At 35.0% G+C, this 68361-nt stretch overlaps 2 protein-coding genes and 1 non-coding gene across 4 annotated transcripts; 1 reads left to right on the top strand and 2 right to left on the bottom strand.

Moving 5' to 3' along the window:
• Nucleotides 1-8291: 8291 nt before the first annotated feature.
• On the bottom strand, nt 8292-32040 carry LOC106073318 (WD repeat-containing protein 43-like). The gene is made up of 17 exons (XM_013233851.2): nt 31793-32040; nt 26935-27084; nt 26668-26789; nt 24309-24426; nt 23844-23956; nt 23480-23582; nt 22992-23056; nt 22721-22886; nt 19655-19735; nt 16337-16453; nt 15863-16000; nt 15653-15771; nt 15351-15414; nt 15127-15240; nt 14252-14318; nt 12935-12993; nt 8292-10185 (listed from the first exon to the last, which is right to left on the bottom strand). The coding sequence occupies exons 1-17, from the start codon at nt 31973-31975 to the stop codon at nt 10147-10149; spliced, it is 1818 nt and encodes a 605-aa protein (XP_013089305.1). The 5' UTR covers nt 31976-32040; the 3' UTR covers nt 8292-10146.
• Nucleotides 32041-38013: 5973 nt separating this feature from the next.
• On the bottom strand, nt 38014-64071 carry LOC106073314 (A disintegrin and metalloproteinase with thrombospondin motifs 6-like). Of its 2 annotated transcripts, XM_056025026.1 has the most exons (18): nt 63776-64071; nt 62972-63195; nt 62681-62764; nt 62339-62474; nt 56994-57333; nt 54613-54706; nt 53956-54036; nt 53668-53822; nt 51825-51862; nt 50643-50751; nt 49432-49596; nt 46102-46246; nt 45339-45458; nt 44123-44174; nt 42219-42368; nt 40313-40615; nt 39950-40030; nt 38015-39273 (listed from the first exon to the last, which is right to left on the bottom strand). In XM_056025026.1, exons 1-18 carry the CDS (start codon nt 63885-63887, stop codon nt 38909-38911), a joined length of 2754 nt encoding a protein of 917 aa, XP_055881001.1. In that variant the 5' UTR covers nt 63888-64071; the 3' UTR covers nt 38015-38908. The 2 variants fall into 2 exon arrangements, with proteins under 2 accessions (XP_055881002.1, XP_055881001.1); XM_056025027.1 differs by lacking the exon at nt 42219-42368 and having other exon boundaries at nt 38014-39273.
• LOC129925518 (5S ribosomal RNA) lies at nt 49694-49812 on the top strand. Its single transcript, XR_008777283.1, has one exon. It is a non-coding gene; the product is annotated as a 5S ribosomal RNA (ribosomal RNA).
• Nucleotides 64072-68361: the final 4290 nt, after the last annotated feature.

Genomic DNA, 68361 nt, shown 5'->3' with positions numbered 1-68361 from the left:
CCATGCTCTCATCAGCGAGCACAGAGAACCTGTTCTTTTGCATGACAACAGGGCTTTCTTGTTTCTTCAGAGGTGTGTTCTTTGGCGGTGTTTTCTTCTGAGTTGGAGGAGGAGGAGGGGTTGGTGGGGTCAATGTGTCCGTCTGTGTGGCTATGGATCTTCCTATCTTAGCAACAGCCTGGGCGTAGGTCTTTGTCAAGCCGAATTGGCCCTTGGGTAGGGCCAGTACAGCCGATTTCGCCTGGCTGAAGGAACATCCATTTCTTGCCTTGTACTCCTGCACGGCAACCTCCTGTTTCCACACAGGGCAGTCCTTGGAGTAGGCTGAGTGGCCAGCTTGACAGTTTGGGCACTTGAACTGGGCTGTGCAGCCCTTGTCCACATGACCCTCTCCAGCACATCTGGCACACACAGTGTTCCTCTTGCAGACTGCCGCGCCGTGTCCATAACCCTGGCACTTGAAGCACCTCATGGGGTTAGGTATGTAGGGCCTCACTGGAACTCGTAGGTATCCTGCCTTCACATACTCTGGCGGTGTCCTAGTTCCGAATGTGAGGATAATAGTGGCGGTTTTGACCTCCTCACCATCCCTGCGCCTGGTAATGCGCCGGGCATGGGTGACTCCTTCAATGCCCTCCACTATTTCCTCCTCGGAACATTCCAGTAGGTCCCTAGAGCTTATTACACCTCTACTGGTGTTCAGACTCTTGTGTGGCATGACTTCCACTTGGAGATCACAGAGTCTTCTGCATCTTAAAAGCCCATCAGAGTGTGTCTTGCCATCTACTTCTACAAGAAGTTCCATTGATTTGTGTAGCTTAGACACACTCTTGGGCTCTCCCACTACTGACTTGAGTCCCTTATAGATAAGGAAAGGGCTCAGCTTTGTCATACTTTTCCCCTCCTCTGTGCACCTGACCACCAAAAAATGATGGCCAGGTAGTACAGCTTTTTATGGCCTCCTCCTTTTTTGCCTCAATGCGGCGTCTCTTGCCCAGACTTAAATCTGGGGCAAGTAGTTTGTTGGGGGTTTTTTTTGTCCATGTATATTCTTGTTAATTCGGCACCTGTGCTCCCCACCCGCCATCGAGTCCAACAAGGGGACGGGCCATTCGGAAGTCCAGAATGAGCCCGCCAGGGCTACACAGGTGCTATACTCAGTCAGCTGCTGCATCGGACATGTGTCCGATACAGCAGCTCCCTGATTGACCCTCCAGCCACCGCCCTCCGTCTTCGACCTATGCTGGTAGCTCGGCATGACCAGCCGATTGACCCAGAGCGGGCCATCTGGGCCTCAGGTCTAGGGGAACTTGGAGCCAAAGTATTGTGTTGTGGTGGTTTATCCTCAGATATCCACCACTCAAACACCAGGATCTCTTTATCCCCCCTTACCCGTCGCAGTCTACGGCAAACGGACTGGTCTAGGACGTAGTGAGATATTTAGAGATAAGGAGACAGAGTGATGATCAATGAAGGCAGACTGGGGAAAAGAGGAGGCAGACACAATGATAGAAAAGAAGTAGGGCACTTTTGAGCTCTAAAAGTGCTAAGGAAAGAGGAGCGCAGTTTAACGTCATGTCTCGGGACGATCGAGCAGAGTTGTATCGATGCGAGCAGAGTTGTATCGATGCGAGCGCTTACTGAGCTTACTCCCTCCCTCGAATCTCCACTGGTCTACTAAAGAGATCGGATTTTAGGGCACTGACACTGAGCATATACAATAGCATGAAATATACGCTAAACAAAAGCAATTCAAACGAAAATGTGACAAAAATATGCTGGTCGTAAATAGGTTTTCATTGTCAAGTGAAACACTGCATTTCGGAGTCGAAGATTTTAATTGCCATTATTATTTCTCAAACGTTACTTTTCTCAGTAGCTTATGGAGTAAATGTACACTACATGTGGAATTTAATGCACATTTTCTTCACAATGACTCTTGTGAGAAGAATGCCTCTCGCAGTGTCCATGGATAACAAACACTTCTCTCATTTATCCAATCTGTATTGATAAAGGAACACTCCCTCTCAACATTAGCAATATGCAGGGAGAAGATTTTTTTTGTTTTGTTTTGTTTTACACGTTTCTACTGTTAATTTATCAATGAAGATTTACGCCCTAGTCCAGGACTCCATGGCAGCGGGGCAGGGTTCGAACTGGGATTGCCATGTCATAGGCATGCAAAAGAAAAGACCTCGAGGAGTTCAGAATAACATAAAAAAAAAAAAACGGCTTGATTATAAGAATATTTGTCCACAGTGGCGTCACTATTAGGGTGGGTGTCACCCGATGCGACTAAGGCCTGCCTAGCTCTGTTGCTGGTATCTTTTCTAAGGGTGTGACCAATCCAACTCCACTTCCTCTCTAAGATCTGCACTTCTATATTTTTCTGTCCACTCATCTCCCACAGTTTGGTGTTTTCTACTTTGTCGTACCAGTGTATTTTTATGATATTTCTCAGGCATCTGTTGATGAAGGTCTGTACTATTTTTGTTGTCGCTTCAGTTGTTCTCCATATTTCAGAACCATACAATAGGACAGCCTTGACATTAGAGTTAAATATTCTTAGTTTAGTCTTGTTTGAGATATGAGGAGATTTCCAGGTTGGTTTTAGCTGTGTAAATGTCATACGCGCTAGATTTATACGGCGTTTAATGTCTTCATCTGTTCCACCTGATATAGGCCTACTGACTACACTCCCAAGTCCCAAGGTATATAAAATTTATACTTGGTCTATTGTCTGAGAATCCAGTAGGTCTACTATGTCTTAAATTTATTTATTGTTTACTTTAAGTAAAAAAAAAGTTCTTAATAGTTCTTTATTAACTTTAGTTTTGAAAAGTTTCTTTCACATGACGCCACGTTGACATGCATTTGGCAGTTGGGCTGGTAAAGGTAAAATTCCTCAAGTCCCCATGGGCGCCCGCAGGATTTTTTGCAGGAGGGTGCAAGTTGCCACCTATGGCTAAAAGTCGTAGCCTCAACGTTTTTTTATTACAGAGAATATTAATGAAAACGTGCGAATGTATTCGTATTTCTTAGTACATTGTGTCTCACACAAAAGAGGTAAATTTAGCAACAACGCTCTGGCTTGGGATTGTTACGGAAGAAATTGATAATCTGCTTGATGACACCAACAGCATTAGGTATATCTGAAACGTCATTCAGGTCAATGATAAAAAGTTTACGTTTTTGGGACGCTCAACGGACAAGGTCTGCTTTAGAATATTTTGTCGAATCCTTGCCTGTACGCGGTGGATGCGCGGTGGCTGAGCGGTAAAGCGCTTGGCTACTGAACCGGGGTCGGGGTTCGAATCCTGGTGAAGACTGGGATTTTTAATTTCGGGATTTTCGGGCGCCTCTGAGTCCACCCAGCTCTAATGGGTACCTGACATTAGTTGGGGAAAAGTAAAGACGGTTGGTCGTTGTGCTGGCCACATGACACCCTCGTTAACCGTAGGCCACAGAATCAGATGACCTTTACAGACCTTTATAGACCACAAGGTCTGAAAGGGGAACTTTACTTTTTTTTTTACTTTTTTTGCCTGTACGCAGTTTTGAGTACTATCCATCACGGGCAGCCATGGTAGCCTTGGCTTTGTAGTTTGTCCTTGTAAAAAAATGTAGGCCTACATAATGTATTCGCTGACAATGACGTTAGACACAGGCATTGCGTCTCTCTTAACAACAGTGACAAAACCATTGAATTCTTCTCCATCAACAAATCTAATGCTCAAATACATCTGTTCAGTGCCTGCAATTAATTTATGTTGCTGCTGCTCGTAGGCCTATATTTTGGTTTCTTGCTGCTGCCAGTGCTCCGTCGATACAAATAAACGTTTTGACTCAGACGACGGTATGTGAATAACTTTCTTATATCACTTCTATCGTAAACTGGTGGACGTGTTTCACCTGCTATTTTATCGCGCGCTAACACTGATCTCTGCAAGACGTAAATACATTTACCAAGATGACTGCTCTCTACAAGAAACGTTCACATATATCAAATCGAAAGACAGCTGGCAAGGAGTTGTCCTTCATGCTAAATATAATGAAAACTAGAATTATGTGCAAATGAAAATAATTCGTCACGACTAACATGCTATATAATATTGAATTGCAAGTATTTTTTGCATGCCTGTAATACATAGTCAGTCATCAATTCCTGATAAGCACAAGCTAGTCAACTACAACTGTACTTCAGTACTAGTGGAAGAACTAGCCTACTTGATCAGTTGGTACTTAGAATTTAATTGATCTGATGGTGTAAAAATGGCTAGAATTAGACTGCTCAGAATCCAGGGGGGGGGGGGGGTGCAAATGCACCAGCTTGCACCCCCCCCCCCTGCGGGCGTCCATGTTTAAAGTCCCATCGTTCTTCCATTTGGACTGTACAATTTAAGTAGCCTATTTCACGGTTTTAGCTTCTTCAAATTAACTTTTGCTACCTGTAAATGTATTCTAGTTATCTTGTCGTCTTGGGATAAAAAAAGGAATCAATGCACTCAGCACTCCGCATTAACCTCTTGTTCTTTGGCATCTCGAGATTGCTCTCCTTACATTTTCACGTTGTTAGATATTTTTAAATAATGTGTCACACTTTTCGTGGAGAACACTCTTGAATGCTCTAGCTTAGCCACCAATACATCAATATTTAATCCTTTAATTTGAATTTACTTTTCTGTAGTGTTAACTTTTTTCTAAGTAGGCCTACTTCTGCCCAAAAAGTAAAGCAATGAAAGGTATACCGTACATGTATTCACAGAAAGCTGGCAATGGTATTTGAGTTGTGCATCTAGTGTCTGTATTTTTAGAGCGGTACTAAAGAGCTACAATCACCGCCACACAATCATCAAATCGTTCTTTCAGGGTTCTAACAGAAGTATGATGAGCGCTCCATCGAGCTGTTTATAGAAATTTTATTGAGTATACTCCAGTAGGATTAATTAAAAGTACCCCATCGAATGGTAAAAGGGACGAAGAAAGAAAACATTTTTAAAGAGTACATAAAATGTCATGCAGGAAATATTTTCTCAATTTTGGCCACAGAGCTCGCAAATACCTCCCTTCAGGGAAAAGTACCTGGAAAATAAGAAGAGGCAGAGAGAGAAAGAAATGGGAAGACATCATCAAATAGTAGACGGGCCCATCACTGAAAGAGATTCTACTCAAAAAAAAAAAAAAGAAAGAAAGACGGGTGACATATCCCAAAGGCTAAAAATATTAAGGGATATGTGAAGGAGAAACGGCTGATAAAGGAGGAGGGTTGGGTGTAGGGCTAGCTACCCTACTTTGTAGAAAAACCACTAATTACAAAAAAAAAAAAAAGCCAGGAAAATCAGTGACTTAGCAGAATTTAGGTCATTGGTTAATATGCATTACTAAATTGACTAAATGCATGACGCGTAGGACGTAATCATCTTCTTTTTTGAAGTAACGTCTGTATTATATATGATAAGATAAGAAATCACGGACCCGGGAGAAGATGGAGCTCCAACTGGAACGCTTATGAAGCATGTCATCTGGAAGCCGACAGACCGAAGACCATCATCTCTACCAGGACCACCACCACCATTGGTTTCTTCAGTGTATTTCAGTAGTTTTATATTCCCCGGCAAGTGATTCTTTTTGTGCCATTGACACATATATAAAGAAAGATAACCAATGTATTGAAACAGACACACCCTCTGGAGACTACTGAGACACTACGGAATACCTGGAAAAAAATTACAAATATCATCAGGAAGTCCTACGAAAGGATGACTTGCAGAATAGTGCATGGAAGACACCTGACGCACGCATTTGAAGTCCAAACAGGAGTGAGACAGGGCTGTTTACTTTATCCCTTCTTGTTTCAGCGAGCCATAGATTGGGTCATGAAGACAGAAACAGACCAGAAGCGAAACGGTATACAATGGACACTGACGAAACAGCTAGATGACCTTGACTTTGCAGATAACCTGGCTCTTCCCTCTCACACACACAACAGCAGATACAGAAAAAAAGATAAGCATCATTGCGGACAATTCAGCTAGAATGGATCTAAACAAAAATAGAGAGAAGAGCAAGGTGTTGAAGATAACGGCGTCCAACAACACACCCATTACAGTCCAAGGTGAGGCGCTGTGAGAGTTGGAAAGCTACAACTATCGACAGTATCCTAGACAACCATGGAGGAACAGATGCAGATGTCAGGGCCCACATTGGTAAAGCTCGATCAGCCGAAGAACACATGGGGATCTAGGGAAATAAGCGCCACCACAATTGTTAAGCCAATACAACTTTATGGAGCAGACACATAGAGAACCACCATCACCACCTTGAAGAAAATCCAGGTACCGGTATTCATCAATACCTGACTGAGGACGATTCTTATTATCCTCTGGCCATACAAGATCTCGAATGAATAACTGTGCTCATTGAAGTAGATATCCTTCAGAGACTTTGATTTGAATACGGCACACCCTTCGTAAGTCTGGGTCCAACATAACAAGGCAAGCCCTAACCTGGAACCCCCAAGAAAAGAGTAAGATGGAGTAAGATCCAGGAATACATGGCGCCGCGATTTAGAAATAGATGCCAAGCAGATGTGGGGACAGTTGGAGAGACTCGCCCAGAACTCAGACGCTTATTATGGAAGCAGCTGGTTGGTAGCCTATGCTCCAGAATGGACCACAGGCACAGATGGGATGAGATGAAGGAGAAGGAATTTAAATGTCTGCAACAAGAATGATTCAAAATGTTATTTTTTAAGAACTCATTTGAATATGTCTTGGCCAATGCGATTCTTTTCTTTCTTATGTAATGTCACGATGTTGTCTGGCGAGAGCTTTGTATTGTCTTCACAATCCTAGGACTTACTCAAATAGATATAGCACACTACTAGGATACACTGAAGACATCATGCGATGAATATATTTTTCTTCGGTTTTATGCCTTCAAACCTCGATCAACAAAATAAATACTCCAAACTCCAAAGTATAAAACTTGAATAGATTCTTTGAAATAAAACACATCAAAGCTACAAGAGTATAAATAAAATCCAATTGTGATGAAACTCATTAAATAATCCAAATGGAACAATGACTGATGACTTTCGATTGAATTCTGCAATAGCTCGTTTCACATTTATATAGTAGCATATATCGATCTTTTTAGATAGTTTTCGACACATAGAACTTACTGTTACTTAGGGCCTACTCTCACCTTTCAAGGATTCCATTTTTTTAACCTTATATCTAATTTATGCAAATCAATTTATATATATAAATCTGTAAAGGATGTGTGTGGGATGGTCAATGTAAAATATGCAAATGTATATTTAACTAGTTACTAACGTAAATCTCTCAAAAGAAAAGTGTCATCTAAGTTGTATAGTGGGTGGATGTATGTGTTCATGTATTTCAGACCATCAACTGCTCATCAGGCTTGTATTTTAAAGGTGACACACCGCTTCTGTTGTTGGCATCAAGGGTTGATAGTGGCTATTAGTTAATAGTTGGAATCTGAAGCGTTGTTGGTTAATATTTAGTGGTTGGTTGACTAATTCATTTGAGGCAAACGATATTTTATTAACAGCGGGAACATCGACAACACATATTTATAGCTTCAACCTTATATGGTGCCGAAGAATAGATTAAATTGTAGGCTGTAGGCCTTTTATTGAGATCTGTTTAAATCTAAGGAAATCCACACACCCACACCCTCCCTACCCAAAAAATAAATAGACTGATTTATCAATCTGCTCAGATAGACGTAGTAGGCCTACGCGTGTAGTCTTAGTGTTGTGTGTATAGATGATGGTGATGGGCATACGCAATAGTGTTGAGTGGTCAGTCAAGCAGGTAGATCTATTATACCTGTACACTAGTTAGAGGTCAATTATTTCTTTGGATCAATTTTTTTTCCTTGTGATTTTAGGAGTAATATTCAAGTTAACACGCTAGAAAAAGTAATTCAACAGTAATATTTATTGAGTGTCATTATGATGTCTTAGTATGTTGTGTTTATCCATTCTGGCTTAAAAATGGTCAATGCCTACCAATAAATACAGTGTCAATGACTTAACAAATAAAATGAGTAGATGGTGTAAAACTCTCACTATAAAGATGGTCCTGATTTTTTGTCTTTTACGCTAATATACACAAATCTGAGCCTTGTACTTGCAACGCTTCCCCTAGATATTTTCGCTTTAAAAAAGGAGATGCTGATTCGTCTCTTATGCTATTTCCAGCAAGAACTTGTTTGAGACTTTAAATTATCTACAAAAAAATATTTAGGAAACCAAAGGCTAAATGGATTAGCTTTTAATTAACATTCACTTCATACATTTCGATTCTAAACATTGTAAATATTTATACAAAATAAAACTGGACAATTTAATCATAAATATATGTAAATATCTTTTCATTACATTTTTAAGAGCCTTCTTAAACCCATTGTGAGAACCTTCACCGGAGCCCCCTTTTAGGAACCCAGGGATAAAAAAATAATAATTGTCAAGCGAAAAACCAGAGCTAAATGTTTGAGAAACACTGTTCATTTGCCTCGAAAGTTTCTCACACTTCAGATTCAGTCCGTCCACCTCTTTTTATTTTTTTACAAAGCTTGTATCAACACACTCTATGTTTTTCTCATTCTCAGATCAAGTTTTGCATAATTTTTATAGTTAATAACAATACTGGAATAAATCAAAAAAATTAACCCAATTAGTTGGTCATTTAGTAGTAATTATATTTTGATTTATATAGCAGGGAGCTAAACTCTAATTTTCAGATAAATGGCAGAGTAAGCAGTTCTTTCCCTAATATAAACTTAGCATTTAAAAAGTATTATTTTTTCTATTGGTTGTTTCTAACCTGTGATTTCTTACTAGGAGATGCAATCCTCAAAGAAAATGACTTTCTGAAGTTCAGATACACAAAAGCTTGACCAATACATTAAAAAGTTGTAGGACTTGAATTTTAAGTCGAGGGCTTAACCCAATACACTAACAAATTTGCCAGCAAAATAGAGTTTCGTAGCTATACATTGTTAGTTTCAAACTTTTAAGCAACAATCTTCTCTACACAATGTATCAAGGGGACTAATTTAACTTATACTGTCTCATTACTCATTTGTCAGTACATTTTCCCTTCCCTTGACAATACCAAACAAAATAATTAATTACCAATAATTAAATAACTAATCGATTAATTTTATAGATGATTTTTTTTGTGTGCAAAATTTCAACTTGTTCTGAGTTTGAATGTGGGAAAAATAAGGTGTACTAACTTTTTACCAGACAGAGTTGATAAGGACAAGGAATAACTTGCTCAGTGTGCAGCTGAACATTGCAGCCTCATCAGAGGCACGATTGAATGAATAACAAATATGGCCATTATCAGACAAACTATGCTCTAGTCAAATATATTATTTTAATTTTTTTTTAAAAGGATTCGACCTTTCAACTTCTTACTGTATTTTTGTATTCTGTCAAAGAAGAATGAAAGCAACAATGTTTGTATTCAATGTGATAGTGTATTGGATGTCAAAACAATGAACACATTCTTCACATAAACATACATTTAGATGAAGGCAACCAACTGGAGTGTTACAATATTATACAAGTTTGGTAGAGACAAAACAACCTTAGCTCACAAACTTTACACTTTGACATATGTAAGTCAGTTACATCTCAACATATGGCAAGTACCAGAATAAACATACAGACTTTCACTCACTACCACATGCTTCTCTGGTGAATTCCTGATAAAAACAAGTGAGTTCACAAAACATGAATATCACCCCTTAGATTTATACATTCAAAGAAAATTATCTTGGAATAAACAAGATCTACAAGAAGGAAATGCATATAATTATATTAAATCATCAACATTGTAGTGTTAAAAAAATGTTTCCTTTAAAAACTTTTTTGTTTCCTTTCCAAGTCCTAACAGCCTTTTGCAAATGACTGAAATCAATCTCTAAGATTTTAAAATGCAGTAGTATTAGTAATACTGAAAAACAGTATCACAATGTGTTGTCTAAAACTCAATAGAAATTCAATATCTATTGTGCCAGTGACTCGGTTGTAAACAGTCATCTCAAAGTGAGCAGCTGTTATGATCTTAGTCTTTATTATGTCCAATCAATCCAAATTAACTGTTAGGATTCCATATCTGACTCAATATCATCCCAATTTTCCTGAAGAAAAAAATAAAGATGATCAGATTAAAAAAGATGTTAGATCTAAAATTACTTGATGAACATTTGAATAAACTTTTGAAATTAATTTGAACTTAATACTTACAAAAAAAGATGTTAGATCTAAAATTACTTAATGAACATTTGAATAAACTTTTGAAAGGAGGACTCGCAATCTATATAAACAAGGAATACTGCAACGCCAATAATGTGAACATCAGGAATAAAATTTGTGACCCTAACATTGAACTTATGTGTGTCACACTTAGGCCCTACTACTTGCCTAGAGAATTCACCCAGGTGTGTGTTGTTGTTGTGTACATACCACCGACGGCTGACACAGCGACTGCGTTGGAAATAATTTTTGATGTGTTACACAATGTACAATCAAAACACCCGGACTCTGTTTGTATCGTAACTGGAGATTTCAACAACCTAAATATTGACAACACACTGTCAAACTATTGCCAGTATGTCTCCCTCCCCACAAGGCAGGGCCGAACGCTCGACAAATGCTACGTAAACATTAAGCAGGCTTACAAATGTAAAAGTTTGTTCCCACTTGGAGAATCTGACCATATATTACTCCATCTTATACCAAATTACAAACCTACTCTTAAAACTACAAAGAGAGTTATAAAAACGGTCAAGATGTGGTCTGAAGAGGCTGTAGAAAAACTACGAGGATGCATTGAGAAAACTAACTGGGAAATCTTTATTAAGAACTGTCCAGACATAAACGAACTAACAGAAACTGTTACCTCATATCTATCATTCTGCGAGGAGTTAACAATTCCAACAAAAACAATACAAGTCTATGGAAACAATAAGCCCTGGATGACCAAAAAAATCAAACACCTTATTACTGAAAAGAAAACAAAGTATAAGGCTAGCAACGAAGAGTTTATAAATGAAGGGAAAAAAACATACAAAGAAAAAATTGAGAATTTCTTTGCCAAGAACAACTCAAAACAATGCTGGGAGGGATTAAAGAAAATAACGGGCTGCGCCTCAAAACGAAAACAAATTTTAGTGGCTGATGATGAGAAATTCGCCAACGAACTAAATTATTTTTATTCTCGTTTTGACAAAGAAGATTTTGTTGATCTACACAAAGAACTTTTCAACACTCTGTCCAAAGGAAAACAAGAGACCTACGTCAATTTTGTAACGGAGGATGAAGTGACATTGTTATTTAAAAGAGTAGACGTAACAAAAGCTTGTGGACCAGACAAAATTAGTGGCAAGCTGATCAAGCTATGTGCGGAGCAAATTTCTTCTATCTTCTGTCATATCTTTAACCAGTCATTGCAAACGTGCGTAATTCCAAACATCTGGAAAACTTCAGAAATCATACCAGTGCCTAAGAAACCAAAAATAGATTGCTTAAATGATTTCCGCCCAGTAGCACTAACACCTATTGTTATGAAATGTTTTGAAAAATATATCCTTAAACAACTTGTAGCAAAAGTCAATAACAGCCTAGACCCTCACCAATTTGCATACAAAGCAGCTAGAGGAACTGAAGATGCCATTCTATTGCTTTTGGACCAGCTTTATAAGCATCTCGATATACCCAAAACATATGCACGAGTCCTCTTCGTAGATTTCTCCTCGGCTTTCAATACCATACAGCCACATCTAATGATAAACAAACTGAGTAACTTAAATGTAAGCCCTTACTTGCAAGCATGGGTTCTAAACTTTTTAACCCAACGGCCCCAGTATGTTAAAGTCAACAACACCAAATCGTCAACTCGAGTACTATGTACGGGTGCTCCACAAGGTTGTGTACTTTCTCCTGTACTATACACTCTTTACACTAATGACATAAGAAGCATCTATGACTCAGTTAAACTCATTAAATTCGCTGATGATACTGCCATAGTCGGTCTTATTTCAGGAGACGAAACTCAGTATCGAAGCTCGATAGAAGAGTTTACAAACTGGTGCACCGACAACTTTCTAGAACTGAATGTAACAAAAACTAAAGAACTTATAATAGATTTTAGAAAGAAAAAACAAACTATACGTGAACTGCAAATAAACACTACATCTATAGAACAAGTAAAGGCATATAAATATCTAGGCGTTATCATCAACAACAAGATTTCATGGGAAGACCACCTTGGAACTCTGACAAAGAAAACAGCCCAGCGACTCTTTTTTCTATACAAACTCAACAGTTTTAAATTAAACAAGAAGATCCTTGAGACATTTTACGGCGCGACTGTACAAAATCTGCTAACATACGGAATAAGTTGTTGGCAAGGCAACGCCTCATCTAAACTGTTGCAACGTCTAGAAAACATCATTAAAAAAGCATCAAAAATTACACTCACAACATTACCACATTTAAAGGAACTTTTTGAACAAACGTGCCTAAGAAAAATCGAAAAAATCTTGGAAGACAACGGCCACCCGCTCCATCAGAACTACGCCAGGTCGTCGCGAAGTGGGCGACTGCTGTCAATCAAAACAAGAACGGAGCGGTACAAAAACTCGTTCGTACCTCACTCGGTCAGACTCTATCACCGCCACTCATTGATCAGGGAACATGAAATGCACCAAGATACCTGTGTGTAGTCGCTGAATGAACTCTTTATGTTGTCTGTTGTATTTATGTGTAGTTTTCTGTTGTGTTGTCTTTATATGAGAAAACGAGTCCTTGTAATCACAACAAATTTCCGTAAGGATCAATAAAGCAGTCTTAGTCTTAGTCTTAAATTAATTTGAACTTAATACTTACATCAGATTCTTCAGCAGCTCCATCTATTGCTAACCCCTCTGATTCATCAGAATCTGATTCTAAAACATTAAAATACAAAATTCTGATTATACAAAAAGTTTTAATAGAAAGCCATCCAATTAACATTTATAAAATGTGAAATAGAGGATGTCAGAAGTCAGAATTTGTATGTAAGACATCGTTATTTATAATTTAATATTTGTTTATATGTGCTGTTTTTGTGACAGTACACATGGGTGCGGCATATTTTTATTTTTAATGCTTAGATTGCCATACCAGGCAATATATATATTGCCTGGCATGGCAATCTAAGCATCAAAAATAAAAATAAACTTCACTGAATCCTAAATGCTGCTGGTAAAGTCATTGGCAAAAACATCCATAAAAAGGCTAAAAAGATTCTAGAAATAAAAAATCACACTTTGGGTCAGGATTTTGTGATTTTACCATCACAAAAAAGATACAAGACACAGATAGCAAAGACAGACACAAACACTCTTTTGTTCCCCAGGCAATCAAATCATTAAATAGAAACAGTGTGATATAAACTTGTAAATTATGAGTGAGTGTGGTGTGAATGTACATTCTGGTTTTTATAGTTATAATGTTTTGTTTGGTGTAATGCACAAATTGTAAGACAAATTTCCTAACGGACAATGAAGAACATATATATATGGTTATAAAGGTTTCTTTGTGTAACACACTTTCTTGCTAGCAAACATGGCAGTTGTATGCAAAAAGTGGATCAGGTCTAAACAACTGCCACACTGGGCTTTTAAAACACACATCAGTTATGATCTAGAATAATCTAAATATATAGATTCTATATACTGCTAACTATTAGATTAGATATACATCTAGAATATCTAGATTTAAGTAATTATCTACTAATCTATTCTAAGTCTAGGTATTAATCCTAAATTTTGTTTTGCTTCCAGGAGATTTGTGATCATTAAATGTTATCATAATCATTCATTGTTAATAAAATCTTTTATCTAGATCTTAATCTTATCTATTGTTAATAAAATCTTTTATCTAGATCTTAATCTTATCCATTTCTATCTACTCAAAATCTCTCAGCTTTAGTCTTATTCTTCTAATGTAGATTTATACTATATACAATCTACTCTATAGATCTAGAGTCCAGAGCTGAGATAGTTCAAGATGTGCAAAAGCAAAGCACATACTAAGGCATGATACTGACAGGTCATAGGCTGCCCCAGCGGCCGGACACACCACACATTCATTCATTCAAAGTTATATATATAGGACAGAAATCGGCTTATTTATATATAAAGATCTCTGTGAGGTACTCACCATCTTGATAAACAAGAAGAGGCTCTTTGGATGCATCATCTTCATCATCAACTTCCTTAGAACTACCCTAAAAAAGAAAATCAGCACATAGCTTTGGACTTAATTTAATGCTCTTTATGCTTAAAATAACTAACTAATGATCTAGATTACAATATAGAAAAGAGGATGTTTCAAGCACAACACAGACGAATAACTATAAAATAAAAAAAATGTTTTATGTAACATTTGTGTCATTATATTCAGTTTTGAAGAGATTTATTTTATTTTGTATCAATTATCATCCTCCTTGACTTCGTCAAATGTAAGACAGATTAACATTAAATTCATTAGACAACTACTTTGTCGTATGAACCCAGAATTAAAATATATCCAAGGAATTACACACTCCATTTTAATGAGTGAATTATATTATCCACCTTTGGCTCATATATAACCCATTCATATCTCAGAAAACCAAGCAAAATCAGGTTGCTTAATGGATTCTCTCAACTAATGACATCATCAATTAGCATAACTTTTATAATTTAATAACTTTCAAATGATCAAGGCTCTTCTTAGGATTAAATACTGGCATGTGATAAAGTAGCTTAGTTAAATAAAATGGGCACAGAAGATTTAAGGTGATAGGGTAGAGCGAATAGACAAAGATTAGGTCAGAACATTTTGCTTGCCAAAGATGATAAAATCTGTCACATTGAACCTTTCTAATAAATTGGTATCTAAGAGAGACTTGTAAGAAAGATATAGTAACATATTTTCTACATTAAACTTACAGTAATTTTAGAAGAGAAATTTTGTTGCTACTAAAACATTGTGCACTTCAATAAATTTATGACAACTAAATTCAACATCATAAATATACAGAAGATATTTACCCCTTGTTTAACTAGATCCAATCTTCCTTTAAGCTGAAGCATTTTAGGGAAAAATTTTTGCCTTGATATTAATGTTTGATAAAGTTTATTCATGGTAGCAATTATCTCAGGAACCTGGAAGATTTATTATAAAAAAAGAAAATTATTTTGAAATATTCTATAAGTAAAAAAACAAACCATCAAACTTTAAACTACATTTCAAAATAAATGATCAAGTCACTTACAGATAAAATGTAAGATGCATGACAAGAAATCAAACAAGATGTCCATCTACTTAAATTCCATGCACTGAAAGGAAAAAAAAAATTAAATACAAAATTTTAAATTAAAAAAATAATTCCCATCCCACTATGATACATATAGTTCATATGCTTCTGTACCATGTGGCAACACAAAGACCTAATACTTTTATCACAGCAAATGTTGGAGAGATTGTGCCACAAGTTGCCCAGTCAAGCACAAAATGGTCATAATGTTTTCTTAAGAGTAGACTAGATGAAAGTAATAGTAATATAATTTAACTTACTGCTGTGCATGCCCCATCATTCCTGCTTCTATCACTTTGACAAGTGGAACAATACACGAAACTGGCAGTCTTTTTAATGTATTTCTAACTATGGTTTCATTTGTTTCTTGAAAGACTCCCTAGGAAACCAATGTTGACATAAGTTTACAATAAAAAAATAAGTAGAAACAGTCAAGCCTCTGTTATTAATAAAAGTAAATCAATAGTTACCGTCAAGAGCTTGTGATCACCACTGAGCAAAGCCTGCTGTAAAAGTCTACACAATGTGTTTGCAACAGGCTGCTGCTTTACTTGACTTTCCTTTGGTGTGTCAGTGCTCATGGCAGCAAGTCTTTCTTCAACTGTTAACTAAACATTTTTATGTCAACAAAAAAATATAAGCATCTTTTAGATGAAAAAAAAAATTTCTAAAAAAAAGTTTTAATACTTAATCAAAAGCTAAGCAGAAGAATACAAACTAACATTAATATGCCTACTAAACATTTTGTACTTTTTTTTTAATACTCTCTATTAACAAAAACCTTTGTATGACTGCTTATACAAACATTCTCACCATTCTTTTCTCTAAATGCAAGAAAGTCAACATGGAAAGTTCTCAAGAAATGGTGGCCCAGGAGCAGATAATGTAAATTTTACATATCACAAAACAAATGATTTAAAACACCATATAAAAAAAATATTTACATCTGAAACTGATGTTCGTCGTATTCTTTTTTTCCCTTTAGTTTTACTAGCTGGAATAGGCTGTGAATCAGCAGACAATAATGTAGTCATATGCTTAGAAACTTCAGGCTTCTTCACCTAATATTTTGATAGACAACATTTAAGAAAATTAATTAGAAAGTTTATTTGATATTTTAGATTTTTGGCACATCTGCACAATTTACACAATGTCATGCCCAATTACCAAGCTTATTACTGTCTCTCTGGGGGAATTCTTTTATACTTTTTTCTTCCACTTCCCATCCACAGATCAAGTTGAAATTTTTAATGACAACACATGAATCAATAAAAATACAATCAATTTGTGGTAATCAATTAATTTAGTTATAACTTGTAGTAACCAAATAAGATTATGCACATACAGTATTTCTATGCACGCCTTTATCATTAACATCGAAAAGATACTCAAGTAGACTATAATTGTAGAAAATCTAATTCTGCTATAGACTCACATAAAAGCTGTAATAATACATTTGAAGCTAATAAATCCTATTTCATTTTTTTTTAATTTGTATTCATTGAAGAGGTCTAAGAAAATACCTTTTCAAGTTTTACACTGCTGGCCTAGATCTAGAAAGCATTTATACATTTTTGGCAGCCCCTGAAAGGGCAAAAGACGCTATTAGTTTTGTGTGAAATGTCTATCCGTCCCGTTTAGATCTCGTAAACTAGAAAATAGTGAAAATGAATGGTGCGCTTCTTTCTTCTTCCTTCACTCAATATAAACTTTGTTATTTAAAAAGTATTTAAAAAAATATATTGCTTGTTTTAGAAATCTGAACTAACGACTTACGTATAGTATTACAGTGGAGTACCAATATTTGCTTACTTCAATCTTCATCATATATTTGCAGTTGCTAAACAGTAATGTACAGTGATGGGAAATTATTACCCCCCCCCCCCTTTTTTTAACTGGCCTGTCGCTGCGACTTCAAAAAAGATGCTGAATTTTTTAAAATTATGTAGAACAGGGGCGGGCAAATTATGGCCCGTGGGCCAAATGCGGCCCGCCAGAGTGTTTTATGTGGTCTGACGACTCCTACAGAAATCAGGTGTGCCCACAGTATACACATATAAAAATGCAAATGTATTAAAAATAATGGTGAATCTGTCTCATTATAAAAAGTCTCAAGTAAACAAAGAATATGCTTATTGGCTATACATCAATACACTCAATAGAAGACACAATCTTGGATCAGTATTTATTCGATGCTATGAAGAACTGTGTTGAATGTTGGGTAGGCTTGGAACAAGAAGGCAAGTGTAACAACTGATGGAGCTTGATCTTTGACTGAGTAAAATAGTTTTGTTGTTGTTTTTTTTATAAAAAATATCCCAAACATAAACTCTCAATAGGAAAGTTTGCACAAAGCTGCATAAAATTTCAACATTATTGATCAGAATGACTTAGTAATCGAACTTAGTAGAGCTAAGGGGTGTTAACCACAGTTCCGATTTATGAACAAAATAATCCAATGTATCCGCTATCTTAGCATGGGCAAGGCAAATGAGAACAATATAATAAAATCTCAAGGAAGAAATTGTTATGTTACTTGAAAGACATTGACTGTAACTTTGTTACCAATATTTCTAATGAAGAGTGGAAGACATATTTCATGTGTTTCATAATTGCTATCGCAATGGGCCTTTTGCATATATGAAATATAAATGCATGTTAAATCTTTTCAGACAAGGCTTTCCCATTTCTACAAGCAACCAAAAGAAAAACAGTATAAATACAAATTAAAAGATACAGTTAGCTAGAGTATCTTTCTAAGTTGTATATATATATATGTGACCTGCCATTCCCAAATTTTTTAAAATGCGGCCCTCGATACAAAAAGGTTGCCCACCGCTGATGTAGAATCATGTTATTTAATATTTTATTTAATTAATGTTGTATTACATAATAATTACACTGCACACATAATGCATGCAAAACACTATTGTTTGTACATATAGATGAAAGGAGAAAGCTTTTTGCAGAGATGCTTTATATCTGGGTCCAGGCAGTCTGAGCATTCTATAATAGATAACTGCTTTACTGGTATTGTAACAAATTCTCTCTCAAACAACTATAAAAAGTAAATGTGTTTGAAAATCAAAACATGCTTGAGTTTTGAAAATACTTTTAAAGTATGAACTTCTGTTTGTTTCACAGATTATTCAATTTTGTACAGGAGAAACTGTTTATCAAACTTTGCACATGAAGTCCACCAAAAATGCTTTGAAAAGCAATTGAGAGAAAGCTGCTGAATATCTGCCGAGTTCTTAAGCAAGAACAACCAGATGAGGAGCAATGCTTAGAGGAAGAGAATGTTAAGCAATAAAACTTCCTAAATCCTTATGTGACTCTTTTTCATGCTGATACAAGTTTACAAGAAGTGGATTTCTACCACATTGGGCTTTTAAAGCATTAGTAGGCCTAATGATTAGTTACTAGATCTAGTTAGATATAGAAAAAAAACTTTAATATTAATATATATTTCTCACAATAGATCTAGATCTATCTATAATCTAGATCCACTTAAATCTAATAACGTTGATCTACATATCTAGTGACTCTAGAACCAATATATTATTATTAGATCTATATTCTATCAGACTTATACTCAGTAACTCACTATACTATAGTCAGATGGCCTACATCTATCAAATCTAGACTCTACATAGATGGCCGGTAGGACTACAAGATCTAGACGTCTAAATCCCATTTGAACTCATGGATGTCGGCAGGCAGGGTTCAAATTAGAAAAATCTAGGGGCCATCGTATCAACAGAGTAAAAATTAATAGTGCATAGCGGCCTGGCATCATGATACTCTGATACTTTTCTAAACTTTTCAAGCTGGCAAGCAGTCCTTGAAGTCTAGATCTAGATCAAAAGTATTTAAATTAAAGAAACTAGATATCTTATCTAGAATAGATCTATTTAGACTGATTCAAACCACTCGAGTCACTCTAGTCTAGACCGAGATTTAGACTTAAGACAATACAGAAACACAAGATTTAAAAAAAAAAAAAAAAGAACTTATAACTGTGTCAAAATACTGGATGTGCCGCCATGCTCAAAACAAATTAAAAATCTTATTTTGCATTCTTTCAGAAATGGAAAAATAATACAATCGGATTTTTTTTTCATAAAAAAAAAATAATAATCTGTAAACAAATTCAGATTTTTTTGCTAGAAAATCGGATTAGAAGAAATCGTCTGAATTCTGAAAATTCCCATCACTGAATGTATTTTTTTCTATCTCTTAATATAGTTTAGTGGCATTACCTGTGAATATTCTTCCTTAATTAAAGACAAAGACAGAGCTTTGACTGTTATAATTATCTCAGGTTTAGCAGCATCATATTTCTGAAACAAATAATGGCATGAAATAATCAAAACCATGTAATTTAATGTTTAAGACAAAACAAATCTCATGCTTCATAATTACACCTGGTTCAAATTTAGTTTAGTACTATTTCTTTTAGCTATTATAGCAAGCACAGTACTGACAGTATAAAAAGATTTTTTGACTCTAAGATCTTGAGAAATACATTCAGCTCTAGTTTTGTTTGACAGTATATTTTAGTTTTTTTTCTTTCATGAGTCACATATTTTCTGCTTAAGATGCTAAGTCAGGTTTTAAATATGTAATTAGTAAGCCTATCATTATAATAAATAGAGTTTGTGTGTATTTTTGATAAAGCTTGTAATACAAGTTAAGAGGATTTAGTACAATTTTATATTAACAATGTTTGTAACCCCCCCCCCCCCCCCCAACACACAGTTATTTTAAATGATGTTTCTCTCTTAACATTTTTTCCCTCATTATTCATTTGAAGCAGCCTACTTTAATCAACATTGATAAAACTGATTCCATCAATGTACACGCATGGACCTGCAAATCTATTGCAACAACAGACCTGCCTACCAAAAAAAGTAAAAATGCGTAACGCTGATGGTCAAAATGCGTATTTTGGCACCAGAATGCGTAACACTTACGCGATCCACTATTTTGTCATATAATATATATATATATAATATTTGATCTTGATGTCATGATTAGATCTACAATCTAAATCTAGATCAATACGACAATAGAGATGATATCTAGACTAGATCTGGATCTATGTCTATATAATGAATATAATCTACTCTAGATTTGGGCTCAAGATTGTTACCGATGCCGTGGATCCGCTACAAACGTAGGTCTACTCTCTACTCCAAACTTTCGTAGGCCAGCTTCATCCTTGATCTATTCTATACTAAGACTAAGAATCTATTCTAGCTCTAGACTAGATGGTAGTAGATGTTATCGATCTAGATCTAGTCAATCGAAATAGGCCTATACTACAACTAAATTGGATCTAGATTGTAGAGTAATGTAGAGATTCGAATCATGACTAACGTAATGACTAGCTAGACTCTAGCTAGATCTATTCCTGTATAAGAAGTTATCTTGATTCTAGATCTAGAATCCAGATCTAGACTAGATATCTACAACGTCACTCAATGTGTTTTGAATCGATAGCACTTCGATATTTTTTTCTATACAAATGAATACGGGAATCAGGGATTCAACATAGATCTAATTAATTTCTTCTCATGAACTTACAAAAAAAAAAAAAAAAGGTCACGTTGGTGTATCAGCTAACTGACGGTACCAACCCGCCACTCCCTCACTCCCGCGTGCTTCATTTCTAGACTAAATCTAATTGCTTTTAAGAACCAATCAAGGTATAGATCTGGACACAATGTGTTCCTCCACCTTTTCTGCCCCCCCCCTCCCCCAACAAGACGGCTTAGTGTGACTTCCGTGACCGCTCGTAAGCTAGTCAAGAGAGGGGGAAAAAAAAGGATACGAAATGCGTAACGCGATGGGTTAAATGCGTATTTGCGTACTGACGGTCATTTTTGGGAGATTTTGCGTAACGAATACGCAATTTGCGTAACGGTAGGCAGGTCTGCAACAAGATAAAATTGATTTGGAGATTTAGTACAGATCTACTTCAAAATGAACATTAAGATTTAGTTTCTAATATTTAAATGTAGACCTAGATGGCTAGAATGTGCTGGACTGCCTATACATAATTATAATTTATTTGTATAAAAAAAAAAACTATAAATCTATTGACCAATCGATCTATTTTTTCCAGGCGAATGCAAACTTACTAATTTAATTCTTCAATCATTGATTCTAGTTCTGATCTAAAAACGATATAAATATCCTAAATCTAGATCCTACTTCTATAATACTCTAGACATAGGCTAAGGCTCTATGTCTATATGGAACCTATACAAATTTTAAAATATAAAACACGGGAAAAAAAATAAAATTTCTCACTCGTGAATTTTTTTTTCTTTCTATTTCTAGATCTAGGACTAGCCGCTAGGTACGCGAGTAGATCTAGACTATATCTATACTAAATACAAGACTTTACAGTCTAGATCAGATCTAGATTGATCATAGAAATAGATCTAGACTCTAAATCGAGCCGATTCGAGGCGCGTTCCGTAGATCTAGAAATTCTCTATAGATCTCGAATGTTTGCACTTTTTTGTCACTTAAAAAAAAAAATACTGTACCGGTAAATAAAGCTTAGTGCGCATGCAAAGTGAAAGTCTCGCGAATAGCGAGATATGAGACTGGTCGATTTTGTTTAAAAATGGCGGCTCACACGATCGGAACTAACAAACTAAAATTAACGGGGGAAAATGACCAGAAATTTCGAAAAAATCTAAATCAACTAAAACCCTGGATTTTTACAAAATTGTAGAAGGCAAACCCGGAGGGGGGGGGGGGGGGGGGGAAGTCGGACCCATCAAAACCCGGATTTCCGGGTTATTCCGGAAAAGTGGCACCCCTGCCCATTAGTGGTATTATATGTTTGTATCTTCCATTTTTGTATGTTGTTATTTGTTAGTTTAGATCTAGAGTATTGTCATTCTTTTAACCCTTAGAGTGATAGTGTAGAGGCTGATGTGCTATTGTAAAGATGTCATGTGTAATCTAATTTTTGAAGGTACACTGAATTCTACTTTTGGGACAGAACTACTTATGATACAGAGCAGAGGACATTGTACAGAAACAGCTATTGTTTAAACAAGTGTAAAAGGTATGAGTAAATCATTATGATTAATATAAAAACCATTCAATTCAGTAGTTGAAAATATACTAGAGAGATTCTGTTTGATGTTTATACTAGTATGCAACTGAATATCAAAGTGTTGACTATAGACATGGATCTAAATCATTGTTCTTTTCAACATCATTTTGTAAATATATATATCAGCTAAGCAATTAATGCCATTTAGCCCCTTGACCACATACAAAATATCAAGTGAGTTACTTACTATTCTTTCAAACTGTGGTTTTACAGGGTTGCCATAGGCAACAATTATATTTTTAGTAATGAAATCTGATGCCAGAATAGGAACAGAAGATTTTTTAACATCAGCTTGCTCATTTGACATGACAGCCTTCACTGTAACCTTTGATGTCATAGGTGTAGATTTTTTCCTGAAAAAGCATACATTATTGTGTATATATAGTTATTTGATGCCAAGTAAAAAGTAATGTTAACTCAGTCACAATAATCATACATGTAACCTACGTGTTACTTACCCATTTAAAACATGTTCAAATATGTAGGCGAAACCTTTTCTTGTAATAACTGATAACATGACATTCTAAAAAAAAAAAAAAAAAAAAAAAAAAAAGACAATCATGTTTTTATTTAACAATTCAGCCTCTTCACATTTTATTTCATTTAATTGTGCTACTATTGGTAGATATGTCTTGATGGAGTCAAGTAATGTCTCATGTTCAATACTTGTTTTAATAACTCTGACAAAATTCTCATAACATGCTTGTTAGTCAATGAAATAATACTCTTTGTGGGATGTATGATTGAAAGATACCCCCCACAAAAAGATGGACCAAAGCACTCTGGGCATGCAATAAATACGAAAGATCGTAATACAAAACCATTAAAAAATTTTAAATTCTGCTACTAGTGTCCAATTAGTAACAGAAATTTCAACTATTGGGCTGAATTATTATTGGCCTGTTGCCCCCCCACCCCAAAAAAAGGCAAGAAATGTAAAAATTACTTGTGATGAAGTAGAGGGTTTACATAATGATAAATACACAGGCTCATCAGGAACAGAAAAAGAGGCAACAGCATCTCGATCTTTAGATGAGTCACCACAGTACCTGGAAGAAAACAAAAATAAACAAATGACTAAGAAATAAACTGCAGTAAGAGTTATATAACTTTTTGTTTTGTTCCATGAATACATTCTTTCATATTTACTGAGTAAATCTATCTTGTATTTATCTAACATGCTTTTCAAATGAAATTTAATAAAAACTGAAATAAGCATGCTATTATTTTAACAGAAAACAAATGCAAGATTTATCTGCTCATATATAAACTTAAAAGTTAAGGAACTTAAATGGATAAACAAAATGTACCAAATTTGAATGTGCCTGTCATCAAGGGATGCAGATAAAACGTAAGAAGCTTCATTAGTACTTGACCAAACTGGTATTAACTTGAAAATAGGTGACGAATGCCCTGTAAATGTCTGAAAAAAATAAAATAAAATAATAAGATTTTCAGAAATAACATTTAATCAATAATAGCATTTACCAGGACACAATTCTCATATAACAGTAAGCCCACTGGGGGCACAATAAGTACAAAAAGAATTATAATTTTTGTAATGTCATGATAAGGCTCTCTATTGCTCTGTCTCTAAGATTTTATTCAAATAAAATTAGTTGACCCGAACTAGATTCTAAAAATACAAGTGTATGACAATCATTTACATAGTTTTTGTTTGCATGTATTAATTGTTATACAGTAGTTCACTTGACCACAACAAATATCAATAAGGTTACATATAACCATAGTGTCATTTAAGTGACATTGAGTACCTGTAATACAGTTCTTGTATTTAGATCCCATAATTTGATACTATTACTTGCTGTGAGAAGTTTGTTTTGGGAACATAAACACACTGAATAAATCCCAGAATTATCACATTTCCATTTGCTGTAAAAAAAAAAAAATATTTAAAAAGATAAAGTTGAAAATGTAAGATTGGGTTTATATAACATTACTATTATTAAATGTTAAAAGAAACATGTTTCTTGTCTTAGGTTTACCATAGACGTAACAATAAAAATAATATCTTGATAGCAATCAATGTGAAAGAAAAAACAAAAACTAAAAAAAAAGGCATATTAATTAATTATTCAGAGAGAGGCAATTAATTAGAGCCACACCTCATTATATCTAAATTAATCAAAAGATTGAAAAAAAGAATAATTTATTGCTATTTCTACATCTATAAATAAGCCTATCAGTTCTTCTTATACAATACATGTCAACCAGCTAGTGGTTCTCACAACCTTTATATATGGTTCAGAGACCTCAGTATATCATCATCATCATCATCAAACTCCATTAGAGTGAGGGCTTGAGAGGCTCAAATCCTCTCTTGCAAAAGCCCTGGACAGAAACCCTGCTGTCTTGCGTAGTGCATGAATGTCGCCATACAGGTCGAGAATTTTGGGTTTCCCAGACATGTCGAGACGGAGATCAGCAAGTCTGGGGCAGTCAAACAGAATATGAGGCACGGTTTCCTCTTCTTCCCCGCAGCGTGGGCACCGTGAATCGAAATTTGGCCATAGCCGCGAGAAATATGAGTCAACAGGACAGTGGCCTGTCCTGCACTGTGCTATAATAGCTTGCTCAGGCCTGGACAGCCTCCACCACAGGGAAGTGCGGTCAGGGCGCCTCATTCGCTCCCAAACTCCACGGGCTTTTTGGGACTTGTCCCAGCACTCAAACCACTTTTCCATTTCTGTTTTTTGTATTATAGCCAGGGCTTGATGAAAGCTTACAGCCTGATCAGTGGGTGGAATTTGCCCTCCCTGGTGGGCCAAAGAGTCTGCGATTGTGTTGCCAGTCACACCTATGTGACTCTGTACCCACTGCATTATTACAGGGGTGCCATAGCGTTGTTTGATGTTATGTGAAGCCATGATGACAGTGTTGATATTGGGGGGCCATGGTCCGGGGCTTTGCAAAGCATGTAGTACAGATTTTGAGTCAGTGACCACAACAATCTGTATATAGAATGATACTTACATAGAAGGTATCCTATGAAATGCTTCAAAAAAAAACTAGCTTCATCTTGAGCTTACCCTTACTAGAATTTAGAGGGAAAGTCCCTTTTCAAAAGAAAAGATTGTGCAAAAAAAAGGGACAAGTTAAAAAAAAAAAGCCCAGGCAAATAACTGCTGGGTTCCAAAGGACTGGAAGACAAAATCTCATTATCTAGAAAAACACTTGCCGGGAATTATATTATCAAACTTGATAATTCAATAAAGTAAAGAAACATCTCTGTATTTTCTTTCAAGCTTCTTTAATAATACTTCTTAAACTTTCACATCAAATTAACTTCTCAATTCAATAACAACTTGACTTGATACTTCATAAATAAAACTTAGAAGATATATGAAACTTCACTTAGTATAACTTCAACTTCAAGTAATATAACTTCAGATAATATTACTTCAACTAATAAAACTTTAATTAAATGGACCCGCTAATATCACAAAACTTGAATAAACCTTTAATAAGAGAAGACTTAAGCGATATCTAAGTGAGGACCCCGTCTAACTGACTTTCCCTTAATTTATACCTTTCTTATTCGTACATTCCAAAATCATGGAAACTTCTTTAATTATTTTAGTAACTTTGACCTTCTAGAAGCTGACAAGTGCTATTTTTTCCCTTAACCCCTTTCTTTGATTGGATACCTAAAATTAACTTGTTTACGCTGGACACTAGCACTGGTTTGACCTCGAGCTTCTAGAAACTGGTCGAAATAGGTCACAGACTCGACTCATGACAATGTTATCATGATACAATACAAACTGAATAAATATTTTGTACACAAAATCTACTGCCAAAATAGTTAATGGGTAGAATTTAGGCAGTTGATTGATTAATTTAGTTAATTTAATTTATCCGCTTTAAGATGTTAAGCAATTTAAAAAAAGGATAAATTATGTATATGGTTTGATAATGTGGTTAATTTTACATTGCTGCCCAATGAGCCGAAAGGTGCAGGAGGACCTAAGTCTAAGTAAGTCATTTTACAACTTTTACACTTTAATCTTTTTAATGTCTTACTCTTTTAAACATGTTTTAAAAGAAAATAATACATAACCATGTGTCAACGCCACACTGACATGAAACGATAAATGGACAAATTAAACTCACTGCCTGACTTTCCCTTTCTTTAAATCCCACTGGACAACTGTCTGATCCTCTGAACAGGTAAACAATTCTGGTTTTGAAAAGTGCCAGCAAATATCATTCACTGCTGAAGTGTGTGCACCAGTCTGTAGAACAATGAATTGTTTGGTGTTTTTTTATTTTTATAAAATTTGAAATCAACATAAATGATTGCTAGTAATTTTACAATGGAATAGGCAATTACATGTTAAATAATCAAATAATTAGCACAATAATACTGCTAATACTCACCAACTGGGTGTGAAGTAGTCCTTTGGCAAAACTGTATAAATAGACAGTTCCAGAAGTTGTACCTAAGGCAAGTAATTTCAACTCATCGTGGTAGCTTTCCTCTTCAGCAGTGTTATTGAGCCTTTTTCGCTTAGCATTAGGACTGGGTGGCTGAAATGATTATCATTTGAAATAAACTAAATACATTAAAATTTTTAGGTGAAAAAATTTTAACTACTGTTTTAAACTTAGCTTCGTTGTTTGAAAGTAAAAAAAAATTTTTGAATGCGGTCAAATTAGAATGTGTTGTTTACAGTACAGTCCTAATGCCTAAGGTTACGTTATTATGCTAGCAGTAATTTTCTAAATGTTCATATAGGAAGGAGGCGCTGTGGCTGAGTGGTAAAAAATTTTGGCTTCTGAACTGAGGAGTTTGTTCCTGGGATTTTTTAAATCTTTAGGGCACCTCTGTCTCCACCCACCTCTAACTAAAGGGTACTTGACATTTGTTGGGGAAATGTAAAGGCAGTTGGCCAATGTGGTGGCCACATGACACCCTCATTAACCGTGGGGGACAGAAACAGAAGACCTTTACATCATCTGCCCCAAAGATCGCAAGGTCTGAAAGGTGAACTTTACCTTACTTACTATGTTCGTGTGATTATTTTACCAAACCCATTTTCCACATCAAAATATGTGAGCACTAAGCATCTCTTGTAACAAAGCAATCTCCATCCACTGCATGGATATATATAGGCCTCCTTCAGTGGTAGAACAGCTATGGTTAATCCTGAACACTTTTTCATGTGGCTGTGGAGTGACACTTCCATCCATATATATCGCAGGCCATGGTGGCTTTCAATTTGGTGGTAGAGGAGCTGACCATTTTCCGTATGGCACACTTTTCTTCAAGAGCTGAAGCCCATGTTTTCTCACTGTCCATAACTTTCTTGGTCACCGCCTCTCTCCAACTAGTGCGGTCTAAGGCTATGTCCTCCCAATGGTCAGTATCAATGTTCCCTGATTTTTAATCCTGTTTTATCACATCCACATAATGGAGGTGGGGACAACCAGTTTTTCTTGAGCCAGACGCAAGCTGCCCATACAGAATGATCTTCGAGATGCCATTGTAAAGATGCTGGGAAGGTCGGTTCTCACGAGGATCATAGTATTGCACACTCTTTTTTTCATACTATTTTCAAGATCCTTCAAAGGCAGCGCAAGTGGATTCTGGGTGAGTTTAGTTTTCTCTCTTGCTTTATGTAGGTAGTCCACGACTCACTGCAGTATAGTAGCGTGCTAAGAACACATACCTTGTAGACCTCCATTTTGATCGCTGTGGTGAGCTTCTGATTTTCCCAAACTCTTTGTCAGAGTCTAGCAAAGATTGATGCAGCATTTCCTATGCGTTTATTTATCTCCTCTTCTAGAGACAGGTCATCTTGAATTGTAGATCCAAGATAGCAGAATTCATTTACAGCATCTAGCTTGTTTTCGTCAATGAGGATGGTGCTGTAGCAGGTGGTCCCACAACAATAGTTTTCTTTGTGCTATTGGTAAGGCCATACTCTTTGCAAGCCTTAGAAAAGTGGGACAATAATGACTGTGCCACTATGGGTGCGTCGTCCGCGAATAGCATAGATCTCTTACAAGGGTGGTTATGATTTTAGTTTTGGTCTAGCAATATTTAGAAGTCTGCCATCAAAACTGGAATGAAGATAGATGCCTTCTGTGGATTTGTCTAACGCATGGTGGATTAGCATTACAAAGAGTATTCCAAAGAGGGTTGGGGCCAGGAAACACATTGTTTGACTCTGCTGTTTATACTGAAACTTTCTAAGCAGGCGCCATTGAACTGCACAGTACCCATAATATTTTGGTGGAAAGAGGGCAATAATATTTAACAGCTTGGGTGGACAGCCTATTATCTGTAAGATTTGAAAGAGGCCTTCTCTGCTGACTAGATCAAAGGCCTCTGTCAGGCAATGAATGCAAAGGCATCCTTTGCTCTCTGCACTTTTCATGAAGTTGACGGATGGAGAAAATCATGTTATTTGTGGATCTCCCTACATGTAACAGATCACAAAAAGGACAGTGATTGGTCAGAATTGTTTTTCCCACAGCTGTTATAAACAATCCTATTATATTTTAGAAGTAAAGCATGAAAGGAGCTAATAATCATGTGAGGAAGTAAATGCATGAGTGATAAGATTAAATTGGTTAACATGTAGCATTAAAACAAGCAAGTAATATCTTAATATTAGAATTGTATTTTGAAGAAAGAAAGTTGTATCTATTAAATTGAATTTCAGTGATTGAACTGAATTGACTGAGTCTTGGCAATTAGGACATATTAAGTGTTTTGTAAATCCTGCAATATATAGGATGTGATGGCTGTGATAGATCTCTAGATCAAAATGAATACGTTTCAAGAAACTGGAGTAAACCAACAACCTAGTTATTTAGTCATTTAGAGAGATGCTAGTCCCAGTGGGTGGGTGAGTGAAACAGTCAATAAAGTGAAAAGTTGGTTGGGGGGGGGGGGGGGGGTCATTCTCCAGATGGGAGACAACATTTAGCTGAGTTTTTTTCACTCATCCCCCTTACTTTTCTATGGCACCAAAGATACTGCCACTGGAGGGAGCAGGAAATAGTCCACTAAAGTCTAAAGTTAATGAATGACTAGGTACATGTAATTGTAGACTTACAACTTGTCTGACCAAGGCCATCAAGAGACTTGATGTATGATTGAGTGGCATGAACCCCTTGGACTTGGTCAAATGGAGATGGGGTGGAGGAAGGTGATTCCTAAAAAGGGTAAGGGCTATGAAGTAATACAAAATTTTTTTGCTGATCACACTCCCACCCCTTGTTCGTATAGACTCTCTAGAGTAGAGTCTAAGACTCAAGTCACTCTAACTTTTGACTAGTCTCTAGATTAATTAAACTCTTGACTCTAGATCTAGCTTTAGACTAGAGGTCTAGATCTAGACTCTTTTAGACTCATCATGATCAAAACATGTTGTAGTTAGTGGACCTCATTCACCAAAATGAGTCATGTGATAACCATTGATAAGACCAGAATGTTGAAGAGAAAAAAAATTCACTATTCACTAGTGTCACAGTAATAACCATTTTTGATTCAAATTCCTAAGCCTAAGAGGCTAAGTTGTATAGAACTTAGAAGAGGTAGGGATGCACATGGCGAAATCAAGTTCAATGATGTTGTTTGTTTATGATTAAGAATTAGATTGAGATGAATGATAGATATCAGTGACTAGATTAGATTGGACTAGATCTAGTCAATCTAGATTATTCTAGATCTTGTAGATATGTGAAAATCCCTAAGACAGCAAGTTAAAAAATGGCGACAAATTTTGAGATCCGTTATGTTTGTTTGTAAAATGTTTTACATGTTTCGGATGTTCCTTCAGAGTTGAAGATAGTTTACTTCCTAGTCCAAACCTCCCGCAGGACGACGGGGGATGGGAGCGGGCAGGATTTGAACCCTCGACCATCGATAAATCCGAACGACAGTCCAAGACTAAAATCTTGCCTAGGCTAGTAGATATAGCAATTATGTATAGGTCTAAAAAGGTTTTAAGAGTTTATTTTATATCTTCTATTTGTTTTATAATTTTAAAGCACATTTGAAAAAAATTGTTACAGATGATTTTGATCCCACTTTTTAAATATTTTGTTATTTTCTGCCATCACAAAGCTGCCATTTTGTCCACACCCCTTGACATTTCTTGTAGCTCTAGAACCGATAATTGTTTATTTCATCAATATTTACATTCTAAACAAGTGAAGTTCATAAATACAAATGAAATCAGATATGTGAGCTAGAAATTTTTTATTTAATAAGTAGATCTATCATCTACGAAACTCAATTCCAACTTTTTGAGCAGGGGGGTGTGTCTCGCCAGCTGAGCCAGCTCTCATTTCGCTCCATGTCAACAATGTTAGGTCAAAACGACACAAAGAAATTCATAACTTTCTGTTAAGTGTTAAACATAGTCATAATTTATACACCATTGGAAAGTTCTTTCAAAGTATTTTAATGATGTACTAACGAAAAATTGTTTTTTCAAAGATACATTTTTTATTTCACATCCCTAGATCTTGTGGTATACCGATCTTGTCTAATAAGAAAATGAAATCTAATAGTAATAGATCTTGATCTCTAGACTTCTACTTCTAGACTAGAATAATGTAGATTCTAGATTGTCACACACACTTTTGTGACACTAGTGTAACTAGTTTCAACTAGTTGTGACTTTTGTTTAATTCAATTATATTTATTATAGATTATAGATCTATCAATCATTCAATGTCATGTCTACTCCACTACATCTAGAATCATCTAAATATAAATCTACGGCATGCTGACTCTAAATTATTACAAACTTTATAAAAAAAAAATGAATTATAGAGACTAATAGAGTAGTGTAGATTCTAGATCGGAGAGATCCTATTTCTAGTCTACATGAAAATAAAATAAATGTTTTGTTTGATCTAATAATAAAATTAAAATTAGTCGATCTATAATTAACAATAAATAGATTCTAATAATAATCTCTTGATCTAGATTAGATTTAAGACTAAGATTAATTTAATACTGACAAGTGAGAAGTCCCTGTCACAACTGACACAAGACTCACAAGTCACAAGTCTGTGACAAGTCACTGAAAAATAGCTTAAAGTCTAGTGAAGATTAAACTTTATATTTAAGACTTAAAGTAAAAGTTTAATAACTTTATTTTTATTCTGACTTTTTTAGAGTTAGAGTCTAATGACTTATTATTAAATATTATGACTTATTAGAGTCTTTCAGTCTATAAAAAAATTAAGTAAAAAAATTTTTTTAAAGATCTACCAATTCTTTTTTAAGTCTACTCCACGTCAATGAAGAAGTGGTGGATGAAAGGTGTGAACTAGATGAATATTCCTGTTTTAAAGTAGCTGTTGCGCATTCAAATATTCGTAATGTTCCATCAGAACTTGAATGTGCAAAATATTCTCCATCTTCAGAAAAACAACAGAGTTGTGTCGTGGCCATTTTGCTTTCTACAGCACGTGTAGAAAAAATAAATATGTTGGTCTTGTCTATCCACACAACTCAGTAACCATTAATACGATATTTGTTAAATGTACTTCCGATAAAAATAAGTAGAGTTACCTACCCTGTTTGATAATTTGGTGAAAAATATCGTTCAATGCCAAGAAAAAAAAAAGAATTAATAATAATAATACCGTAATAAATAGATAAAAATATATCTTAATAGAAATAATAACGATCTAGATAAAAGCAGACAATAAAACATAATGTAATTTACGTGTTTTTTTTTGTACTATTACAAGTCTAGATTTAAATTATTCTTATTACATATAACATTTCGAGAACCGTCGACGCGAGATCTTCCACGCCCGTTATTTCACTGGACATTACTAGATCTAGATTGGTGTAAGACAGCCCCTCATTCTCCATATATAAGAATTAAGATCTAGATCTATATACATGCAAACAAATATGTATACAAGTTAAAAGTATTTATTGTTTAATATATAGAGAGATCTAGATTGTGCAATCTTTCATTAATTATGTTTAATTACTATACTTTTAAATATTTAATATTATTGGGGCCTTTTACACTACTACCATAAATAAGTCTGGGGTCTGCGAAAGAACTAAAAAAAAAGCTTTATATCTTCAAAAAAAAAAACATTGTAAATAGTATAAATCATGGGCGTAGCCGAGGGAGGGAGTTCAAACCCCACCCCCTTCAATGAAATCCCTCCTCCCTCCGCAGGGAGGGGTGGAATTTTATAACTGTTATCTTGCTTTATTTGTTTTTATTGGAGTGGAAATTTTAATGTCAAATCATCAGCGTTGTTAAAGGGGTTTTAAGATTAAAAACCTACTCTTCAAAAAAAGCCTGCCACTATCGTAGCCAGGTAGTTGTGAATTTACCCCCCTCCTTTTTTTTGTTCAGAGTTTTGTGTTTATCCCTCCCCACTATCGAATTTCAGAGTGAAACCCCCCTCGTTAAAAAAAAAAAAAGATAAATAAAGCAAACTACAGTTACTTAATTCCATGAGCGTAGCCAATGAAGGTTTTGAGGTTACCCCCCTTTCAGGAGGATTTGAGTTTAAAATCCCCATCACGCAAACCTTATGTGACGCTCTGAGGAACCTCACTAAGTGGTCGACTCCCACTTCGGTATAAGTTTTCCTTGTTTGAGACCCGATCTCTATAATTGACTCCTAAAATCCGTCTTGGCCATTTTGTTGACCAAATCAAGACTATGATGTTAAGTGACAGAACAATAACTATACACAACAAACTGAAATCCAAAATGTAATGGAGGAAAATAACTTATTCTTCAAATTAAAAATTAAAAAAAATAATAATAAGGCTTGTCTTCGATTCCGAAGATCAATGAAGAATGAATTTCCCTTGACTACACAGCCCCAGCTGTGACCTATATATTTTGCCTCACCGAGCGCAGGCATAATACATTAAAAATAGGCTTATGTTTAAACACAAATACACAAAACATTTATAGGCCTAATCTCCCGTGCTAGATGGCTGAGCCAACACGGTTGTGACAAATCTTTCTGCTTTGGCTCAATGTGTTATTTGTCTGGTCTTAGATGAGAAATGGTTTGATCATTAGCTCACTGTGCATATAATGTTGAATCAGGTAACAGTTCAGAAAAGGAAAAGAAATTCATAACCATGGTGATACTATTTCATCATTTTCGGGGCAGGCATTCAGGGTACAGTCGTCAGCAAATAGCAGTTCCCTGATTACTGCTGATTTTGTTTTTGATTTTTCTTTGAGCCGCCTCGGGTTGAAAAGGCAGCCATCAAATATATCCGTTATATTTATTCCGTAACTATATCTATTTGTGAATGTATCTGTCAGCATAGCAGAAAACATGATACTGAGCAGTATGCGTGCTAGGAAACAACCTTGTTTTACCCCATTGGATACTTCAAAAGGTTCTGATAGTTCTCCGCTATCCTGAACACGAACCTTCATGCCATCATGAAATAGTCTCACCTTGTTATGAATTTCTGTGGACATCGGCACTTTAACACGATCTTCCAGAGTCCTTCTCTGCTAAATTTATCGAATGCTTTTGTTAGGTCAATTTTTTTGGTCATTTTTTTTCCCGAAGCTGCCTTACCGCAAAGATCATGTCAATGGTTCCACGCTCCTTTCTGATGCTGCATTGGATTTCTGGTAGTAGACCATGTTCTAGATGATACATGAGCCGATTTAGTAGGACACCTGAGAGATATATTCCTCTATGGTTTTCGCAGATTTGGTGGTTTCCTTTGCGCTTGTATAGATGGACAATTGTGGCATCATGTGGTATTGACTCTTGTTCCCACATAAGTAAGAACAGCTCGTGAAGTCTTTCAATCAGTGTTTGTCCTTTTTTATAAACCTCTGAAGGAATGGAGTCATCTCCTGGAACTTTTCCACTTGCGAGCTGCTAAATGGCAAGATCAGTTTCAGTATTATGATCAGGATTAGATGTAGATCTAGATCTAGTAGGCCTACTACTGGATAATAATGATATGCTTTTCGCATCAAATTCACTTCTTAATGTGATAGGCCTACTAATGTTTACATAATAAATAAATATGCACCCCTAAACTGTAAGAATTCTTAATCCTTAATAATTTATAGATTCAATTTTGTTCAAATTGGTTAGTACGTTTAAATCTAAATCTAGATCTACATCTCGCCTCTTGAGTGTAATCTAGATTGTTGTCAAGTGTATCATGAAGATATGTCAAAACTACGCGCTATTGAAGTAGTTCGTGGTGTTGTTTTTTCAAACTTACAACTAAAATGAAGTTCGTATTAAAATTATTTTTAAAAACAACATTTGAATCAGTCTTCTATTCCATGAGGTAGTTAATAAATGGAAAATCTATTTTATAATGATCCATTGATACTTTTTCCATTGTGACCTTAAAAGCAAATTTTTTGTACCAATGCGAATCATGAATGAAGCTTGATTTATTAATGAAGAAGTCTATGACCTTTTTAAAAGACTTAATTACCTCCACTGAAGTTTTTCATTTAAAAGTGGTGTATTTTTTTTTGTTGAAAATTCTGCTTGCATAGATAATTTTAAAAATTAGATGGTTCACTTTCGGAATAGAAAAAAAGTAGCCGTTGCATTAGAACTTTGAATGATCTGATTTTCATTTTCTCTTCTAGTTTCTGAGATCTAAACGGAACGGACGGACGGACAGGCCATACAAAACTAATAGCGTCTTTTCCCATTTAGGGGGCCGCTAAAAATTCGGAAGTGGGAGGGTAAATTAAGTGGACCAATCAGATTTTACTCTACATTTTTTGCATTTTTAGGATTCAAGCATGAATTGTGAGTTATAGTCCCAAATTTATTTATACAATAGAAAATTATCAGATTGAGTAAAGTTTTGAAAAAAAGGTGACTAGGGAAACAATATTTGGGTTCTGAAAAGGAGAGGGGGCGGTAGAGTAAAAACGATTAATCCACTATCCTTTTTATAATTTTGCTAATGATTGCATTTGGCATTAAAGAATATTGGTGGGGCGACTCGATATAAGAATTCAATTTATAGCACATATAAATTATATTAGTGACATTTTTTTTAATTTTGTTATTTCTTAACTAAAATACAAAAAGAAAAAGTATTGCTTTTTTTTCCGATGGGTGAAGGGCGATTGCATGTATCGCGTCTCTCACCTGGAACAACCCTTTTTCATTTTATATTTACTATTGATAAAATTTGAAATTAGATTGTGGTGTGACATATGCAAATGGGTTCAAATATCAATGTAGCTTATATTATATAGATATTCAACTAATTCTGTTCACAAATTATGATTTCTTCATAAAATATGACCGCCCTTCCCCACTTAGAGGGCAGTAGATGTAATCACCTCCCCTCCCACCGAATCTGTATAATAATTAATAGTATTTCTTGATGTTATGAGGTAGCACCATTTATAGTAGTCTGTAGATCCAGTTTCCTAAACTTACTGTCAAAGGTGCATTCTATAATTAGGTTGGTCGGTTCGTTGCAAGATCGCAGTATTTCTCAGCTACGAAAACATTCACAAATCACAATTATTATTGAAGTTGTCATAAACGTAACCTAATAGAAACTAAATGAAAAGGTTAAAAAAAAACGTGAGAGATATAAAGTCAAAATTGCTGGAACACTCTGCCAAGAGATGCAGATACTAATTTCCTCCACAGTTGAGCACAAACAGTTTAGAAACCTTGTTGAAAATATGATGATAACTATTATTAAGGAACATTCACAGCTCCACCAAGCCACTGTTGACTGTTGACGATATGGAAACACTAACTCGTATCATAAAGATACAAGGCCTAAACGCTCAAATTCCTCATATGGCAAGCAAGTTGTGGGCCGGATTGTATGGAAATGCCAGTGCTTATTTTGACCCCCCCCCCAAACGTACGCCCCCGTTATGTAGTGAAATGAATTGATTATTTCTCTCACACCCAATCTCAGATCAAGCTGACATTTTGCAAAATTATTTGTTTTACCTGACAAATCATAATATATAGAACAATAAAAACAACACAAGATACTGTAATTTTACAAAAAGAATTTTAAGAATTACAGAAATGATAATCAAATAGGAGCATGTCTTTCAACCCAGAAAAATGTCAATTATTTAGAGTAGCAAAAAAATTAAAACAAATAAATACCACTTTTTTATTCAAGGTAAACCAGTTACACAGACTAAAAACTAAAAAAAAAAAATACTTAAGTGTTTGAAAAACTATCATGGAATATTGATGAAATTATTGAAAAAAAAATCAACAAAGCATTAGAATTAATGTAAAAAAAACTATTAATAATTGAGAACATAAATGTGAGCTTGCGCTCCCAGAGCTATATTTTTATATATTTTATTTTTATAGGCTAGTGCCAAACTTATTATTTCTACTTCCGCTTTTTGTGTATAAAAAGTGATGCCATGCTGTTTTAAAACAGTTCAGTGTACAGTTGACCAGTGGTCAGTACCATATCTGTCTGTGTGACAGCTGAAGATAGTTGTGGTCTGTCGTCTGATTATATTTTTATTCATGTACCTGGGACGGCCTGTAAGTGTAGAAATATTTTATATTTTTTTACTAGATCTATACTATGTGTAAAGTAGTTATTTTATTTTCTACTGGACTATTTTTCATAATAGTTGGCAACATGCTGTACGGAAGATGGCGGCGTCCATCAGTCCTAATAGAATATTTTATAATATAGTTTTGCATTTATGTTTTGCAGGCTATTATTACTGCTGTGTAACTGCTGTGTTACTGCTTTTAACTGCTGCTTTGAGCTGCTGTTTATAACTACTGTTGTTAGATCTATTCTAATTCTAGGGAATCTAGTTTTATTTTGTTTCTGTAGTGTTGCCTTATTAGTGGCTTAGTTATATTTATAGTCTGTTTCTCAGTTCTGTTCTTAGTGAATAGTAATGTACTGAGCCTAAGGCTAAGATGTTCTTGTTTTAGATATGGGTTGGTTGTAATAGTAGGATATTGTAGATCTAGACTAGTTTATTGTGTGTTTATTGTAGATCTAGGTCTAGTGTAGTAGTTTTAGTGATTTAGTTAGATAGTTGTTTTGATCAGTTTGTGTCAGATAGTTGGTTTGGTTAGTTTGGTAGTGTTTGTAGTGGTGTAGATTTAGAGGGTAGTTTATAGTGGTTAGTGTATATATTATATTTTTTATTATTGATTTATTTTTGTATGTAAATAAAGTTTCTTTTTGTTTTATTTATCGTAAACTAAGGTTTGTTATCTTGTTTTCATTTAGTTGAGTTAGTTTAGTCTAGTTGTCTGGTTACTTAGGTGACTCTAGCCCCTTGGTCGCAGACTGAGGTGTCACAGATTGAGCCCACCCAGTAGCGCTAACATCTGCCTACTGTTAGGTAAATTTTAATGTTGAGCAGCAGGGAATAGGCCCTCTCTCTCTCTCTCCCACTCGCGCCTGCCTGACCTGCTCACATAAAACTAAAACGTTATTTAACTTTGATAAGGCCAATAATAGAATATGCATCCTCTGTTAGGGACCCCTCAAAACAATAAAAACTAGAACAGACACAAAATAAAGAAGTGAGATTCATAACAAACGAATATTCACATTTGATTCTAGTAACACCTTAAAAAAAAATCAATAATAAAGACCTTTCAGGATAGAAGACTTAAGAGTAAAGTAGCAATTATACAAAAAAATAATATATAAAACACTGAACCATAATCTTCAAATACAAAAATAAAGCCTAATAAAATACTCAGATAGACACAAAGATAATCATTTTTCGCTAGAGCTATTTGAACATGGAATAGGTTGTCAGAGTCGGCCAGGAAAACCAGAGACTTGGAAGAGTTTAAGTCATTGATTAACATGCATGACTATATTGACGTAGGGACAAGCGTAGGACGTAATCGTCTTCTATTTTGAAGTAACGTCTGTAATACTTAAGTTAAGATAAACTATGTAGAAAGAAATAGGTGGCCGCTTTTAAGTTTGAAACTAACAATAGATATTTATAAAACCTTCTATTTTCATAAGCACTTACCCTGGCTCAGTAGCTATAGTATTTTGGCTTGAGGAAACTTAAATAGACCTGAGCCATCGAGTTCGAATTTAGGTCGTTCCAACTTCTTTTTTATAAATGCATTTAAAAAGCGATCACCGTAACCATTACACAGATATTACCTTCTTTCTCACCCACCCCTTTCTCAATTGGTTCAGACAAGTGATAGGATCATAGCGAATTGAGAAATCTAAAAGCATGATATTGCGCTAAACAATAACAATTGGTAAAAATATTTCTAATAGCACACATTTATTATTATTAGTCTAAATCTATCTTTTTTTTTAAAAAGTATTTTTCATACTTTTCTTGTTTATTGGTTTCGATCATATAGTCGCGTTTAATTATCTTTCATCACTGTACTCCTTGCTTCTCTCATCATTCAAATGTGTCAGGTCATCATTTCTTTCTTTTTCTGTTGCCCCATCATCCTCATCAGTTCTCCTAACAGCTTTCAAGTACTTGAGAGAACTGTTTAGGATTGAACCATTAATGCCTGAAGTTTCCTTTCTGGAAGAGTTACTGTTGATCTGTCTCTCATTGCTAGAAGAACTCTTGTGTATCAAAGTCCTGATCTGTGCCAAGTAATCATTCCGTTCGTTCTTGATTCTGGTATGATAGAGAATGTACAATAAGAAACGTAGATATTGAAGAGAAGACTCATCTGGCCAATTATGCCGCAAGAGTGATAGGACTTGACTCAGCCTTTCTGTAGAGAGAAATCGAAGCAGAACAATTATTGATCAAAAGTTTCTACATACGTTTAACATTATACAGCATAGGTCTCAATCCTGCAGAGACATTTCTGTTGTAAAAGTCCATTTAAATACGGTAGTGTAGTGTGTGTGTGGAGGTCGATTCTCTGCAGAGACATTTTTTGTTGTAAAAGTCCATTCAAATAAGGGAGTGTTCTGCGTGTGGAGGTCGACTATCTTTCTATAAGACTGTCCAAGTGGCGCAATAGTTTGGATGACACGTTTCCTTGTCAACATGTTATCAGATTTTGTATTGTTGTTTAATAAAAATTTAATTATTATTTTTTCTAGTTTAAATATGTCAATTTTGGATGGAAAAATAATTTAATCTATATGGAACACGGCTATTCCTTGCTCGGGGACAAGGAGTCAACCAAGACCATTCGTTATATTGGTCTCAGCAAGACACAAGGTCACATTCCTTTCACGTGCAATGTTACAGCGTTTTGTGTGATATTCTGTCAGCCAAGAGCCTGTTCTAATATTTTCTGTCGATAAAAAATACTTGAATTGGTTAATTTAGCAAACTTATTGGTCTAGACTTTACAAATTTGGATGACGTTCTAACTAATCACAATAAAATAATTGTTTACAATGATTGTCCTAATTATAATTGTTACTAAATCTCACCGTTTCTTTGGTCTGACCGTTGTAACCAGCGAGGCCTTGAAGTATTTCTATTCGTTTTACTGGATTTCTTGGATTTTTCATCTGTAGAGAACAACCCAAATCTGTAGATTACAACTCAACTTTGATTAAGCTGAGAAAAACATTTGTTAGGACATGTTCTATAGGCAAAATTATTAAAGAACTACAGCAAATGTCTTCAGTTTTGTCGAGGTAGTGGCTACTAGCCAGAAAACACAGAGATGAGCACAACGCGTCACACATGGAGATATTAGACATTAGAAACCCAAGCCAAAAACAAGCAAAATAAAAAAAAATCAATAAGCTTCTACTAAGAAATATATTTGTGTGTGTGTGTGTGTGTACCTGAACTTTCATTTTCTTCACTAGCTAAATTTGGCCGAGGAGACGAGATCGCGTTTCTATGAGTTTCTTTCAATCTGTTAACATTGAACAACGGACTGGACGTGACATCCATTGTGGTAGGTGTGGAGGTGCCGCGTTTCTCCTCCCAAGCCCTTGACATAGTGGTTAATTCCCTTGTGATGCTAGATCTTGTGTAGAAAAGTTCTGAACAAGTTTCACAACAATTCTCCCTGGCATAGTCCAAGTCATAGGAAGTACACTGGTCCTTTTGGCAAATGTCAAGCATGTCGCCAAATTCACAACCTGTGGGTATTTTTTAACAATGGAAAATATTTATTAAGTCCTTCCTTTTCTAATCTAAACAAAATTCACAGCCTAAAAAGGTAGGCTACAATTGAGATACATTAACCAATATGAGAGCATTATAACAAATAGACTTTGTAGGAGACAAATGAGAATCAATGTCAAATTTTATTCATTTTATACAATTCTATGGTTTATTTTCTCCATTTTTTAGTGCACTCAAATAAAAGTTGTTTTTTTTTACATATTTTTTATATATTCAAGTCAGAAATTCAAGGACAATGGAACCTACATGAAACCAGCCTGAACGTTGATCTCAGAAATGGCTCTAACGATTTTGCTAGAAATTTAATGGTTGATGTACATCGCTGAGCAAAATAATTTTTAGCTCGTTTGCTACATGGGGAAAACTCTAGTTTGAGTCAGAGGTTTGCCCGTTATAATTTAAAAAAAAAAAAAAAAAAAAAAAAAAAAAAAATTGGGTTGAGTAGTCTTACTAGTCTTAAAATAATTTAAATCTAGAGCCAACGGTTTTGAATTTCCGAAGGTAATGCATTAATGATTCAAGAGTTTAATAAATTAGGCCAAATGTTCAGGAAATTTTGCGCATAGTTTTCTAAGTCTAGATTAAAAGGCCTCGGAATCTGTATATATGATTCTCTACGTCGCCCATCCATGCAGGACACGCACGCACGCCGACTCTCAAACCCTCGATGAAAAAGTCATGGGAAGATTCTCTTTTATTTCTGCAAGTCGGACTAGAGTGACCCCACGTAACATTCGCGGCGACAGAGAGCGCGGCTCAGAAAAAAAGAGGGAGGGAGAACAAGTAATCTTCTTCTGAATATATATAATCTCTACGTCGCCCAACCATGCGGAACACCACGAACGCACGCCGACTCTCTAACTCTCCTGCCGCCCCCTCCCGCCCGCACCCGCGCCTTCCTCGCTCTCCAGGCATGCGTACAAAGTCGTTCGCCAAAACCCACCCCATTTGGACATATGTGTCTTTCAGGAAGTGTTCACCCGTCACTAACTGGCGGCGTATGCTACGTCGCAGTTCGGCTCGTTATTCTATAATAATTAAAAAAAAACCTGGCGTAGTGTACCAATATTATGCGATAAAGTAAATTTAAAGTATATTGAAATATTATATAATCATATATTTTTTAAGTTAATGTAATATATATCACATCTAGAATCTAGATCTATGGGGTAGGACGGGGAAACATGTTCCATTGTTTTTTAATCTAACATTCATTAATTTTTAAGAGAAAAAAATAATTTGCTTAAATGAGGTATTGTCTTAAAAAAAAAGTATTTTTCAATGTGTTTCTTGCTTAAAGCAAACAAGACTGGACACAAGCAGTTTCTTGCTTAAAGCAAACAAGACTGGACACAAGCAGTTTCTTGCTTAAAGCAAACAAGACTGGACACAAGCAGTTTCTTGCTTAAAGCAAACAAAGACTGGACACAAGCAGTTTCTAATAGGATGGCAAGGGGAGAACAACAAATAGAAAAATAAATAAAATAAAAATATAATCTTTCAGCATTAACCTTCTTTGTCACATTAACAAGACATTGAACAGATTCTAAAGTTTACCAGGAAACTGAAGTTGGACACTGTAGCAGGAGAAACAACAGCGAGCTCTAAACAAAGCTCTGTAACAAAATGAACGCGACGTCCTCATTAACTCAGTGCAAGTCTTTCCATCGATCAGACCAGGGTCGTCCCCAAAAGGACAGTCGTCTCCTTGTAAACATTTTAGAACAATTATATCTATCTATCTATCTATCTATCTATCTATCTATCTATCTATCTATCTATCTTCTATCTATCTATCTATCTATCTATCTATCTATCTATCTATCTATCTATCTATCTATCTATCTGTCACGGATGAATGTGTGTATGTATGTATAATCTATTTTTACATTCTGCGCGAATGACCGGAAGTGTGTTTTGTTGTCAGAGGTTGATCAGAGAGAGAGAGAGACCAGCGTGTGTGATATGCAGTAAAGCTGATTAAAGTTTATGTGTTTGATCTAGTGGTTCCATTGTTTTATTTCGTTAACTAGAACTGAACCAGGGACACCTAGACGTATCGAGACCTAAGGTAGATTCTATCGAGTTATTATTATAAATATAATAGGAAAGTTGTGACACTATCTATATAATACTTTCTATTTAGTTCCCGCACTAGCGGTGGGGGGGGGGGGGGCGATTTTTTCCAAACCCTAACCTTCAGTAAACCCTAACCTCCAGTAAACCCTAACCTCCAGTAAACCCTAACCCTATGCATATACATAATCCGTGTTTCTCAGCATTCGGCAAAAAAAAAATCATGGTGGTGGCCCCGACGCCAAGCGTTTTCTTGCATTCTTCATTGCAGAAACGCATTCTCCTGATATCTACAGCTCATTATAAATTTTATTCTAAAAGGCAGGTCAAATTAAGTAAAATAAAGAAACATGGGGGCGAGGGCCGATCCTGAAGTGCGACTGACAATCGAGGCAAAAGTAGCGTAAGTCTATGTTTATTAGGCGTATTTATCGTAATATTATCTTCATGTAAACAAGACCTCTTGTAGTATGCCTGCTTTGGTCAGCATAAGACATCAACAGAACAATGGTTAAACGCTAAAAAATATCTAATTTTTAAGAACCGTTGTATAATGTTTAACTTGAAAAATATTCTAATATGAATTTATCTAGCTTACTACAATGCAAATACAACCGATTTGTTCATTGAAAAGATAAAGATACCCAACATATTTAGATTAAGGCTTTGAGTATCGCCACCAAAAAAAAATATTCGAAAAATATTATTAAAAAAAAAACAAACAGCTCATTTTGTTCAATAGGCCTATTTGTAACTTCGTTTTGTTACAGATCAATAATTCAAAGCTCTAAACAAAAAACAATTCGGAAGTGGGAGAAATTAAAGGACCAATTAGGTTCTACTCTAATTTGTTTGCATTTTTACGATTCAAGCATAAATTAGAGTTTTAGTCCCAAATACAACAGAAAAATATCAGCTTGAGTAGAGGTTGGAAAAAGGCGATTAGGAAAAAATATTTGGGTTCAGAGCTCATTTCAATTGTTACTCTCATACTGAAAAATTTCTTATGAATTCTAAATTTTTCAAAACAAAGTCTTTCTTAAAATAATTAGGATACATTCATGTGCAATTACATAAACTCTGTCGCCATATTTGGCTGTTCTGTTTTAAAACGTCATGGTTTCGTCTGGAAAGGGGAGGTAATCCTCGCTCCTTTTTTATAATTTCTGCCACATAATTACCCTTTCCATTTACAGCAATACCATTTACATTTTTAAAAATGAAAAGGAGTGATTTAAAGATCAAACGCTTAATCTTTAAAAACAAAAATTTATCTAAAGTGAAACTATTCCTTAAAGCTTTACTATGGTTTCGCAGTCTAATTTTAACGTTAAGCATTATGTCTATAGCCTTATAACTAAGGAAAAGACTTCAGTATACTTTACCTTGCGTAGCTGGTGCATGATCTGATAGTTGGCATGTCCCATTCCAACACCACTCAATTATTGAAACAGAAAAAAAAAGTAAAAAAAATCGTTTTTGCAGTCTATATTTTTCCTAAAGCACACACTGATACACAAATATCCCTTTTTAGTGGGGAAAAGACCCTATTAGTTTTGTGTGGTCTGTCCGCCCGTCCGTCCCGTTTAGATCTCGTAAACTAGAAAAGATGTTGAAAATCCGAAATCATAGTATTTTAATTCATTTAAAGTTCGAAGCAACGGCTATTTTTTCATTTATGAAAGCGAAAAATCTAATTTTTAAAATCAATTATGTAAGCAGTTTTTTTCATAAAAGTACACCATATTAACAACTATTTACTATTAATAGTAACAAACACTGGAATCAATTTAGTAAGGGAGATAGCTATTTGCCATATTTTTAACTAGTTTATGCAAACGGTTTTAGATTTTTGTCAACAAAAAAAAAATTTAAAAAAATTACTTTCTTGAAGCTTTGAATAAGAGATTGACCCTTTACAAAACAATTAGATAATCATTATAAGACATCAGTTTGGCCATGTTCATAACTAACTTTGCATTCACTTTCACCTATCCGTTGGTCTGCTGAACCGTTGGGGCACCACACAGGATCTGTCAACCTTCTTTCTCCATTATTCCCTGTCATTTGTCTTTGATACAATTTCATTCTGAAAATATTTCTGAAAATAGTGAAACCTGTCTTTTAACCTGCCTGGGTGGACCAATTCGGGGGCCGATTTTGAGTTTGTGTTTCCACACAAACTGTCTTTGTATCCTTTTTATTTTGTGTTTATAACAAAACTGTTCTTTGAGATCATTGCCTACCCCCACAAGGAAAAACTCTTTTCATTGTGCTTAATGTCCAAGAAAAAAAAAAAAAAACAGAGAGAGAGAGAGAGAGAGAAAGAGCGTTACATTTGAACATTTTGATTGGGTAGAGAAAGGTATATCGAAAAATTAGATACGGATATATATATATATATATATAGGAGCAATATTTATTTCGAATAAACGTCAAAAGAAAAAGAAATTAATTCACATCTTGACTTAACCATAAAATCATGGACATTTAAAATCTTGTCACTTTAACTAAACTCCAACAGTCAGATAAAAAGGAAGCAGCCGTGTTAGTAGCACTGATGAAGAGAATATAGGCCTACATGTAGTGGTTAGGATGTACCTTTTTATTGCCACAAGAGAATCCATCGGGTGGGAGTTTAGGATAACACTGCTTGAGTTCAGGACTGTAGCAATAAACTCCAGCGAAACAAATACTGCTATAGTCTGAGATATGTTGATCCTAGAAGTCAAAGAGAGATCAACTAACGTGTTATTGAAAGGCAGGTTGAAATAGTCTCCACAAGTTAGAACGAAGCTATGACAAAGAGAATTGTGTAAACTTTATTTCTCCCACACTCGTTTTTCTTGGATAGAGTTGAAACTTTAAACAATTATTTATTGCACCTAACAAAACACGAAACAATTTTTAAAAGCTACTAGTTATTAAATTAATTATTGGTAATCTTATATTATATAATACAAACGTTACTTCAAAACAGAAGATGATAACGTCCTACGCGTCATGCATTTAGTCATGCATGTTTACCAATGACTTAAATTCTGCCAAGTCACTGGTTTTCCTGGCTGGCTCAGGCAAACCATTCCAATCCCCGAATAGCACTAGGGATAAAGGAGCATTTGGTAATTAATTATTTTGTTTGATATCGAAAAAGGGAAATAACTTCTACATTATTGAGGGATTGTAAGTGTTGACATCTTTCACCTAGATAAGCTTTTTTAAAAAATAATTTTTTTATTTTGCTTGTTTTATTTTCTTATGCTCAATCTTGTCTTTGATAGCTCTATACTAATCATGACGACATGCGTTTAATTGTGTTACAACCCTTTAACATAATTTTATTGACCCCTAAACATATACTCACCCTACAAATATATGACTCAGCGCCATCTCCAATTCGACAGAAGTCATCACCCGCATACACCTCTCCTGGAAGAGAGTTCAAAAACGGTTGTATTTCCTTGTTGTCTGTACTGGATTCTTTGGTTATTAGACAGTTGGTGTCATTCCTAGATCGCGATTAACAAATTTGAAAGCAATGTACTTTTTAAAAAAAACAACATCGGAACGTAGCACTATTCGGCAAATAATTATTCCCAGATGGTTTATAGAAATGTTGTTCTCAGTGTTGCCAACTCAGTCAATTCCCGTAAATGTCACAAGTCACTACGTCAAGTATGGGAGGAGTGATCTATAACTGTAACTACTTTCCAGTGGCGTAGCAAGCAATGTGCGGGTGGTGCGGGCCGCACGGAGCATCAAGTGGTGGGGGGCATCAAACTGAGGACAAACTTTCTAACATCTAAAATATGGATCAAAATTTTATGCAGAGGCTCAAAAATGTATTGGTCACAAGATAAAAGTTGCCAGGCGAAAAAAGATGATAGATTTTCTATCAACACACAAGAAAGCTACTGATGGAAATACCTTCCTTGGACCGTATTGTTCATGAAATAATAACCTCGTCATAACAACGTCATGATAAATATGAATTTTAGTCTCCTTTATTGAGTCCTCAGATGGAAATTAATTTCGATGGTTCTCCCAGCGACATAGACAAAAACTAATTTTGTCTGGGGGGCTTAAGGTAATTGTTGCGGTTTCTCCAGAAGTCTTCGAACTTCCAAAACAGAAATTTATTGAGCTTTATCCCCGAATATAACCACCTTGATTCGCATATTTGTTTTTTACCATTGAGTTAAGTGTGGCTACATGCAAGCGAAGCTTTTCCAAACTTACTTTGATGAAATACTTACAATCAACGATGACGAATTTACGACTCCCTAATTTGGCAATTTCGTCGATTGAACAAGACCTGGTGGAACAAACTGATTTCGATAAAACTATCGATAGTTAGCTGACGAGAAAGCACGTGAGATTCATTTGTATTATCTTTTTTTTGTAAAATCGATTCTTTACAAAATAGCAATACTTTAAAATGACTACACTATATTTCGAAATTAGAAACCTTTTGCTGTTTTAAAACTTTTTTTTTTTGGAGGGCACCATGAAGAACTGCCGCACAGAGCATCAAATACCCTAGCTACGCTACTGCTCTTATCTCTGCAAGCGTTGTTAGGACTTAACTAGAGCTTGTTAAAACGATTTAAAATAGCTCAGCAATTATCCAGGGGAATCTAAATTTTTACTACTATAAAAGGGAAAATAATAACAGAATTGAGGTTCGATTGATGTTCTCCCAGTGAAACTATTACATTGGATTCTATAGGAACACTGAACTACAATTGCGTCTAGTGTTCATGTTCATGTAATGAAATAACAAATGAAAGTGTTCTGTTAACTGTATCAACGCCCTCGTTCTTGTGTTTTATCAAAGCCTGTTATGTCTTTAGACATATAGGCTACAAATCCGCATCACACTTTACAGAGAAGCACTGGCGGATCCAGAACTTTGGAGTGGGGGGGGGCGATTATTTTCCAAACCCTAACCCTAACGCCAAGTAAACCCTAACCCTATGCATAAACGTGCGTACAGCATATATATATATATATATATATATATATATATATCGATATATGAGAATAAAATAAGACTGTTTCTCAATCTTCGGCGAAAAAAAACCCAGTCATGTTGAGGCCTTTCTCTTGCAAGCTTGGGGGTCTGGGAGAGCGCTGTAAGCTTCCTCAGTGGGGTTCGGGGCGAAGCCCAGACACCCAAAAGCGTTTTATTGCATTTTTCACTGCAGAAACGCATTCTCCTGACATCTACAGCTCATTATTTATCAATGGGGTTCGGGGCGAAGCCCCGACGCCAAAAGTATTTTCTTGCATTCTTCACTGCAGAAACGCATTCTCTTGACATCTACAGCTTATTATTCATCAGTGAGGTTCGGGGTGAAGCCTCGACGCCAAAAGCGTTTTCTTGCATTCTTCACTGCAGAAACGCATTCTCCTGACATCTACAGCTTATTATTCATCAGTGAGGTTCGGGGTGAAGCCTCGACGCTAAAAGCGTTTTCTGGCATTTTTCACTGCAGTAACGCATTCTCCTGACATCTACAGCTTATTATTTATTCTATTATAAAGTGCCTTTTGAATAATGTTGAAAAATATTCTAATATGAATTTATAGTCTCTTAATACATTACAAATAAAACCGATTTGTTCTTTGAAAAGATAAGATACCCCACATATTTAGATTAAGGCTTTGAGGATCGTCGCCGAAAAAAAAAATATTCGATAAATAATATTCAATAAAATTCAAGCATAAATTGTGAGTTTTAGTCCTAAATTTATTTAACTAGAAAAATATGAGATAGAGTAAAGGTTGGAAAAAGGCGACTAGGAAAAGATCATCTGGCTTTTGAACTCATCTCAACCGCGACTTTTATATTGAAAAATTTCGTTTGAATTATAACTTTTCCAAAGCAAAGTCTTTCTTAAAATAGTTATGATAAATACATGTGAAATTACACAAACTCTGTCTGGAAAGGGGAAGGGCGGTAAAATATAAACGATTAATCCTCCCTCCTTTTTATAATTTCTGCTAATGTTTGCATTTTGCATTAAAGAATAGGGGTTGGGCGACTCGATATAAGAATTTACTTTATAGCATATATAAATTATATTAGTGACAAATTTTTGTAATTTCTTACTATAATACAAAAAGAAAAAGTATTGGTTTGTCCGATGGGGGGAAGGGGATTGCATGTATCGCACGTCCACCTGTTTTTATTATATAGATATTCGACTAATTTTGTTCACATACTATGATTTCTCCATAAAAGTAGGACCGCCTCTCCCCACTCAAAGGGTTTAGATGGGAAGGGCAGCAGAGGTATTCGCTCCACCACTTCCAATCGACCAACAGGTGAACGGCATAATATAAAGACCGGTTAAAATACCAATAACAAGTTTTAATCATATAGATATTTAATTGATTCTGTTAGCAATCTGTGATTTCTACAAATAAATAGGACCGCCCCCCCCCCACATTCGAAAGTTTATGCAGGGGGGGGGCGGATTGATGCCATCGCCCCCTCCCGACCCTACCAAATCGGCCAAAATACTAGAAAAGGGGGGGGGCGAAATAATCTAAAAATAGGTTGAAATATAAATAATTAGTATATATTATTTACATAAGTAATAAATTCGTATACAAATTGTGTGAATTCTATACTAAAATTCGTCCGCCCCCGCTCACACACAAATCATACATGTATTTGTCAACTTACTTATTTAATGCTTCAATGAATGATTTAAAATAATCTATAGAACAAGGAGAAAACAACCAGGGGTTCTGGGCTTTTCGAAATGTTGGGAATTGAAATCTTGAAGTCATGATGTAGCGATCAAATGACAGGCAGGTATTTCCATCCATATCATGTCTGGCACCAAGACTGAAAAGTACATTGTGTTCATTATTTCCTTTCACACACAGTAGGCCTACAGCTTAGGCTACATATATTATTAAACATAAATTAGACATGTACGTATGTCTACGGCCATACCACGTTGAAAATACCGGTTCTCGTCCGATCACCGAAGTCAAGCAACGTCGGGCGTGGTTAGTACTTAGATGGGTGACCGCTTGGGAACACCACGTGTTGTAGACACTTTTTTTTGTTGAAATTTGTTTGATATTGTTTCTATATAGTTTTTATTTTAAATAGTAACACTTCTATTGGCATTGGTCGAAGAAGAAAAGATTAAATACAGGCATAATTTGGCTTTGACATGTTGAGAAAAAAATATTTTTTTGTTTATTATGGTTATGTTATGTTATGAAAAGAAATGTAAGTTTAAATGTTATAACCCTGTTTGAATCACATACTTTAACAATTTGTTATCAGCAATTGTAACAAAATATGATTCTATTTTAGTTCAAGACTTTTAACATTTATAAACCTTATTTAGTAGAAGACGAAAAATCTTAGAACTTAGATCATTGTATTTTGTTTTAACGAAAGAACCAATGAAAGTGCAGTGTGACTGACGGCTTCATCCTGGTTATGTTAGATAACAGTTTCTAAACCAACTGTACATTATATTGAAATTATTTAAATAATGAAAAAATAATATAATTTATATGGTCCTAATATAATTAGTAAATAAAATAGAATTATATACAATATAATTGGTAAATAATATAATTTCTAAATTCACAGAAATGTTTATTTTATCAAATCCTTCTCCTCGCATACATTTGGGGTTAACACTAAATAAATAATGCACTAAATATTAATATTAACATTCTTAGAACAGCTTTGTAAAAATATTAAAATAATAAGTGGGTTTGCATCACTGTAGTGATAATCCAATAACCATTTAGCTTTTAGCTAACTGCACTATGATTTCATGGTACGATTTTTAGATTTATTTCATTTGAATTAAATTTAGATACCCTAATTTTTTAAATACAATATATAGATTTAGAAAATCTTACCTATGGCCAAGTTCATGGGCAGCTATAGCCACATCCCGAAATTCAAAATATTCTTCCACTATGGAAAAGTAGTACTCAGAGTTGCACGCTGAACCAAGATAAGCCAAGCCTAAGTAAAACAGTATGCACAAAGTTTTCATATAATATACACATAGGCCTATACCTTTTTTTTTACATACATGTACTTGTACTCTCTAGATCAGTGATATCCAAACTACTGACCACAGGCCAAATGTAAAACTAGAAGATATTTTACTTAGTGACATTCTCACGAGATAGTTCACATTATTCACATAATTCTTTCATTTGAATTCAACCTTCATAATGAAACATTAGTCTGAGTCAAGCAACTAACTTTTTATTTTATAGCAGTGTTTCTCAACCTTAGCAAACTCCTCCCCCCCCCCCTCCCAAAAAAAAAAAAAAAAAACACGAAGAGGAACGCCTGTTAGCGATCCTGTGGGTTTTGGAGAGTGCTGTGAAGAAAGAAATAAACATGAACTACTGGCCAGTCCATCGCAGCACTTGCAAAGCTCAAAACAATCTGGAGAAAAAAAAACTGGCATAGCCCTCGACATTAATATCTGACTTATGCGCCACATTCGTGTATGTTTGAGAATCTTGGAGGCTAACTGCTGAACTAGAGAGGAATATCTAGCAATGGAATAGAGATAGTATAGAAAGATACATACAAAGACCGCATCACAATTGAGGAAATTCGAAACAAGATCAAAATGTCATAAAGGTTTATGGTGACCACTGTCAAAAAACGCAATCTTAAACTTTATGACCATATCACAAGGTTGTCGAAAGAGGTAGACACAGAAAGCGATGGGAAGACCACATCAAAGAATGGACGGGCGGTCATTGAAAGAGATTCTAGTTAATTCAAAAGACAGAGAAAAATGGATAAACATAGTCGACAGATCATGTGTGGTGTCCTAACGGTGTCCAACTGACTAAGGGACAGAAAAAGCTGCAGAATGCACTCTATTGGCGTCTACAGCGCACAGTCAGAAAAAGCGTAGGTGAAAAAATGCTAATGAAGAAGGTGAAAGGTAAGAATTCAATTGTGAAAGATTCGAGATGCATAAAAACGTTTTGACTTTTAATGTTGTTGAGTTTCGAGAAAACGGCAGAAAAGCTAAAGTAATTTAGTATGTATACAAAAAGTGTATCTACCTGCGTTAGACACAGATCCTCCGTAAGTTAAGTTGTGTCTGTTAGAGGAGAAAAAAATACAACTCTAATACTAAAGACATCTGTTCAGTTGCGTGCATTATACTTCATATTCTTTTCTTACACACAAGGGAAAAAAACGAACATTTAGTTTATTTGGTTATTTGGTTATTTGGTTATTTGGTTATCTCTTATATCAACGACGTTACTTCAAAAAAAAAGAAGATCATTATGTGTCAATTTAGTCATGCGTTAATCAATGACTCAACTCTACTAGGTCGTTGGTTTTCCTGGCTGATTCGGGCAATTGATTCGCTTATAAAATTTTCTATTCCTGTTTTGTTTTGTATTTCCAAGTAAGTTAATGATTATGGCAAGGTCCAGGATTAAGGGTTTCAATGTGTAAATATTAATCAGCTACAGAGATTTCAACTACCATTTCTTGTAATATTGTTCCTACTCTCTTCAGACAGAACTCTCTCATTGTTTATTTTTTGCCTGATGTATTTGATTGTTTTAAGTCATTTAATATCACTCTTAACCAGACCTTAGTGCCATTATGGGGTCTACCCAAAACTCAGTCCCTAACATTAACTTATTGTTCCGTTAAATCTACACAGACATGACTGAAACTCAACTTACACACTTTCTGTACGCATTATTTAACATTAAATTATATTTTTACAACTTTGATAGCCTCAATTTTATTTCCTTGGCAGGGAATTTGCAATTGACTGAATAAATACCTTCAAATACTAAGGCTTTGAAATGCTGTTGAAATAAAATTAAACCATTGTCTTAAAACCTAATAGATATCTGTACTGGGCGAGCATCTGAGAAACCTATATATTTCATTTATGTGATCAAATTCTTTATTTTTCGAGTTCCGCTTATCTTGCACGTTGTTCTACTGATACAATAAAAACAAACAAGGTTACAAAGACAGTTTGTGTGGAAACACAAACTCAAAATCGGCCCACGAAGTGGTCCACCTAGGCAGGTAAAAAGAAAGGTTTTAATATTCTCAGAAAGAGCATCATAATGAAATTCTATCACAGACTAATGACAGAGAAGAATGGAGAAAGAAGGTTGACAGACCAAAGGATAGGTGAAAGTGAATGTGAAGTTAGATGTGAACCTGGCCTAATTGATGTCTTATAATGAATATCTAATTGATCTAATTGTTTTGTATAGGGTCAATCTCTTATTCAAATCCTCAAGAAAAAATAAATTCCGTTAAAAAAAAATCCTTTTGTTAAGTGTACTATTTTCATGGTATCGCACTGCAGTTCAAGCGATAATATGAACAACTAATTATTAATTTTTGTTTTAAATTATGTCCAACTTATATGCATACTAAATAGATTTTTTCTCTTTAAAAAAAAGGAAACTTTTTTTTTGTTTTAAATGTAGTTAGTATGACAGAACTTACAAAACTTAGCAAGCAATACAAATGTAATATAGACTATTTTTTGACAAAAATCTAAAACCATTTGCATAAATATGGTAAAAATATGGTAAACACTTCTAAAGAGCCTCCCGTGTTTATTACTATTAATAGTGAACAGTTGTAAAAGTGGCGTGTTTTTTATGAAAAAACTGCTTGCATAAAGATTTAAAAAATTAGATTTTTCGCTTTCAGAAAAGAAAAAAAGTAGCCGTTGCATTAGAACTTTGAATGGTCTAAAATATTATGATATTTAAACGGGGCGGACGGACAGACATTCCACATAAACTAATAGCGTCTTTTCCCTTTCGGGGGCCGCTAATAAAAGGAAGACATCTAAACACGGTTGGCCACATTTTTCTGTAGGCTGCTAGTAGTTAGATTGCGTACATATCATACCCTGTAAAAAGCATAACATGATCACTAGCTGGCAAGTTTAGCCCTTCGCTTGCCGCCCAATTCCGAAACGCTTCAAGTGCAGCTGACGATTCTACAGTGTCACGTGATGTATGTGGACGAAAAGTTGAATTTTTCCAAAACTCGGGATCAGGTTTCTAAAACAAATACATGTTTAATAAATATTCTGGTTACTAATTTATATTCAGCTACGTGCGTGTATCTATAGGCTAGCAGTAAAAAAAGAATGTAATAAATTCCCATCCGAGATGTAAAAAAAAAAAGACTTACGTCAAAAACAACGATGCCTGCCCATGTCACATCAATAGTAAAGTCTGCGTTTCTTTGAACACTGTTGTAACGTAAATCAATCTAAAAGAAGAAATCATTGTCAGAGGCCAATTTGATCATGTATTTAGTGCAAATTCTCTTTGAACACACTTCCTGTTGAACACTTTTCGTAGATGGAGCAAAGCTAGGTCCCATAGACTTATATATATAATATTATATATATAAGTCTGTGCTATGTCCCTTATAGTCTACTCTTGCTGCATCTCAATTAAAAATAGCGTTGTTTTTTTCCTCCAAATACGCAATATTGTTAAAGAGGAAGTAAGTTATTTGTTTCAGTTATTTAAAAAAAAAACATCAACAAAAAAAAAAAACAACGATACGATCAGGTCACTTTATGAAGCATATAGCAAACTTGTACAGATCTAATATATTTTTGAGTTGGCAGTTATTCGATGAAAACAAAAAAAAATTTTGTTAACCATTTCATTTGTCAGGACTATAAACAACGACACAAACACACATGCTAGACATAAGTGTTTATAAAACACACAAACAAATGCCTCATTAGAGACTGGATCTATCAAACTAGCTGTAGACGAAAAGGAGGGAACTCTATGATTAAACAACTTAGGGCTAAAAAAAAACAACTGTTACCCCATTGAGGACGAAGGAATAAAACTGTTTGATCCTGCGTAGAGCTTCCCTGCGTCTGAAGTCATAATCAAGTTCTGACACTCCATTCAACCATCTGATAGAAACAAAAAAAAAAAAAAACAGGTTGTAAGCTTATACAGTCGCGTAATTAGAGGCCAATTTGAAATGTCAATTTTATACTACGAAATTCTAATTTTTTTTATGTTGCCTAACAAATAAACATTTTGATTTCAGCATATTTCACTAATGACATAAATTTAAAAAAAATATAAAGAAAATAATTTTAAACAAGATAACAAAGTCGGCTTGTATAACAAACAGGTTCAAACATGTAGAACTAATAAAAAGTATTCATAAACATCTTCAAACATGTAGAACTAATAAAAAGTATTCATAAACATCTTCAAACATGTAGAACTAATAAAAGGTATTCATAAACATCTTCAAACATGTAGAACTAATAAAAAGTATTCATAAACATCTTCAAACATGTAGAGCTTATAAAAAGTATTCATAAACATCTTCAAACATGTAGAACTAATAAAAAGTATTCATAAACATCTTCAAACATGTAGAACTAATAAAAAGTATTCATAAACATCTTCAAACATGTAGAACTAATAAAAAGTATTCATAAACATCTTCAAACATGTAGAACTAATAAAAAGTATTCATAAACATCTTCAAACATGTAGAGCTTATAAAAAGTATTCATAAACATCTTCAAACATGTAGAACTAATAAAAAAGTATTCATAAACATCTTCAAACATGTAGAGCTTATAAAAAGTATTCATAAACATCTTCAAACATGTAGAACTAATAAAAAGTATTCATAAACATCTTCAAACATGTAGAACTAATAAAAAGTATTCATAAACATCTTCAAACATGTAGAACTAATAAAAAAAAGTATTCATAAACATCTTCAAACATGTAGAACTAATAAACAGTATTCATAAACATCTTCAAACATGTAGAACTAATAAACAGTATTCATAAACATCTTCAAACATGTAGAACTAATAAAAAGTATTCATAAACATCTTCAAACATGTAGAACTAATAAAAAGTATTCATAAACATCTTCAAACATGTAGAGCTTATAAAAAGTATTCATAAACATCTTCAAACATGTAGAACTAATAAAAAGTATTCATAAACATCTTCAAACATGTAGAACTAATAAAAAGTATTCATAACATCTTCAAACATGTAGAACTAATAAAAAAGTATTCATAAACATCTTCAAACATGTAGAACTTATAAAAAGTATTCATAAACATCTTCAAACATGTAGAACTTATAAAAAGTATTCATAAACATCTTCAAACATGTAGAACTAATAAAAATTATTCATAAACATCTTCAAACATGTAGAACTAATAAACAGTATTCATAAACATCTTCAAACATGTAGAACTAATAAAAAGTATTCATAAACATCTTCAAACATGTAGAACTAATAAAAAGTATTCATAAACATCTTCAAACATGTAGAGCTTATAAAAAGTATTCATAAACATCTTCAAACATGTAGAACTAATAAAAAGTATTCATAAACATCTTCAAACATGTAGAACTAATAAAAAGTATTCATAAACATCTTCAAACATGTAGAGCTTATAAAAAGTATTCATAAACATCTTCAAACATGTAGAACTAATAAAAAGTATTCATAAACATCTTCAAACATGTAGAACTAATAAAAAGTATTCATAAACATCTTCAAACATGTAGAACTAATAAAAAAGTATTCATAAACATCTTCAAACATGTAGAACTAATAAACAGTATTCATAAACATCTTCAAACATGTAGAACTAATAAAAAGTATTCATAAACATCTTCAAACATGTAGAACTAATAAAAAGTATTTATAAACATCTTCAAACATGTAGAACTAATAAAAAGTATTCATAAACATCTTCAAACATGTAGAACTAATAAAAAAGTATTCATAAACATCTTCAAACATGTAGAACTAATAAAAAGTATTCATAAACATCTTTAAACATGTAGAACTAATAAAAAGTATTCATAAACATCTTCAAACATGTAGAACTAATAAAAAGTATTCATAAACATCTTCAAACATGTAGAACTAATAAAAAGTATTCATAAACATCTTCAAACATGTAGAACTAATAAAAAGTATTCATAAACATCTTCAAACATGTAGAACTAATAAAAAGTATTCATAAACATCTTCAAACATGTAGAACTAATAAAAAGTATTCATAAACATCTTCAAACATAATAGACCTACAATATAATACATAATTCGAATCTATATAAGAGTCAAATTAACTGCTAAAGCATGCTACACATAAACGGGTCTACAAAATATGTTTTTAAAGAGAATGTTTTTAAATCTCTTACACTTCATAAACTCCATAGTCGATAACGACTAACAGCTCCACGACATAAACATTGGCTTGTCGTTTCTCTCTTTCCTGGCCACTTCCCTTTCTATCATGTAAGCCATCTACTTTGTTTGAAAAACTAGTGCTTTTGTTGTAACTGCTGTCATTTCTGTATTCTTCTGAGACACCCCAGGAAGAAATATCCAAAGGACTGTCTAAATTTAATTCAGTGAGGACTGAGCTCTCTGGCAAGATGAAATCGTATTTTGCCTCAACAATATCGGCGTTAGATTTGGAAGTAGTAGTGTTGGCTGAACTTTCCCATGAACTGCTCGTGTTTGAATCTTTTTTCATTTCTGTAAATTGAGAATTGAAAGACAAATGTGAGAAAGAGGGCAGATAAAAAGATGATACATGAATCTAGACCACACCAACCCAGCACGGTATCTCTCAATGCCTGCTCCTCCTATTCCTTTTTCTTTCATGCTTTACGTTTTCTGTAACCCCCTGCACTGCGTCAAGCAAAAGATGTCGGAGACCCATTCAAACCTTGTGTAGCTAGAAACGTAATGATTTCTTCCAGCCAACGAAAAGAATCATAAATGCTTTGATTTAAATCCTTTTGCGTCCGACGTTCGGTGCATGGGCGGCTTGTTGTCTCCGAAGAGATCTGTCACTAAGGAAGTCATTAGCCTCACTCCATCAGCTGGTGCTGCTGTCTGTATTGGTATTCGTCTTAACAATAGAATTGATGTTGCCAGTATTGAAGTTCTTTACACTTTTGAAATTTGTCCTAGTATTGATGTTACTGGAGGCCGTCATTAAGGTACTCGGGCCAAGCTGATGTTTTGTGTTATATCTGATATTTAATTATACCTAAATTTTAATATTTTAATGTAAAAGCATAGTATCCTAGCTAAATTTGTCCTAGTATTGATGTTACTGGAGGCCGTCATTAAGGTACTCGGGCCAAGCTGATGTTTTGTGTTATATCTGATATTTAATTATACCTAAATTTTAATATTTTAATGTAAAAGCATAGTATCCTAGCTAAACGATATGTGGATTAGATTTTTGTATAATTCTAGTGATTATTTCAATCGTAATTCATGTTTCATATTCATTACATATTAAATATTTTAATTTTATTTATATAGCAATATCCACATAGCCTACTAATGTCCTTTATGTGCTGCGACCATCTGCGTAGGGTGTCTATCGGGTTGAACCTATGGATTTATTTGAATTCGAACTTATATATGAATATTTATATTTCAATAGGGTTTGTTGGACTAGTCCGTTTCGTTTCTTTGATTAAAAAGTATTGGCCCGGAAGTCGCTTTTTTCCCTATATATCTTTGTATTTTTCAGTTCTCTTTTTAAATTAAACTGACATTATTATGCTATAATTTTAAGTGTACCTGATAGAGAAAACAATTCTGCACAAAAATACGGGTAGTTGGGATATAATCCGATAGAGGCTATAAAAAGAAAAGACTTGAAACTAGCGCGTGAAACTACACATTTACAGTACTTTATTTGATGAGTATTTTACCCAAGATCTGTGTTGACTAGCTTATTTCATGTACCCGGCATTTTCCGATACACAATTTCATACACAAAATAATTGTTGAAAAAAATTGTAGTGATTTTAAACTTAAAATGATTACTTAAAAAGGTGTTACTCTAATCAATTTTGAATATTCTTTTGTTATGAATGTCACTGTTTATTTTGTGTCTGTTCTAGTTTCTTAAATTTTTCTTGAGTAAAGGGGTCGTTTTTCTCCTAATGGGTATACTATACCTGATTTCTCCAAGCAGCCTTTGTAAAATATTGGTTCTTAATAATGCTATGTTTATAAACGAAAAATCGCATGGCTGCATTATAATGAATGTACGTGTTAGTTCAATATATTTTATATTACTAGGTAACTATAAATAACCACATAAATAGACGTAAGTTTAATTTTTTTTTTCTGTTAGATAAAGTCCTATGGCAAATTTTTGTTTATATCCTAATTCTAAAAAGGAATAATAATAGAATTATACAGTAAAAATAATCACTAAGTTTTTCTTTTAATAGTTTTGAAAGTCTAACTGAGTTTGTGTTTTTGCAGATGTACACAAGCTACACTATGAGTCAGTCCATCTCTTCTAATTGTTTAGAAATTAGTGTAAAAATGTAGGCTTCGATATTTTTAGCTTGAATTTAAGAAGTTACAAACTTCAACAACTAATATATTGCCTCTTCCATAAAACTTTGTACTTAAAAAATAAATGTATCCAATGCTCGAAATCCTCCTTGTATACTTAGGCCCTATTTAAATCGATCAGGTATCAATGTATTAAGTAGCAATAACCCCGCAAAAAAAATTAAATGAAAGCAGATTGAGATATACATATATTTTTGTGACGGTACGCACCGGTACGGGGTACCGGCACCTTTTTTTTCAATGTCGGGAAAAATGATTACTTTTCTTGTAATTCAACGTTAATTGTTAATTTATTATTAGTTGAAAGTTAGGCAATCTATCACTGAGTACCGGCACCTATTTTTTATTTTTACAAAAAAAAAGCACTTTATATACTTTCAGCCGACATGCCGTATTATTAACAACACCTATATGTGAACTTCTCAATCATCTAGAGTCTTAGACAGTCATTATTTTAGACTAGATTTAAGTAGAGTCTAGACCTAGATCTAGTAGGCCTATTACTATAAAAAAAATTAAAATAATCAGTTATTATAGACATCATTCGCAATTTTATTATTAGGTCTAGGCATTGAAAAGTAAATCTATTAATAAACTATAATAGATCTAAGTCTAAGTACTAACTTATTAAATAAGTCATTATAAGTAGAAGTATTATAATGAATATTGTATAGATCTATATTGACTAGATTATAGATAGATCTATAGATAGATCTCTAGTTTAGTAGATTAAGTATAGAGTATAGTAAACGTATTACAGTATTATTAGATCTTTGTCTTATGTCTATATCTAATAATCTAATAATTAAAAAACTTCAGTCTTTATTAATATTTAGACTTTTTTTCTAATAAAAACTGACTAAAGGCATAGCATAGGCTAGACTCGGCAATCTAGTCTCAAGATAGAATCTATACTGTTACTAGATCTATTCGATTTTTATATATAGATCTAGACTAGAATTAGATTATAGATCTAAATATACAAATGGAGAGATGATATGAGGTGTTAGCTAATAGCGTTGCACAAGAAACAAACCTGGGTTTTTCTAAACTCTAATACTTGGTATGTAATAGTAAAACAGCACCTACCTAAATAAATCGTAACTTGCACTCAAAAACCTATATTTATTGTAGTATATATAGGTCTGTGATTGTATTTTATATAGCCTTCGTAACTTCTTCTATAGAGAAATGACTTTTGTAATTTCTTTTACTGAAAATTTGGCTATTCGCGTCTGACACATATATAATTTTTATATTCAGCAACAAACCCTATTAATTGTAATAACTTAAGGGAGGCAACTCAACGAGACATAGATGTTTATTTACAAGAGGACATGACAAACACATAGAACATCCGCCTTGAGCACAGCATCTTCATTTCGGCTCTCGACTTGGGCGGAAATCGTTCTCTTCTTCTCTAATGTCATTATTCTTCCTAGTCTAGTGTCTAATAGTGCGCACCTTCTGCAGTATCTTGGATGGCGGTGTGCATGGCAAGGTTATAACAATATTTTGCTTAAACATTTGTATTTATATATGCTTTTGGACAGCTTAAGTTAATTAGGTCAATTATATTTACCTGGATCATCATTATCTGTCCCTTGACTTTCGTCGTAGGGGTGCTGTGTCAGTTCCGGTCACCAAATCCTTCCATTTTTCCCTGTCAGCAGCTGTCCTTAGCAGGATATCAAGAGAAAGGCTGGTCCATCTTTCATGTTAACCAGCCAGCTTGTCTTTGGACGTCCTATCTTCGTGCTCCCTCCAATGTACCTTGAAGAATGACTTTTGATAGTGATACAATACGAACAAAACCATCTTAGCTTTCGTCTTTTCATAGTTTTGAGGAGTTCTTTCTTTTTGTCAGCCAGAATGTTGACTTTTAAAAATACAAACTCGTTTGTCTTCTTTTTCTGGTATTTTCCTGGTACCCAGCATTTTTCTGTAGCATTTACTCTCAAAGGCTTGGATTCTTCTGTCAGCTTCAGTGTTCAGTGTCGACTTTCACAACCATATAGTAGTACAGAAACCACTTGGAAAGAATAGCTTTTTTACTGGAAAGCTGATGTTACTCTTCCATATTTTTTAGTTTGCTCATGGCAGCGGATACCACGTTTAAATAGGTTTTTAAATTCTTTATTGATGCTCTAATCTCTTGTTATTTTTGACCCCAGGAATAGATATTTAAATGAGTCAAATTTTTCTAATGTTTGGCCATCAACAGAATGAAACATCTCGTACTATCTATCTCCACCACATTTTGCTCCATTTCCGCACTGATTTCCATGCCAACTGCCCTAACCGCCGCATCCAATTTTGAAGTAAGATATGTATCTGGTCTGCATTTTCTCCAATCTATATCGTCTGCAAACCTGATATTGGAAATAGGCTGCCCAGCTAGGAGTAAATCCTTTTAGAGTTTCCAACATAATGTTTCTTCAGAAATAAGTTCAAAAGAGCCGGAGAGAGAATGCTTGCCCCACTCCTATGGATGTCCTAAAACTTTCTCCGATTTGGTTGTTCAGAAATACTGAGTTATTCGCATTTTGATATAAGGCTTTGATAACATGAATAATGGACTGAATCATTAATTATTCCACTGCCCAAGAGAGGAAACTTGATACAAAGTCAAAACTATAGAACAATAAATCTGATCAGACACCCGAACAGGATAGTGTTACAAATAATTCTCAACAGATTCAATAGAAAAGCCGATGAAGTCCTTTCCGAAGAACAGGCAGACTTCAGAGTAGGTAAAGCACTGTTGAACAAATATTTAACATCAGACTGTTTAATGAAAAACGCCTTTAACACCAAAAGAAACTTGTACACAACTTCATAGACTTAAAAAAAGCTTTTGACAGGGTTTGGCATGATGACAAGTGATGAGGGAGTTCAACAGAGATCAAAACATTATTACCTGGCTAATTGAAATAAAAGAAAAAAAGAAAATAGAAAAATACAAAGACTATTTCCATTTTTTTTTTTTGCTAAAATTTTCGTCTCGTTGTGTGAATGACCGTTTGGTCTAAAGTCTGTGATTCCCTCATCTCTCTATCTTCTTTACTGACCGCTTTGGTTGTGAACATTTCACGTGTGTCCGAGGGGGGGGGGCTAAATGGCTCAGTACAATACGATTTTATTTTACCTTTACTAATGTCTGCATTGACCTTTGGATTTGTCTCTTCAAAAAGTTTATAGATGACGTGATCAGCTCCTAGGCTTGTGTTTCCGATCAGAGGCCGTATTGAGTACTCCTCCCCAGCATGGAAGTAATTGCCTGTCTGGAAATAAGAATAACCATTTATTTATTTATTAACATGTCTGTCAGGGACGAAGCACTCTAAATCAACTTCTTTTTATAACTAAAATATCTACAGGAGAGAGAGTAATAGTAGGCTACAAAATTAAAAGCCGAGTATATCAACGAAATTGTGATTGCGTTTCACTTGCTAGATACTTTACGACAAATGGCTAACTAATGACTTACCAATAAATACTCGCCATGACCTAAAGCTAAGCTCACCATCACTGCTGCGCCAGATTCTTTATCTTGGTAGTAGGCATAGTTACTCTGTGGAATAACGTGCATATGATCTAGTCCATTATTTATGTCCCCCCAATGTATTTTTACTTAAGTATACTTTGATTATGATAACCAGTTACTTAAATCTCTCTTTCCTAGTGTATCATGTTTTCTATACACCAAGACACAGACTCAAACATACACAGAGTCAAACCATTTGCTTGTCATTCTAAAAAATATAAGCAGACCACTAACTAAAAACTCTTGGTTGATTTCTCGCACTATTTTCCCTTGACGAACCACATAAAATGGTGGCGAATGGTCCATAAAGATATTTTTTTTCAAATTGAGTCGGACATCATTGTCTCCTACTTTGAAGGTGAAGGACAAGATTGAAGGGAAACCAGCAGCAATACCAGACGAACGCCGACTCCTTTGGAGAATATCATTTGCAGACGCCAAGACAAGAGTTGTCGTTCCTGGAATGTGAGATAGGAAATAGATTTATCCTTTTAAAATATAGTCCTTCTTACTAAATGACTAGTACTAAGAAAGTTTACCAATTGTTACGTCATTGGCGTGAGTTGCATAGTGGGAAGTCACTGGGAAGTACGTGTTCTACTGTCCAGTCCACCTTAAAACATTATTAATATGTGTAGGCCTAGGTATTACGTCATTGTTTTTTTTTTTAATTGCTTTTTACTGAAATTAGTTGTCGGGACGCGACGAAATAAAAAAAAAAAGAGCGAATTTGAGTTTATTCATAGATAACAAATCATAACATGAAATTCTCTCTTTTTTCTTTAATAATAAATTCTTTTATCCTCATTAGCATAATTCTTTGTGTTCCAAAACTTTCTTTCAAATTGACCTAAAATCGATACTTTTTTAGTTGCGCAGAGTGCACAGGAATAGTGAAAACATTTCTTGGTCATATAGTACCCAATTAGAGAATTTATTCCGCCCCCCCCAATAATCAATAAAGTCAATTAAGCTATCGGGAGACCAGAACAGAATGTATAAAGTAGAAATTTTAAACTAATTAAAGCTTGCACTCACCAATGAAGACATCTTGCTGCCCGACTGCTATTTCTAAAGTGGCATTGTTTGTCACTACAATTGATGACGTCACTACAACCAACACGAAACATGGCAAGCGAAACCTTGACATTCTGAACAATCGACACAAATGTTTATCAAATGGTTAAAAATCTGATTACACAAAGTAAGAATAACACATTGTCGGGCATATACAATCCACATTTACCATCAACCTACCAGGCTGGTATAATCTTTGAATACTAAATGTTATTTATTTGCTATCCTCTTTATATTCAGTATGCTATCCATCTGTCTGACTCGTTACATTCTACACATATCTACATCTACACATATACACACTCTTTGTATACTAAATGCTATTTATTTGCTATCCTCTATATATTCAGTACACTATCCACCTGTCTGACTCGTTACAATCTACACATATCTACATCTACACATATACGCATCTACACAACCATTGCATGCTAAATGCTATTTATTTTCTATCATCTATATATTCAGTATGCTATCCAGTTGTCTGACTCATTACTATCTACACATAGGATAAGTTATACATCTTTATGTCGGGTACAAAAAGACTCAATCAAAGAATTTGTTTTCAAACAGACTCAAACCTCTTCCACAGTAGGCTCATTATTTTCTTGAGAAACACAGCTCTAAACAAAGTGTATGAGACGTTCACCTAGGTTTACAAGAAATAATGTGTACTAAGAACTGTTTTGTTTTTAAAGAACTTAAACCAATAAATATATATAAAATAAAACGTACTTGACATCCATGAAAAGCTAGTCAATGAAAATCTATAGATCTTTACTTCAATGTTTCGAAGTCTGTAACAAGTTACCTAACAACATTACCAGACAAATTTAGGTCAGGCAATGGTTCTTAAACTTTTTGTTAGTTCGCTGTGTGAACTGGGCCGGCCTTCTGTAAAAGGAGGCCCTAGGCGATGTGAATTGGGTGGTTCCCAAATGAAAAAAAAAACGGAATAAATTACAAACCTTCGTGTATCTAAATCAACAAATACGTTGAGCACAATTTCCATAGCGTTTAATTAACGTTCCATAAGCTTTTTAAACATATTCGCACAGATGTGTCATTTACCGATTTTTTTTTTTAAATCTCAATCCAAACGCCGATAGTATGATGTTTGAGAAATCATCAATGTTTTTCGCAATTTTTTTCTCTAAAACAAATGTCATGAGTAAGTCTACATGTGTTATAGAACTTTATAACAAGCAATAGAAAAAAAAAGATACTTAAAAAAAAAAACAAAGCTTATCTAAGGAAAAGAACCGCTAATTATTGTCATTAATCAGAAAATTGCAGTTTAGCTCCCTTTCTGCTATATAAAGCTAAATTAATTAATTAGTACTATTAACTAATTTGTTAATTTTTTTATTATTTTGTATATTGTCATTGACTATAAATAATTATTTTAAAAAATTCACCTTGATCCGAGAATGGATGGCAAGTGGGTTCTTCTTCTTCCTCTTAAACTGTGAGGTAGAGTTGAGCCTTTGGCTCTTGGAACTCTAGGCCAGCAAAAGTGAACAAATTCTTCCTCTCACCGGCCTGAATGAGAACAGTGTACACTGTTCTGTCTGACGGGTGGGTCAGACTCGCGACAAGAGACCGCGTACACTATGACCCCCGCCATTTTCCTTTTCTATACCAGGCTAACTGTTCGGGATACACCATTTATGTAACGGCCCCTTGAGGAACAGCGCCTGGATTGTGACAAGGTTGTGGGAGCTATTTACAACTCCGCACAGTGCAATGAGGATGCTCTCTCACCCCTTTAGGCAACCCCACGCCTAATCGTTTCCTCTTACGATCGTTTCTACCCGGCGCCACTATCAGGCAGGGTAGCATGCCCGGGGACCTTACCTTTACCTTTACCTATTCCTTAGTCTGTTGGACCGTTGGGGCACCAGGCAAGATTTGTCGACCGTCTTTCTCCATTCCTCCTTTTTTTTTTTTTGCCTTGTTTAGAACCTCTCTCAATGGCAGGTCTGTCCATTCTTTAATGTTGTCCTCCCATCGCTTTTTCTGTCTGCCTCTTCTTCTTTCCCTGGCACTGTTCCCTGAAGGAAGGTCTTTGCGAGCCCCGTAGATCTTGTAATGTGGCCAAAGGTTTTAAGCTTTCGTCTTTTCACAATAGTTAGCAGGTCTTCATGGGCTCCGATCGCTACAGTAACCCTGTCTCTGATTTCTTGGTTTGTGATGCGGTCTTTGAATGTGATGCCTAGGATCCTTCTGTAGCATCTAAATTCCATTGCATTCAACGTCCACGACTCGCAAGCATATAAAAATGTGGCCATGACCAGAGAGCGCATCAGTCTGATTTTGGTGCCGAGGGCTAAGCCCTTATCTTTCCATATTATTTTAAGTTTTGAAAGGGCTGCTGTGGACTGTACTATTCGGGCCAATAATTCGGGTTTTGTTCCCTCATCTGAGACAATAGCTCCGAGGTATTTGAAGCTGTTAACACTAGTTAGCTTTTCACCTCCAATACTGATGCCTCTTTTAAAGCCCTGATGGCTATTGGTCATAATTTGAGTTTTTTCGGCATTTATTTGCATGCCATATGCTGCGGAAATCTTGTCAATGCGCATCACCAGGTCAGCTAGTTCTTCTTCTGTCCCTGCTAGGCCGTCAATGTCATCTGCGAAGCGCAAGCTAGTAATTCTTCTTCCTCCATAGCCCTCGAGGGCATCTTCCATTATCCTTTCAAGTGGGGGCAAGTGGGTTAAAAACGTGTCAAAACGTAAAAGGAGGATTAAATCCATATATATATCCACATCTCACATCTCTCTCTCTCTCTCTCTCTCTCTCTCTCTCTCTCTCTCTCTCTATATATATATATATATATATATATATATATATATATATATATATATATATATATATATATATATATATATGTGTGTGTGTGTGTGTGTGTGTGTGTGGTGTGTGTGTGCAGTAGCGGCCATAGGGGGTGGCAAGTTGGGGTAACCCTAGGCCCCGCGCTTGAGGAGGGGCCACGCTATAGGAGATTCCCTTGTCACCGGCAGGTTTGAAAACCAGACCATTTCTCATAAACTAGGACTTGTTGATTTCCTGGCATCTATACGATACCAATTACCTTGTAACCTCTTAACACGACATATTTGGTTTTGAAATACCGTTCAGTTTCGGTAAAAACGGCCTCTTATGAACTGTAGCCTACATTCTAAGCGGCTATCACTATTTAACAGTTTACCATGGCATAAAAAAAATAATTGAAAAACGTAGCTGTAAGCAACCAATCAAAATCGTTTATTTCGTAAATAAAGAGTCATACTGTTATGTCGCATTACAGTATAAAAAGAATTGGTACGTATACAGTAAATATATTGTTGCTTCAGTCCGCCATAGAGAAAAAGGGATGAGGGTGTGTGAGAAGGATTCATTGTTTTGTACTGTGGCCTAGCTCGTACTGTTATTTCGGCCAATCAGCATCCAGAAAGTTTGACGATTAAGTATTATTTTTTCCCCAATAGGCTACTGTGAGAAAATCCGTGTTTCAGTTGAAAAAGACTTTCATTAGAAAGTCGGATCTTCGAAAGTCAGTGGACGTCTGTATTATAGAAGATAAGAAGATAAGAAGACGACTGTAGCTCCTATCATAGCCTACACTTTGTTCTTAACTTCTTATACCAAAGACTAAAGACAGTATGTTCTTTTCCTAGTAAGTTGTTTGGCATGATAGCTACTGGATGTCAAATAGCAAACGAAAGTTGCTGCGACTGGAAACATTTTGATAATGAAATTCAGCTGCACGAGGTTTCACGTTCAAATGTTTGTAAAATGTTTTAAATGTTTCGGATGTTCCTTTAGAGTTGAAGATAATCTACTTCCTAGTCCAAATCTCCCGCAGGACGACGGGGGTGGGGGGGGGGCAGTGAGCAGGGTATGAACCCGGGACCATCGAGACGACTGAACAACAATCAAACGCGCCTATCGCACAACCCTGCAGCCATCCATACTTAGAAGTATGTGTCAGCGTGGTTGGATGAAGCTCTGAGAATGTCCAATGGTAGCGCAATGAATTGAAGCTAGAACAAGGTAGAAAAGAAAAACTACGTTGGCGCGCTATCTTAGCAAAAATAATAGCGATTGTTCAGTACATTGAAACATTTCGTAGGAGAACAGAGAAACTTTATGCACCCAACAACTGTCAGTTTTTAGGCTTGATTGAGATGTTTGACAAATTCTACCTAAGAAGTTTTCTTTCTTTGACGAATCAAGAACGCCGAGGCTCACGGATATAGCGTTCAAAACGAGCTTAGGGACCTGATGGTATATTTTCCCGCCATCCTTAACTACACGCTTGATATTTTCCACATAGAGCAGATGTTTTTTACATAGTGCTTTGTGGACGTATCAGATCCAGAAGGTGGAGAACACTTCGAGTTGATGTAGTGACAAGGCCAGTAGAACTTCAGCGCTAGAGGCGGACGATCCCGTTAGCTTGGCATGGTACGATATATATGGTGTAGGCTACCCTTATGGCTCAGGGCCCCGCACTTGACATTCGCCCAGGGTGTGCGCTG

Source organism: Biomphalaria glabrata, chromosome 3 (genome assembly GCF_947242115.1).
Source record: "Biomphalaria glabrata chromosome 3, xgBioGlab47.1, whole genome shotgun sequence".
Taxonomy (NCBI): domain Eukaryota; kingdom Metazoa; phylum Mollusca; class Gastropoda; family Planorbidae; genus Biomphalaria; species Biomphalaria glabrata.
The sequence above is the reverse complement of the archived record's forward strand: the minus strand, read 5'-3'. Positions and strand labels throughout refer to the sequence as shown.

Bases quoted from the DNA above. Each gene is read 5' to 3' on its own strand.
- LOC106073318 (XM_013233851.2), bottom strand. From the start codon at position 31,975: ATGGCCACGACACAACTCTGTTGTTTTTCTGAAGATGGAGAATATTTT. The intron at 23,583-23,843 runs GTACATTTTGTT...GTTTTCTTCCAG, and splicing joins GACAGGCACATTCAAATTTG to GTACTGTGGTGACTCATCTA. The intron at 16,454-19,654 runs GTAATGCCACTA...TCAAAATATTAG, and splicing joins TTAAGGAAGAATATTCACAG to GTGAAGAAGCCTGAAGTTTC.
- LOC106073314 (XM_056025026.1), bottom strand. From the start codon at position 63,887: ATGTCAAGGTTTCGCTTGCCATGTTTCGTGTTGGTTGTAGTGACGTCA. The intron at 62,475-62,680 runs GTAAGTCATTAG...TCTTATTTCCAG, and splicing joins GTCATGGCGAGTATTTATTG to ACAGGCAATTACTTCCATGC. The intron at 46,247-49,431 runs GTAAGTTGACAA...ATCGCGATCTAG, and splicing joins TTCATTGAAGCATTAAATAA to GAATGACACCAACTGTCTAA.